General features: G+C 39.4%; 7 protein-coding genes across 7 annotated transcripts in view; all 7 read right to left on the bottom strand.

The window, feature by feature from the left end:
• Positions 1 to 459, bottom strand: part of Osi20 (DUF1676 domain-containing protein Osi20) — a 2,151-nt gene extending 1,692 nt beyond the window's left edge. The window contains exon 1 of the mRNA XM_076318195.1: positions 1 to 459. This exon is cut by the window's left edge and continues 97 nt beyond it. Coding sequence (XP_076174310.1) covers positions 1 to 459 — 459 coding nt within the window.
• A 5,053-nt stretch (positions 460 to 5,512) lies between these two features.
• Osi19 (DUF1676 domain-containing protein Osi19) lies at positions 5,513 to 6,690 on the bottom strand. Its single transcript, XM_076318196.1, has 2 exons — positions 6,490 to 6,690; positions 5,513 to 6,061 (listed from the first exon to the last, which is right to left on the bottom strand). Exons 1-2 carry the CDS (start codon positions 6,688 to 6,690, stop codon positions 5,513 to 5,515), a joined length of 750 nt encoding a protein of 249 aa, XP_076174311.1.
• Positions 6,691 to 11,036: 4,346 nt separating this feature from the next.
• Osi18 (DUF1676 domain-containing protein Osi18) lies at positions 11,037 to 13,107 on the bottom strand. The gene is made up of 3 exons (XM_076318631.1): positions 13,004 to 13,107; positions 11,980 to 12,341; positions 11,037 to 11,317 (listed from the first exon to the last, which is right to left on the bottom strand). Exons 1-3 carry the CDS (start codon positions 13,105 to 13,107, stop codon positions 11,037 to 11,039), a joined length of 747 nt encoding a protein of 248 aa, XP_076174746.1.
• Positions 13,108 to 17,419: 4,312 nt separating this feature from the next.
• On the bottom strand, positions 17,420 to 22,036 carry Osi17 (DUF1676 domain-containing protein Osi17). Its single transcript, XM_076319096.1, has 4 exons — positions 21,391 to 22,036; positions 21,078 to 21,310; positions 19,667 to 20,424; positions 17,420 to 17,574 (listed from the first exon to the last, which is right to left on the bottom strand). Exons 1-4 carry the CDS (start codon positions 22,034 to 22,036, stop codon positions 17,436 to 17,438), a joined length of 1,776 nt encoding a protein of 591 aa, XP_076175211.1. The 3' UTR covers positions 17,420 to 17,435.
• Positions 22,037 to 46,545: 24,509 nt separating this feature from the next.
• Positions 46,546 to 47,522, bottom strand: Osi16 (DUF1676 domain-containing protein Osi16). The gene is made up of 2 exons (XM_076318726.1): positions 47,015 to 47,522; positions 46,546 to 46,925 (listed from the first exon to the last, which is right to left on the bottom strand). Exons 1-2 carry the CDS (start codon positions 47,520 to 47,522, stop codon positions 46,546 to 46,548), a joined length of 888 nt encoding a protein of 295 aa, XP_076174841.1.
• A 13,715-nt stretch (positions 47,523 to 61,237) lies between these two features.
• Osi15 (DUF1676 domain-containing protein Osi15) lies at positions 61,238 to 64,379 on the bottom strand. The gene is made up of 3 exons (XM_076319095.1): positions 64,329 to 64,379; positions 63,854 to 64,220; positions 61,238 to 61,572 (listed from the first exon to the last, which is right to left on the bottom strand). Exons 1-3 carry the CDS (start codon positions 64,377 to 64,379, stop codon positions 61,238 to 61,240), a joined length of 753 nt encoding a protein of 250 aa, XP_076175210.1.
• Positions 64,380 to 66,354: 1,975 nt separating this feature from the next.
• Osi14 (DUF1676 domain-containing protein Osi14) lies at positions 66,355 to 68,680 on the bottom strand. Its single transcript, XM_076319094.1, has 4 exons — positions 68,455 to 68,680; positions 68,111 to 68,296; positions 66,647 to 67,023; positions 66,355 to 66,588 (listed from the first exon to the last, which is right to left on the bottom strand). The coding sequence occupies exons 1-4, from the start codon at positions 68,678 to 68,680 to the stop codon at positions 66,355 to 66,357; spliced, it is 1,023 nt and encodes a 340-aa protein (XP_076175209.1).
• Positions 68,681 to 71,433: the final 2,753 nt, after the last annotated feature.

Raw genomic sequence — 71,433 nt, 5'->3', positions numbered from 1 at the left:
CGCTTTCAATCCAACAATAGCGATCAAGATCGGCATCAGTGCCTTCATCTTCAGCTTCAGTAGCAACAGGAACGGCAACAGTAGCTTCTTCTTCAAAATCCCGCGAGCCTGACTGGTGGCTACCTCATTCCCCTTGAACTCCACGTCCAAATCGGCCAGACTTCTGCTAGGTCTGTACTTCAAGTTCGCGTCGACGAACGGCAGGTCCATACCGTAATCGAAACTCTTGAGATACTTGAAGGTCCTGGCGACGATCGCCTCGTCCACGGTGTCCAGGGATCTGGCCTCTGTGTTGGTACCCAGTTTCTCGTCCATGTATCCCAGCACCTCGTGTTTCAAGCACGAGGTCCACGACTCGGCGGCGATACACTCGTTGAAGGACTTGGACAGGAAGTCCTCCTGGCTGGCCAGGGCACACCCCGCCAGGAGAACAATGGCTGCTATCGGCAACGCGCGCATCCTTACCGTGTTATCCTTACTAACCGTTCGGATCCTCCGGAAAAAAAACGAAGAAAAAAAGAAACGCAAATCTCTCCCCGGATACCGTGGAACTTCGCGGACGAAAATAACGATGAAGTACCCGATCGATTAGCGCCCGGTTGCGTGTATGCGAGCGAGCGATCGCCGATCGAACTGCGACTGACGGAGGAGTGGCCCGCCCCTTTTATTTAATTTGCCCCCCGCGAATCTATGTTATTCGGTCGCGCATGCCAGGAATCGCCGATCGAAGGAAAATTATTCAAATTTCACTGGCACATAGAGCCGCTCCGCAACGGCTCTCCACCTTCCCTCTCGCGGTTCCCTCGACGCTCGTACCACCTCCCCCGCCCCTCCCCGCCTACCGCGGAGCGCGTGCACGCGCCGAGACGCGTGTAGAAGCGTGTACGTACGCGGCACGATTGGCTGGTCGCGTACCACGTACACGATGGTATGCGAGGCTCGAACGACACGGGAAACGGAACTTGCCCCGCGTTCGCGAGTCTCCTGTTCTTACTTGGCGTTCGTTCTAACGCTACACCGTTGTATCGGTATGCCTCCTTGGATCGTGGAGTATTTCTTTTTCGTTTTTTTTTTTTTTTTTTCTTTTTGTGGGGTGAACGGATAACCGTTCTTGTCGTACGATGTCCACCAGACGAACGGTAAGGGGTATTCAAACGACTGGATTTTTTCGGAAGCTGGTCTTTTGGCACACGTTGGACGACTAGGAGAGTACCATTGTGTTTAGTGGAATACTGTGGAAACCGTGACCAAGTGGAGGTTTTTCTTTGGAAGAATTACATTAACTTCCTCGAGTTAGGAGGGTTGAGAGGTTTTGCGGTTTTTATTCAATATTGAACCACTGCTTCGAGTGTTTTTTCTATTGGAGAGATTTACATGTTGATGTTGTATCTGGAAGGGTTGGGAGATTTCTCGTTAACGTACTCGAGTATTAACTTCCTCGAGTTAGGAGGGTTGAGAGGTTTTGCGGTTTTTATTCAATATTGAACCACTGCTTCGAGTGTTTTTTCTATTGGAGAGATTTACATGTTGATGTTGTATCTGGAAGGGTTGGGAGATTTCTCGTTAACGTACCGTTACGTTTTATCCTGTTTCAGGGAGCAGCTGTTCGTGAAATCATTTTTGTCATTGACTAACGCTGGCTGACTTGGAATTTTCGAAGAAATTACAGTTAATATTCTACCTAGGACTGTTGGGAGATTTCTCCTCTTTTATCTACCGCTATACTATTCTGGTGTACGCCTCCTTAAATATTAAGTTGTTCGGTGGCACACGGGAACGACTACTATAGCTGTTTACATTCGAACAGCGTAGATCTATAGCTGACTTAATGTCCGTATTCTGTGTTCTTAATAATCACATCGACTATGTTCTTTTTTTACTTAAAGCTCTGTCTTGAATTAGACAATTTATGCAATAGCCAGCTTCGCTCTTTATATTCGTGTTGTACTAATTACATTTATTTTCACTTGAATTTTCTTACTGAACAGAGTAAACAACCTTAGACTGTTTTACAGTTGTTTAAATAAAAAAATCTAACATACAGTTACGAGGACAACTAATACGATAAAAAAGGCAGTGTTTAATTTTTATTGCCATTCACTTTGTCCGAAGTGACGACAAATTTCAAGTCGTCGAGAAGAGTGAAAACTACGACTTCCTTATTAGCGAAAGAGAAAACAATAATGTCAGTCAATCTTTAAAACGTCAGCAATTAGGTCTTCTAACCTATGTGTTTCCTATACCGCCCCTCTTATGTTGGACACACGAATGTGAAAATATTCACTCTTCGAGAAAGAATGTGCATTGAAAATCTTTTTCTCTTTCTAATTTTAAACGATAATATGTACGTTCTATACCAATGATAATTATACTTTAACTTCGAGTATGTACATTTTGATTACTTGTACTGTATAGTACTGGTCGAAACAAGTAAAAAAGTTAGTTTAAAATATTATTAGTTTCAGAGTAATAAGATGTTTTAAGTTGTCAGCTTGTAACAGCGTAAAATATTTTATTGCGTGTCTATTTACAATTTATGGAGTAAGGCCAAGTAAACATAGTACGCGCTAGTACTACGTGGTTGTAGATAACCGATGTCATTCAGCAACAATAACGGAAGGACTACTTTGTCAGCTTAGTGTTACAACGTTCGTGTAGAGTTATTTCTTACTTTACGTTTATATTCTTTAAATAATAAAAGAACTTTAGCGATACAAATGTTTCGTAACTCCGAAACTAATGGTATTTGAATGTACGTTTAGTTAGATTCTTTTGCTTGTTTCGACGTTTCGGTTGCATTCTTGCTAATTGCAAGTTGATGCAGTTGTCGACACGTCAGGTGACGTGAGAACGATTGTCTTCAATTTTATTCGATTACTATTCTTCGTAGCATTCCCTAGCTGTCGATTCTTCCATTGGTGTGGCACTGAGCGGTCACCGGTTAGTATGAATGAATCGAATCGAGGAAAGTAAATTTTTTTAGACTTTCGTTTACACCTGTGACGAAAATGAAATGTTCGAATTTTTGGGCATTTAAATTGCAATGGAAATGCATTCCTTCAATAAAAAAACAATAGTATGTTATAACAAATGTTTACTAATCGTTTTCTAATGGACGAGTATTGCAACAATCGAACTTTTGAAACTTAAAGTCCATAGCACATTATTCGTCTAGATAGAAAAATAAAATAGGAATTTATTTGGTATTAAAGAAAAATTAGCCATTATTACGTGACGCTGAAACATTCCCTGGAAGTTGTAAAATAATAAATACATCATAATGAAACCACAGTGAAGAACATTAGCTCAGATAGTTAATACAAACGGTAAGTTTTCTGTAAATAAATTAATTGTATTATTCGCACAACCGGTACCGTCGTTACGTTGATTATTGTTTGTGCTTAGAAGTTGGCTAAATTTCTAGTTTATTTCTTCATCTTCCACAATCATCGAGAACAAAAGAAAGTAACCACACGCGTTCTCATGACCTTATTCTACCATTTCTTCGTCATTTTATACACAATTGTTCGGCAACTGAATGGACGATCGTGAATATATCACGGAAATTATGGCAGACCTAGAAAAAAGGTTTGCGTAAGAGACACTTTCGAGTTACAAAGAAGCCAGTAATGATTGGTTTCTTCATACCGAACACGTACTGCTATCTAGAAGAAATAACATGCTTTGGAGTAAATCGTGTTTATAATTCATAAGGAGTACACGAAAAAAGGAAAGTATTTAGGGGAAGCGTAAGGCAGGAAGGTCACGACGAAGACGAAACTGGATTTCCATTTTACAACAGGCTGCATAAAACAAAGCGGTAGTTACGGACCATGCGACGTAGCCGCGTCTGATCAGTATCGCGCATAATCTCCTTGCAGAACCGGCTCGAGTGGATGTGGAACTAGACTCGATGGACGATTTCACGCCACTGGTATTTTATAATTAATCGGCGGCGGGGACAGATAATATCGATTAAGTTAGAATACCGGTGATCGTTTGGTATTATCGTTTATTATTCTCTTAAATAGGAAAATAAAGTCGCTGATTAAACGAGGATGCGTGCATTCAGAGTGCGTTCGTTTATGACAGTTTTACGAACCGAATTGTATCGAGTGAAATGATATTTTAAATAAACGCAGCGCCTATCTTCTCATTCGCGGAGTTGCCCCCATTAATAAAGAGGATATAAATATTCATTTTGATTTATTCAGACTGATTTATTCGGACTATAATTAAACGTGTACGATTAAAATCCTATTTATATATTCTCTTCGGAGCAACTCTGGCGCGTAAGTTTAGTTTTTATTTCGAATGTTGTAACGTAGAAGTAGTTACAGTAGTTGTGAATCAATATTAGCAATTAAACTCGACGATATAGTGTGGCAACTTTGTTGCGGTATCGGTAGATGTTGTTAGAGGTCAGCTTAAACCAGAAACAACTTTTGAAAAATATTTCAAGTATCTTTTGATCCAACAACGATTATTATTTTATGTAATATATACTGCTCGAAAGAATTAAGAAATCACTTAGAAACACTACGAACATGTTACAGTAATATAAATAATTTTCGTAAAGTGTGGTCTTTAGGATATATTCGAAACATTCTCGACCTTTTGGTTTAGGTTTTTGCTCTAATAATAATATGTATAAACAGTTGGAATAATACATATAGTGGTAAACAAGAATGTATATGTTAATAGACTACTTGTGCATATTATCACTCCAAAGGAGAGTTAAACTAAACGATGGAAAACGTTCTACCCCCCCCCCAACCGCAGAAATTAGTTTAAAAATTTTTAATTTGCATACTGTGTTAAATATTTCAAAATACCAAATCCACTCCAGTATTCCTTTAATTATTTTACGTATTACTACTCCAAAGAAGACCTAAACGAAACTATCGAGGACGTTCCAAAGCGTCATCGTGTGTAAGAATTATTTTCTAAATTTCTAATTTTCATATTACGTTAAAACTTTCAAAATATTGAACACTCTTTCCTCGATAACAACCTCGAGTATTTCTCTAATTAGTATACATATTACGACTCTAAAGACCCAAACGAAACTATCGAGCTTCACCATGTATAACAATTATTTTTTAAACTTCTAATTAGCATATCACGTTAAAACTTACGAAATATTGAACACACTTTTCTCAATAATAACTTTGAACACTTCTCTAATTATCTTACGTACTACCACAAGGAAGATCTAAACTGAACGATCGACAACATTCCGAATGTATCGTTAGCCATGAAAACTTATTAAAAAAACTTTTAGTTTCCATCTTTCAAAATATCGAACACACTTTTCTCGGTAGTGACCTCGAGTATTTCCCCGATAACCTTTCTCAAATCGTATCCAGCTCCGTTTCAAACCTAGGTGAAACGAAACAGTTCTCATCGTAAGTTGCAAAGAATAATTTATTAAATAAAGTGTACAGAGTAGAAGAGGAAGACAGATATTTTACAAAAGTCGCGACCGCAGAGAGAACGCACGGGGACAGTTTTACGACTGCGCGTGTCCTGAATACGCGAGACTCTGCGCGTACTGGGACGGTTGCTCGAGGTCCTGGAAGGACCTGTACTGTGCAGCCTGGTACTCCCAGGGCCCGTGGGAGGTGAGCGGGGCACTGTGACCATCGGCGGCGATCTTCTTGCAGAGCTGGAAAATCGCCATTCCGACCGCGACGATGAAGCTGAAGAACGACAGCTGGAGAGCGTTCCAGGCCTTCAGACCGAGTACACCGATCGCTAGGGGGATCAAGGTCATCGCCTTGAGCAGCACGAACACCAGAATGGGGATGACGACCTTCTTCAGTTTGGACTTGCGCGCCTCGTCAACGGCACGACCCTGCCCGAAACGGACGTCGAAGGTGAGCTGATCGTCCTCAATGTTCCTAGCGCTCACCTTCACCGACGAATCCAACGGCAACTTGAAGGTCACGTCGTGAGAGGACAGATATCTTTCCACGTTGTCCAGAAGGGAGCCCTCGCTGCGAGCAGAGACCTCCTCCGTTGGGTAAGAGTTGCGAGTCACCTCCACCGTCTCGGAAACCTACCAAAAGTGGACATTGTTAAATTCTGAAGCACACTGTGCATGCAATTTCTCGGAAATGTTCGAAAACGAGACCGATCGAAGTGTACTGGCTTCGAAAACACCTGTCTATTCATGGTACCGACATGGCAGGTCAGTGCTTGTCACGAATAGGTATTTTCTTAGCTTTCATCGTGAAGCTAGAGTGACCTGGCTCGTGTGATCCATCTCGCAACACCTGTCTATTCGTGGTACCGACATGGCAGATCAGTGTTTGTCATAGATAGGTATTCTCGAGGTAGGATGGTGTGAATACAGACGATCCATCTCACAAGAGCTGTTTGCGGTATTCAACATGGCAGTTGAGTGTTTATCATGGATTGGTATTTTTGAAGTAAGTGAACACTGGTGTCCTAGCTGGTGTGACCCATCTAATGGCTACCACTTGCCTTGAAGCTGTCTTTGCGGAAGATCTGGTCGAGCAGGTTCAGGACCTTGAACTTCATACAGGAGACCTCGTCGTTCTTCTGCGCGCATTCAATCTTGGTCTGGTCCACCATCTGGTCCATGCTGCTGCCCTTCCACAGGTCGTTTTTGGCGGGTTGGGCGGCTGCCAGGGCCAGCAGTGTGCACAGGATGATGAGCTTCATGGTTCACCGGGATTGTTGTGGAGATTGTCGACTCGCGTATACCCTGAGGATGGTTCCTGGCCGTTACGGGGACGATTGTCTGGAAACGACGATGGTGCCGCGACTGATGCCGATGGGTTGGGCATCGGGCTATTTATACGGAGCCACCGTTCGTAGGTACGTCGCGTACCGTAGCACCCGAACGGCCGCCCCCACTTCCGTTCGGGGCACGAATTTTCTTTTCGTTCAGTATGGTGTTCGATTATCGAGGCCTCGTCGCGATCGTGACGGGACTACGGGATCCCCGGGACAGGAACAACGACGAAAGAAAGAGAGGAGTGCTTTCTTGCGAGCGATGTCGGTCGATCCGGACTGCGGGTCGCGTGCCCTGCGAGCATCTTTCGATTAGGGCTACGACTGTTCGAATAATTTCACGTTCGAGTGTTTCGTGGGTAATCTAATACCAGGAATGAATTTTCGAGGTTGCGAGTACTTACAAGGTACTTCGTATTTGGATATCATTATTCGAATATTTGAGTATCTAAGTATTCGAATGTTCGAGGGTGGAATTCGAATATTATTATTCAAATATTTGAATACCTAGCTGTTGGCATGTTTGAGGAGGAATTCTAATATTTGAGTACCTAGGTATTCGAATGGTTGAGGGAGAAGTCGAATATTATTATTCAAATATTTGAATACCTAGCTGTTGGCATGTTTGAGGAGGAATTCGAATATTTGAGTACCTAGGTATTCGAATGGTTGAGGGAGAAGTCGAATATTATTATTCAAATATTTGAATACTTGGCTATTGGCACGTTTGAGAAGGTATTTGAATATTTGAGTATCTAAGTATTCGAATGTTTGAGGGTGGAACTCGAATATTATTATTCAAATATTTCAATACCTAGCTGTTGGCATGTTTGAGAAGGTATTCGAATGGTTGAGGGAGAATTCGAATATTATTATTCAAATATTTGAATACTTGGCTATTGGAATGTTTGAGGGGGAATTCCAATGTTTGAGTACCTAGGTATTCGAATGGTTGAGGGAGAATTCGAATATTATTATTCAAATCTTTGAATACTTGGCTATTAGCACGTTTGAGGAGGAATTCCAATATTTGACTACCTAGGTATTCGAATGTTCGAGTAGGTATTAGAATACTTAAGTACTTAGATGTATGAATATTTGCATAGGTATTTAAATATCATTATATTATCCTATATTTTAGCACCCAGATATTCGAATATTAATATTTGAGTACCTTGGTATATGAATATTTGCATAGGTGTTTAAATATTATTCGTGTATTTGAGAACCTAGGTATTCGAATATTTTAATTTGAATATTTGAGTACTTAGGTATTTGAATATTTGAGTAGGGATTCGTATATCACTAATCCAATATTTCAGTGGGCATTCGGACATTATTATTTCATTACTTGAGTAGATATTCGAATACCGTTATTTCAATTTTTCTGTTTCCGTATCACTATTCCAATATTGATATTCAGATAGGTGATTCAAATATTGAAATAGTCAAGTATTTCCAGGCCTACTTTCGATATTAACGGCGATTTGCTTTCTATCAGTTACGAGGCCCACTTAGGTCTATAATTGATGTATTTGACAGCCCTAAGTATGGAAGTTGACGTCTCGAGACGATACTCGGTGACTTTGTAATTAGATTCAGAGCTTTGGTAGTTAGTCTTGAACTGCATCGTGATTGCGTGACTTCTTCCCCCTTTGTAATTCGTTTTACAATTCTTGAAATTTGTTCATTCATCCACATCTTTATTGTACATTTCCTGCAGGAATACGTATATAACCTATAAAAAACCTAGCCACGTATAGCATAGTATATACACAGTAGATGCATCTGTAACTAACCTTAATAAAGACACTAGATCGCAACAGCCAAAGTTATGAGATTCTATAACTTATTTGTTCAGAATTCCAAACTATGAACCAACAGAGCAATATGTTGACCCTTTCGTCCCGTGTTTGAGGTTACGAGATAAAATATGACTGCCGTTATTGTATCTGTTCCACCCACGTTGGAAAAAAAAGGGATCAAATTGGGTATAGCTATTTTAAAATGGTCGCAACATTCTTCATTCCATTGACCTGGTTCAAGTGCTCGATAAAACAATCACGCAATAAACTGGGCGAAACTTTCGAATATTCGGCGCGCCATCTTACAGCATCGGCGGCGACGGTTAAGCGGAAATCGCGCGCGCTCGAGTAAGAGTAGAAGATCCTTCGTCCTTAGCACCAATGGCACCGTAACATTGGCATTGAAACGATCGTTCATTCACGCCACGAACACGACACTTTCCACACGTCTGCTCCGTTAACGCTTATTCGCCCCCGCCATTTCAAATTGGCGATGAAACACTCACCCTTCTTATCGTTACCAACTTTGATATCCCTCAATAATTATCATAAATGATTCCTCAATGATCATCATAAATTATAGAATGATCTGTGAACACCATATAAAATTTTACGAATCTAAATGACTTTATCCACGAGCATCTACAATAACAAGATATGAAATATTTCATTCATTTTCGGTGTTGTGGAAAAGTACTCAAAGAAAAAAGGAATATTTTTTTCTGGGAATCATAAATGATTCCTCAATGATCGTCATAAATTACAGAATGATCTGTGAACACAATATAAAATTTTACGAATCTAAATGACTTTATCCACGAGCATCTACAATAACAAGATATGAAATATTTCATTCATTTTCAATGTTGTGGAAAATTACTCAAAGAAAAAAGGAATATTTTTTTCTGGGAATCATAAATGATTCCTCAATGATCGTCATAAATTACAGAATGATCTGTGAACACAATATAAAATTTTACGAATCTAAATGACTTTATCCACGAGCATCTACAATAACAAGATATGAAATATTTCATTCATTTTCAATGTTGTGGAAAATTACTCAAAGAAAAAAGGAATATTTTTTTCTGGGAATCATAAATGATTCCTCAATGATCGTCATAAATTACAGAATGATCTGTGAACACAATGTAAAATTTTACGAATCTAAATCACTTTAATAATACTTATACTCTCTCGAATGACATATCAGTCCACGAGCATCTACAATAACAAGATACGAAATATTTCATTCATTTCCAATGTTGTGGAAAAGTACTCAAAGAAAAAGGAATATTCTTTCTTGGAACGTATTATTTTCTAAATTGTAAATAATTAATTTTCAATAGAACGAAACAACACCGTCACACTGTGACCGATATAACGAGTAAAATCCGATCGTGTACGGGTGCACCATCCCTTAGAATGAAATCTAGCACCCCTGTTCGTTCCCCGCGTTTCTCTCCCGATTCTCTACTGGAATTTTGTTCAACCACCGATTCGAACTCGTTAAAAAGTGAAAGGACCCGCGAAACGAGCACCGAGTGGTGCGCCATTTAAATACAAAGATCCATTTCCCTCGACTGTTGTCCGAGCAAGTGGATTTCCCTATCGATGAGGTGTATCTCGATCACGAAGGGCTGGTCTCGCTCCCCAGTCCTAATTAAATGGTCCCAGGTCGTCGAATTCGCCGTGGAACGGGAGATCGCATCACGAATGCGCGTTGCGTGCGCGTTTCACGTGCGAGAATGCGCGCGTGGGGTTGCGAGGAGACACTTTTGTCCGCTCTGCCCGACTTCCTGCCGCTCGTAACAATGAAGCAAACGGTAATTGGAATTTTGGGTCGAGTTTGCATAAACATCCAGGCCGTAGCCGTCGATCGATGTCACCATCGAGGCTCGAGAACTCCGTTTTCCACTTGTTTAGAATTGTCCCGTGTTTACTTCGTCGTTCATTGTTCGTCGGGTTTCTGTGCACGGTAACCGAGATCGCAAACCAGGTGCTCGTTTACTTCCCTATCGTTCGTAGCTGGTCGAACGCAGCACGAACTCGGAGAAGATCGAAAAATCCATCGAAACCGTGTCTTTTGGTCAAGTTACGGTAACAATACTACTTTCACTGCTTCGCGATTCCAAACAACGCGGTACACGTCGAACCGACCCAATTCCTCCCCCGATTGAAGATTTCCAAACGTTTTAACGATCGTGAATCCTCGAATCGACTTTCCAGATCTTCGATCCTTCCCTCTCGATCGGATCTTCCGGGTGATTCTAATCGCGTAGGTAAATAGTAAAAAGGAAAGTGATTTGGACGGTTTTCCGATCGTCATGGTTTGGGAGAGTGAGAGAGACCAAGGTTTTCATGAGACCATGTAAAAGATTTTTATTATAAATAAGACAGAGTCGCGCAAATAAATATTAAATAGAACGATCTAGGGGTGGGGGGTGGGTGGAGGTCGTTTGTACGTGCCTACTTCCTGTAGGCTCTATAGGGTCCATGTGGCGCTGTATCCCAATGCGGGGGATGTTCCACGGGAGGGTGACCATAGTGAACGACCTCGTAGGCGACCTTCGGCTTGGTCAGCTTGAAGATCATCATCGCTCCGCTGAGCACCATGGACAGAAGACCGAGTGTGAGGGCTTTCCAGGTCTTCAGGGCGATCAGGGCCAGTGCAAGCGGTACCAAGGCTGTGGCCTTGAACTTCAGACCCAGGAGGAACGGTATCATGACCTTTTTAACGAATCCACGGCCTGGGAAAATGGTTAAGATTATTATATCACAGTCGATGCAATAGCTGTACAATAAATCAATCAATCGATAAACTATTATCACCGTCGATCCACACTTTGCTAGTAAGTAGAACTTAGTACAGAATCTTCCAACTAGAACTCTTCAAGTTTGTTACCTAGAGCTTTTACAACCTTTGGATCGGATTCAAAGAATTCTTTCGTTAGACTGTATAAGCAAAGTCTTTGTTAAATTTTAACCCTCCAAGTAATCCTCCATATTGTGGAGGAAGAATCCACTAAAAATCTCTGGATGAAAAATGTCCCAAACTCGTGTTCAATTTTATTAACCCACTATGAGTGGATCGAGAGAACACGAAAACCTCGAATCGAATTTACTACAATAACTTTAATTATAGAAAAATAATATGTCACGAGTATGAGAAACTTCGAATCGAATTTACTACAATAACTTTAATTATAGAAAAGTAATATATCACGAGTATGAGAAACTTCGAATCGAATTTACCACAATACTTTAATTATAGAAAAATAATGTATTACAAGTATGGGTCACAAAGGACCCAGAGGATACACTAGGGTTATGTATAATTTAATTCATTGTATCTGTACTATGATCTTTGTTCGCGTACGACTACTGCTAATAATAATAATAATTTTCTCACCTTGAACGTTCGATGTGTCCGAAAGAGGGACAGTTAAACTCCTGGGCATGCTGTCCACCAGGGATCTCGGTACAATGTCGGATCCCGCGATGGCTTCCGGTAATTTAGCCACGAGTTGATGGCTCGACAGGTAGGCGTCCAGTTTCTCCAGCATCATGGACCTGAGGAGTTCCCTTCTAGACGGATCCACTGAGTCGTACTGCGACAGGTAGTACTCCTCAGTGTTGTCCTCGGGCATGTCACGGGACTTCACCACCGCCAAGTCCTCGGTGATGGCGAGTCTGTCTTGCTTGACGGCGTTGCTGAGGTAGGCCAGGACCTTCGGTTTCACGCAGGAGTACATCGACTCGTTGTCTATGCACCTGTCAACGACGATGTCGAAATATTATTTACACGGAACAGAGTTGGATGAGTTGTAACGAGTCTACGTTAGCACGAAGGATTAATTAATTTCGAAACAATATCAATTACATTATCCACAAAAAAAAACCCTGTACGCACAAACGAAGTATCGAAAATTTTTTATCGACAATTCAGTGTCATATTGCCGGTTAAAAATTTGTCAAATTAATCGTACTTGATTTTCACGAATCTTTATCCAAGTGGACTCGCTAAGTCTACGATTTAGACTTAAAAATTACTTGTAAGAATTTCCAATACCTAAAATTAACAAGATACAAAGTATTATAATTTGTCACGTTTGACTCTCATAATCTCTTTATCGGCGAGGAGCCAATTGCATTGGCAGTTTTAATCGAAATACCCATCGTGTTTTAATAATATTTACGTAACACAAAGCAAATAATTCTTTTCGGATGATTCATTAAACGATAGGCAGGAGAAAATTAATCAGTGCACAATTTAAATTTAATATCCCTTACATCACACTGATTCGTCACCGTTATTTTCATTTCTTTACCGACACGAAGAACACTGTACTCGACGAACCGAAAATATTATTAAATTGAATTTATTTCGCGTCGATGAACGAGAGAACCGAACATGCTCTACGTAACGCGCTCACCTGTAATAAATGGTTTGCAGGGCGTCAGCCGTGGTCTCCGTCCTCTCGGCGGCTACGAGAGCTGCCATAAGGGCCACGGACGCAACGATCGTAAGAAACTTCATGACGCTACCCACCGATTTGCGAGGCTAACCACCGAATGCCGGTTCGTACGAAGACAACGCGGTTTTATAGCCGATGGGAGCCACGTACGGTCGATGAATTTTGATCAGGGTACGTGTGGCCGGCTGAAAGGAAAGAAAGAAAGCCTCGTTATCTAGGGTGACGATGTTTTCACGGCTCCGCGTTACGTCTCTGTGCGTACGATTTTGGTTTCGACATCCACTCTTCCGCCCGTTTCCGTTTCAGACCATGGCCACAGCGTTCAGGTGTCCACCCGATCAGTCGTACCATTGGCGTTGGACTCCACTGTGCTCTCTGTCTTTGAATACCCAGGTAAGGTTTCGGGATAGACGGAAACCGTTTACTGCGTGAAAACTCGGTGGCGGTAAAGTGAAATTGCTCACGCGCCTGGTCGTGAGAGGAGAATAGATGAAAGTAAGAATGCTCTGAAAGGGGGATAACGAGGATCGTTAGAAACTGATTGGAAAGTGATTTTGGCGTTTATATATTCGTCACACCGTGTGGATGACCTAGCTCGATCAACGCCATTTTTTTGGTAACTAGTGGACGAATTCCTTTTTTCTTTTTTTTTTCTTTTATTATGGACGATACGATTTCCAGGGACACTTTAGGGGAGGATGCTTGATTTTTTGTAGGTTTTGTCTTGTGTAAGTTTCAAAGGTCATTTTTATCATTTTATTTCTACTATTAGCTGGCAAGTATCGAGTCGAATCCAACGAGCTAGAAAATAGGTATTCCTTTTTTATGTAAAATAAAATAATTGAAGATGAGCTTGAAAGGATTTGAATGAAACGTTATCACCTTGAAGATCCTCTGAAATAGTGTCGTCCACGATAAATAATATTTGGATTCGAGTCGAATCTAACGAGCTAGAAAATAGGTATTCCTTTTTTATGGAAAATAAAATAGTTGAAGATGAGCTTGAAAGGATTTGAATGAAACGTTATCACCTTGAAGGTCCTCTGAAATAGTGTCGTCCACGATAAATAATATTTGGATTCGAGTCGAATCTAACGAGCTAGAAAATAGGTATTCCTTTTTTATGTAAAATAAAATAATTGAAGATGAGCTTGAAAGGACCTGAATGAAATGTTATCACCTTAAAGATCACCTAAAGATGTATGTTTAGGTTTCTTCGATAAATGGATCCGGTGCTTTGCTTTTATACAAATTTTGCAACTGCGTTTCTTTCTTGCAAGCGACTCGTGGGTATTTTTACAATGTGAATAACGAATTGAGAAAGTTTTAAGAAAGCTAAGACAGACATTTAGGTTTCAAATTTTATTATCGGTGGCTCTATGACATTCTAATGAGAATATATCGATTAAGAATACTTTATTGTTTCTTCGGTAGCTATGAAAGAGAGAGTAACACGAAGAGGGACAGGTTTCTCACTTCCGTTATAATTGAAATACGCATCGTGTTTTAATAATATTTACGTAACACAAAGGAAATAATTCTTTTCGGATGATTTATTAAACGAAACAATGATACACATTGAAACTTCGAGGTAGTGTCATCGAAGCATCGTTTCTCTTTGTACAACAAACAACTTAGTTTCTAAACTTAATCGTTACACAATATAACAAATAATAATTGGGTATGGCACCCGAGAACGTATCAATAAATAATTCGGTAAAAATAAATAAATCCTTACGATCTAACATTAGGTGCACTCTCTTCGGAGACTCGTTCCTAATAATATACAGTGAGGGTAAATTATTCATCGATCGCTTCTGAATATCATACTCAGTGAGATACAGAAGAAGCAATTTCTTTCTTAATTTACAATATTTTCACGTTCAAGTTCGCGGAGCTTTTGAAACATTTATACATTTCTTTTCTCTCTTTCTATGTAACGTAATCCACTTTCGTTGAAAAATTGTGGAAAATTGCCACAGAATCCGTATTAAACCTAACACAACGATAACACAAAATTGTGCTCAGTCTTCTGGCAAGGTGTCAATCGTACAATATTCGACACTTTGTCAGAAAATCGTATTCAACTCCTTTCGACAATCGCACAGTCCCGAATACATCGAGCTCTCGTACATTCAAATATACAACATAACGAATAAATTAAATCTTGCACCGGTGAATTAAAATTCAATACCTTCGAAGACAAAGAAAACTGGTGCTTCTTACGAATTATCGACTCATTGTTCGCTGTACATTATCACCACTGTACCGCTAAATAAATTATATAATACGAAGGGTTGGAATCAAATCGAAGAGAAAGACAAGGACTTTCTCGTTCGATTCGATATACTTCGTGTATCGGGTTTATTTGCACGTAATCGTGCCACGAGCGCAAACATTGAAACTCTCGAGGAACAAATAAAAACCTCCTTGAACCCGGCGATAAAATACTAGTAAGTTGCTCGTTGCGTCACTACGGTTGGCACGTGAAATAACCTGAAAATCCTGCAGTCGTAGGAATTCCGTTTATCGCCATTTTCAAGTACTCGGCACCCGCGTCTCCTCGGAACGATTACGCGAATCGCGCATAGCGGAATCGATCGCTTAACCCACTTGCATCCAAAAGTGGAATAAGTTACCTGTATCGTCAAACGACCATCTTTTCAAAACTCATCTGTGTTTGTAATTTAAATATCGAGCTATGCGTGCCATCGACACTTGCTTCGTATCGTTAACAACGTATCATTTTTGCCAAATTGTAGATACATTGCATGTGTATTTCTAAAATGACAGAAATTTAAAAAGTAAATTTTTTAGAAAGATCAGAAATTGTGAGCTTGAGAGGGAATTGTTTAGTAGATACTTAATATTTAGCTGAAACAGTAAACTTTATGAAACAACGAGCGCAATTGACAGTCTCTTTTATACAAGGTGGTACGATTTCATTCGAAACGGCGCCGTATAGACTTTTGAGTTAAGTTAACGAGGTGTTGGAAATCTTTTGTGTTGCTGATTCAAAAGTCACGTTTCGATTTGTGTCGTTTTAAAAATACATGTGTGACATAGTTCAGAAACCAGGCGAGAAATATTCCGCTTCTCGATGCAAATGGGTCAATTCCTTGCGGCACGGTTGTTATACACGTAAAATGACCAGAACTATAAGATAAATTAGATGTTCAATTACGAGATGGGATAGTAACAATCCCACCATGCAACTCGTGTTATTTTAATTTTTGAGTTGAAAAATATCCTACCGTCCAGGTTACGAAAATGGCAGGACATCTTTGAACTCACTTTGCCCCAAAGAATTGAACTCGAATCGGGGACCTTCGTTTAATTTCTTATTGTGGGTTAAAAAGTATCCCACTATGCAGATTATTAAAAAGATAACTCATTTTTTAATCCACTATGTCCCAGAATTCAACGTATACAGGAGATATTCTTTTAATATTTCACAGTGGATAAAAAATATCTTACCCTGCAAAGTATTCAAAAAGTGGGATATTTTATCATTCACTATACTCCAAAGAGTTCAACTCATACTGAAAATTTTAAATAGAGTGATTTTAATTTTTCAGAGTGGATATAAAATATTTTACCCTGCAAAGTATTCAAAAGGTAGGATATTTTGTCATTCACTATAACCCAAAGAGTTCAACTCATGCTGAAGATTTTAAATAGAGTGATTTTTAATTTTTCAGAGTGAATAAAAAAAAACTTGCTCTGCAAAGTATTCAAAAAGTAGGATATTTTATCATCCACTATACCCCAAAGAGTTCAACTCATACTGAGGACTTTAGATAGAGGACCTAGAGTGATTTTAATATTTCACAGTAAATAAAATATATCCTACTCTGCAAAGTAATCAAAAAGTGGGATATTTTATCACCCATTATGCTTCAAAGAGTTCAACTTTTACTAAGAACCTTAGATAGAGTGATTTTAATTTTTCATAATGGATAAAAAATATCCTATTCAGCAAAGTATTCAAAAAGTGGGATATTTTATGATCCACTATGCTTCAAAGAATTCAACTCATATCGAGGACCTTAGATAGAGTGATTTTAATTTTCCAAAATGGATAAAAAATATCCTACTCTGCAAAGTATTCAAAAAGTGGGATATTTGATCACCCACTATGCTTCTAAGAGTTCAACTCATATCGAGGACCTTAGCTCGAGTGATTTTAACTGTTCACAGTGGATTAAAAAATATCCCACTAAGCATGGTACTAAAAAAGTGGGAAATTTTTGAACCCACAATGCCCGAAAGCATACCTCGTATCGGGGGCCTGTACGCGCAGCGCGCGTCGCGTACGTCGACGCGTGGCGCGTCGTCGCGGGTCCCCCTGGTTTCTTTGATCGATGAGAAAAAGTCGAAAATCAGGTTTTTACTCGGTGTTTATGTGACACGGGTACATTCTCAAACAATCACCACCATCTTGACCCAATCTGGCCGCACTGAGGTATTTGTGGAACTTCTGACTGGACGAACTCTCGGTACCTGCTCTCTTCAGCTCCAAGGGGTCTCTGGAAAAAAATAAAAACTTGTTAATCGAACTCTCGACACAGTCCCACATTGGAAGCATCCATACTCGTTCCGCAAGTGGTGTTTCAATGGATTCGTATTTGCGTTTAACTAATATTCGTGTCACTTTTGTCGTTTAGTTGATCCAGGGGTTGGAGAGGGGTCTCGTTGACGATTTTTTGCAAATAAACGAGTGGCAAGTTCTTCTCGAGAGGACAGAGATGGCGTTTCTGGCGGAACTAACGATTCCACGTTCTAGCCGGAGCAATTTCTACGATGCTGGTCGCGATCGCGGGCATTGTTGCTTGTGAATGGCTGCGAACAGCGACTGGCTGGAAAGAACGTGGCGAGAAAAACGAGACAGGGCCGCGTGGAACGTGATTCGACGTTCCGATTCGAGTGATTCGGGACGATGGCCACCTTTCTCTTTGTAATCGACGCCTTGCGATCATCGAAATTCGAGTTCAACGTGCGAGCGCGTAATTGTATCGAAATGTTCGCCAAGCGTGTACAGGTGCCATAAGAGTTATTCGAAAAGAGGTCGTTGGAGGTTAAATATTTCCTTGAAGGTACATTTTATCCTCTTTGGTGAGTTTCTAGCCTCGAGGTTTAATTCTAAGCAGAAAAGTAACGAACGAGTCAAGTACCTTTCACTTTTCTATTTTTTCAAAAGTGTCGAGTTTTAATTTTCCATTGGAAGAGTATCGAAAAGATGGGGTATCCCACTGTTTATAAAGTGTTAGTAGTATACTGCTCGAAATAATTGGAATTCCTACTGCAGTAATTTTGTCACGTGCCAGCATGCTGTATATAGAGAGGCCTAAATTGGACTACTTTCGACACTTCCTTAATTTGTAAAGTAAAGAAATATTATTCTGTATTTATTAAGCAATATGCCGGAAGACATACGCGATAAATATTCTAGCAATTTTAACTATTTATTAATGTGATTCGAATTATGTTGTCTCGCCGTGCGTTAAAGTCTCCCTAAAAGTACTACTCTATCGAAAACAAAGAATCCCCTCATTCACTGATACTTTCTCCACTCTCCTGCACTGTGTCGAATTCCTTAATTATTTTAAAGAAATTACAACGCGTGCACCAACTGTCGAGTAACTTTGCTATTTAAACTATTCATCACCGTGCGTTGAAGTCTCCCTAAAAATCGAATGTAGTTTGAATTATGTAGCCTCACCGTGCGTTAAAGTCTCCCTAAAAGTATTACTCTATCGAGAACAAAGAATCCCTTCATTCACTGATACTTTCTCCATTCTCCTGCATTGTGTCGAATTCCTTAATTATTTCAAACAAATTACAACGCATGCACCAATTGTCGAGTAACTTTGCTATTTAAACTATTTATCACCGTGCGTTAAAGTCTCTCTAAAAATCGAATGTGGTTTGAATTATGTGGCCTCACCGTGCATTAAAGTCTCCTTAAAAACATTACAAAGAATCCCCTTCTTCACTGATACATATTTCGAAAAAATTACAATGCATGCACCAACTGTCAAGTAACATTGCTATTTAAACCAATATTGATCACCGTGCGTTGAAGTCTCCCTAAAAATCGAATGTGGTTTGAATTATGTAGCCTCACCGTGCGTTAAAGTCTCCTTAAAAATATTAAAAAGAATCCCCTTTTTCACTGATACATATTTCGAAAAAATTACAATGCGTGCAACTGTCGAGTAACATTGCTATTTAAACTATTTATCACCGTGCGTTAAAGTCTCTCTAAAAATCGAATGTGGTTTGAATCATGTAGCCTCACCGTGCGTTAAAGTCTCCTTAAAAACATTACAAAGAATCCCCTTCTTCACTGATACATATTTCGAAAAAATTACAACGCATGCACCAACTGTCAAGTAACATTGCTATTTAAACCAATATTGATCACCGTGCGTTGAAGTCTCCCTAAAAATCTTACTCTCCCCGAAACAAACGAAATCGTCCCTATAGTATTTGCTCTCGAATAGCAGAGAACTTTATAATTATCCCGAGCAGTGTAATTGCATAAATTGCATACACCGTGGCCGATCTCACGATCGAATTAACCGGTTGATTGCGTTCTCCAGCCACCGAGGTCCGTACCTGGATAGTTCGTTCGACACGAGGTTACTATGCGGCGAGTAAACGGCCGGGTTCTTGTACATGCTGCAGACCAGCCTCTCTCGACACGTTTCCTCGAAGAATCGCAGCTGTTTGAATATGTCCTCCAATCGACCGACTATCGGTCCATAGTACTCGTCGTCTAGATCCTGTCGTTGCTTGACGACTGGTATCTTCGTCTCCGCTTGGGAGCTCTTCGCGGAAATCTGTCGCGGATTCTGCTGACCGAAAACGGTGTACGATGTTTTCACGTTAGTGGCAACTGGCAACGAAGCTGACGCAAGATTACCAGGTGGCAGAGGAACGTTCGCAACTGGATTGACGATTGGAGAGGGTGCTTGCACTATTGGTCGACGATTGTTATCGATGTAGGCCGAGTAGGCCAGATGATGAGCCGAGACTGGTCTCTTTTCTTGGAACGATGATTGTAATGGTTGAGCGTTGGCTGCATATTGAGGCACAGCGTATGCTCCAGGGTAGTTGGGCGCTGGATACGGGGCTGGAAGCACTCCTGGAGCACGTACTGGAACCGTAGCCGCGGCCATTGGCTCGTGTTGGTAGTCGGGGTCCTCGTAAGGCTCGATGCCCCACTCCTTCAGCTCTTCCATGTCCTTTCTGTACTGGATGTGAGGATGAGCGTAGTCGTAGGTGTCCAGATCCTCGTCCTCGTGATGATGATGGTGATTGTGGTAGGTGGGTACCGGTACTGGAACCGGAACGTGATGGTGGTGATGAGCTATCTGCGAATAGAAGCGAGTATTAAAATTGATGTCAACGGTTATCGGATGAATCTAAAGTCTCGTCAAGCTGCAATTTTATCGAAACGATTCCACCGATCTACTTTCTACGTTTACTTTTTAGGAATGTACTTACAAACGCAAGATCCAATATGTTTTGATACACTTGGTTCTATTTCGAACCAATTTCTGTAGCGATAAATGATGGAAAGTGTAATGTAAGTAAGCATTGACCATTTCTTGTTGGTATAAAATGGAAAAATTTGTATAGAAACGAGGAGAATCGAGTAGAAAGAATTGTAGCCATTTTAAGACGAAGTATCGTTAATGATTAAAATTGGTAAGACCAATATTGGGGTATTTGAGAGGAAAAGTAGCAAAGGTATCGTGCTAAGTAAGAATGTTGATCAAGTGAAACTAATGGTAAGCTCAAAATGAACTATCGTTAATGAAAAAAATTACTAAGATCAATATACTCGAAAGTAGTAAAAGTGTAAAAAGGTGTACAAATACAGAGTTTACGAATACAGAAATAGAGATCAAAAGTATACAATGTTAAGCGAATCATAGTCGATAAAATGTTTAGACATCTCTAAAAAAGACGAGACGACTCTCGTAACGTTCAAATTCCACCTACTGCGCTACGTAACAATTACCTGATGATGATGATGATGGTACTTGGTGGAATGCGCGGTGTAGTAGCTCGAGCAGAGCTTGAAAACGTGGGCAAACGCTGGTATGAAGAAGAGCAACAACTTGAGGAACAACTTCTTCGCGGTGCCGACACCGAACAGAAACGGTATCACGAACATGAACTTCAATTTGATCAGCTTGATGATGAGCAGTAACGCCAGGAAGCTCGTCAGCAGCTTGTTCTGTATGAACTTCCCTAAAACCAGAACACGGATTAGACCAACCGGGACACCGTGCAACCATTGCGACACCATTTCTCCTAAACGAAAGTCGTACTTATTTTCTTAAAGATCCTGCCCTGGCTCTCCAGGCCACGCTGACCAAAGTCCACCCTGACCAAGGCACCATTTTCATCCACCTCGCGTGGACTGATCTTCACCGCAGCTCCATCGAAGAAGAACTCGGGCAACTGGATCTGGTAGTCCCTGGTCGCTAAAAACTTCACCGCCCTCCTTCTCAACGCGTTGGTCACTTCCTCCAAAGGTGACTGCCCTTCGTCGAACTCCCGACCTCCCTCCCCACCTCGCTGCTCTTCACTTTCCTCTTCGTTGCAATCGGTCTGGCTCGACCCTTCCACCAGGTTCTCGTCCAAATCCTTCCCGCGACACGTCCCGTAGTCCAAGCTGTTCCTCGTGAGAGTCAGACCGTCGAAAACCGTGACGTTGCCCCGATCCACGAACACATTGTCCAGGTACGTGTAAGCGTTCCTCTGTATACAAGAGAACGTGACAGACTTGTCGCAGTCCCTGAGCAGACCGTTCCACAGTTCGTTGCCGGTCTCGTTGGTCAGCAGCCGGTCCACGTGGAGGATCTTCGCGTAGGATCTCAGACTCTTCAAGCTGAAGAAGCCGCTACCATGAACCACGGAGACACACACCAACACCAGCACTGTCCTCCCGATAGTGTTCCACGGGGTCCACATTACTGTTCTCGGGGTAAACACCGGTCTCTATGAACACCGACGGTGGTCTCCACCGGGAGACTAGATTCTGAAGGTTGAAAACGGACACTAGTTTCAACTCTCGGTAACACCCTGAGAAGAAGAACACCACGTGCACCCTTCCGTCGCACACGAGATCCCCCCTCCAAATTCGACCTCGTAGCGATTAACCGAACGAGCTCTCTCAAGCCATCCACGCACGATGGAGACGTATCGTCCGGCTGGCACAATTCCGTTGCACCGCAGACTTCCAGACCGATACCTTCGACATGTCCGTCACCTGGGTCGCATGTCACGTCGTCGTCGATTCACCGGCTTTGGCCCTCTTCCTCTTCTCTCGTTGGTCGCGAGACGCGCTCCGTTCGATCTCCCGCTCAAAACTAACCACGAGCCACTCGGTTCCCGGTTACAATTCACCCGTGAGCGTCAAGTGTGTCAAAGGCCCTCCTACTCCCGTACCGCGGCCGGCTCCGTGGAAGGTCATTATCGTCTCCTCTCCGGCTGCAACCGGCCGCGCTCGCGAGTTTACACGCACGCGTGAGGCCGGCGAGGCGTTCACCGGCACGTTGGTGTACGCCTCCCTACTAACGTCGGTGTGTCTTTTTCGGACGTTTCGTATGCACCGCGACGTCTATTCGGCAGCCTCGTTGGCTCCGCTCGCGGTGAAAGCGGATGGAAACTGGCACTTCGCTCGACGAGCCACGAGTATCGCCAGGCGTGTTTTGGTTTCGATTATTTCCCTCGAGATGGACGGGGGTTACGTTGTAACGACTGCGAGCAAAGGTTTGTGATTCGGAACGGGGGAGTGTGTTGTAATCTTCATTTTTCGCGATTGTACGGTTGGAAGGAACTTTGAACAATCTTACTGCAATTGGAAGACTAGTTTGGGGGGCAGAGTGTGGTATAATTTTCATTTTGGAGATTATACGAAAAGATGGAAGTTTTGAGAATCTTATTATGATTGGTAGATGGGTTTAGGGAGACAGAGTGTGTTATAATTTCGTTTGGGGTATTACTAGGTTGTTCGATAAATTTTATTATTTATTATTATTACAACCTATTATATGGAAAGAAGGAACTTCGAAGAATCTTACTGCAATTGGAAGACAAGTTTGGGGGGCAGAGTGTGGTATAATTTTTATCTTGGAGATTATACGAAAAGATGGAAGTTTTGAGAATCTTATCATAATTGGTAGATGGGTTTAGGGAGTCAGAGTGTGTTATAATTTCGTTTGGGGTATTACTAGGTTGTTGGATAAGTTTTGTCGTTCGATAAAACTTATTGAACAGTATAGTACTAGGTTGCTCGATAAATTTTATTATTTATTATTATTACAACCTATTATATGGAAAGAAGCAATTTCGAAGAATCTTACTGCAATTGGAAGACTAGTTTGGGGGGCAGAGTGTGGTATAATTTTTATTTTGGAGATTATACGAAGAGATGGAAGTTTTGAGAATCTTATCATATTTGGTAGATAGGTTTAGGGAGACAGAGTGTGTTATAATCTACATTTTTGGAGATTGTATGGTGGGAAGGAACTTTGAACAATCTTACTGCAATTGGAAGACAAGTTTGGGGACAGAGTGTGGTATAACTTTCATTTTGGAGATTATACGAAGAGATGAAACTTTTGAGAATCTTATCATAACTGGAAGATTATTTATTATTATTACAACCTATTATATGGAAAGAAGGAACTTCGAAGAATCTTATTGTCGTTGGAAAACATGTTTTTAGACGAGGTTAGTGAGTTGTAATTTACATTTTGGAAATTATATGGAAGGAACACTGAAGAATCTTATTGTAGTTGGAAGACAAGTTTTAGGGGGCGGAGTGTGTTATAATTTTCATTTTGGAGATTGTACGATAGGAAGAAACTTTGAAGAATACTCTAAATTACACCTAGGTCACATAGGTCATGATTCTTATTCAGATAAAAGTTTCGAACGACGGATGAAAGTCTTTCGAGAAGAGTATATTTTGCGACTAAATTATTTTCTGAGTCTATCGACGATATATGTATATATTTAAAATTAGATAAGAAGAAGGAACGTTAAAGAATTTTATTGCAATTGGAGAATGAGAATGTGAGGGACTTAGACCTTCTAGATCCAAATTCATAGATAAAAGTTTCGAACGACAAATGAAATTTTCTGGGGGGGAAGTGTAGTTTGTAATAACAACAAGGGTTAAAGGCAACGTTTATGGTTGGGAGGGAGGTGTTGTTATAAAGACCAAGGTCTCTAAAATTCAAATTCTTATCATGAAAGATATGTCACTGGGGGATAGACTTTTTTTAATTGTAAGAAGAAAGTGGTATCCAATTGTTAATTGCAATTTCAACCAATCAATTGATCATTTGTCGATTGAAATTTTAGTCGACGTAGTTAGTAATACGAGGTTTACGCGGTGTCTAGCGACCGGATGTTACATCGTCGCACACGCACTGCGTACGGTGATTTAGATCTTAAGATTGGAGTGTTATCTCACAACGAGGTTGATGACTGCCTTGTGTTTACTAATGGGTTTAACGTCAGAGTTTTTTACTTTTGGGAAAATTAATTTCATTTACTCATGGAAATGTCCTACGAGTGTCTGAACTCGTTTTCATTTACGAATTGAAACAAAATAATATTATTATTAATATATTTTGTTTAATTTATGTATATATACGACGGTTGTCTGGAGAAAGTCATGAATTTTCCTGGGGAACACGCAATGTTGCTCACATTGCAGCATTCTGAATCAATATTTTTCTACGTAGACGTTTTGAGTATCTACAAATTAGCATTTAAACGTCGTTTATGAATGAACAGCGTGACTCTCTATGTAGATTAAAATTTAGGTTGTGATTCACAAATGAATGACGCTACTACGGTCGATGATGCTACTACCAAGCATTGAAATCACTCGATGGACGTTCACATCAATCTTACGCTCACAGATTCATTTCTTAAAAACTAGTTTCATTATTTGTGTTCAAATGGTGTAATTTTCTTCATAATCTCTAAAATAGTGTAATTTTCCACAGTGTCTAAAATTCAAATTCTTTCCTTAACAAATCCATACAGTTATATTATATTACTATGCAATAAAAATTCCAGTAACCACAATTTCTTAACAATTCAGGTACTGGTATCAGAGTAACATATAGTTATGCTTTTTCTTTTTCATAAAATTCGTAGTTCGTTTAATATCCGCTACAATGATAAAAGAGCTACAAAAGTTAATATACAAATATCTTACGTTTATTTAATAACAAGTCTCTCTTAAAAGAAACTACCAATATGTTATACGCATTGCAAAAATTGTTAGCTGAAGCACTCCTTGGAAATTTTCTCTGTATAATTCACCTGCTTGTTCCCTCTCAACCGTCGCTATTCTTACTTTAAATAATGAAAAACAGTTTTGTACTTTTAAATCGTTTCTTGGAAAGTTACACAGACCTCCAAATCCATGTGCGTCACGTCCCAGATTTGTTACTTTGTTCATCCGTTAAGAACTTCACCCAACAGATCCGGCATAAAATACGAAAGAGTTTGGAAACGTATTTGCATTTCCAAGACACGCTCCGGGAGACCCAAATTCTCCACGATTATTATTCCCGAGGAACACTCGTGTCCAGATTACTCGTTGCTCGCGATCCGATGTATTTTTCCAGGTTTTAATAATCTATGCTCTAATTAGTAATAAATATGGAGAGGTTGACCGATAAAACGAACACATGGAGTAGTTCACCGCTTCCCAGGAAATTATTTTTCCGCCAGAAGCAGCGAATTGTCGGACCGTTGCAGTGTTTATGTGCCGTCAGACCGGTCTGGTACGATCTTGCAAGTGATCCAGTTCGATGATCGTTTCGTTCGCCGCGAGACGCGGATCGACTGGCAATTTTCAGCATTCGTCTCGTCGTTGACTTTCGACGAAATTTGTTTAGGTGGAACACCGTGGAGGAAAAGAGGCGACGAGGGGGGAAAAAAAAAGTGGAACGCGAGAGTGAAATTCGGAACGCAGCGCGAAAAACAACGAACGGAGCGGCGATACGCAAAGAAGACCACCGAGTGGAATATTAAGTAACTTCATCTAGTCGTAACTTCCCGTATCGAGGTTAATTGTCGTGGAAGACGTCGCGGAGTACAAGATTCGCGGGGAGTTCAGCCCGATCCGCCAATTTGAATTCTTTATAACAACGGGGAGGGGGTTAATTGTACCGTGACGCGCTCTTATCTGGAGCAGAGTCGTGGATTCGATAATGGCGTCCTTCTTCCGACCAGAGATTATTTTTCCCGGTAGTCCTTGAATTTTCTTCGTCTTCTTTTCTTTCATTCTATTACGATGATACGTCGATGGACGAGATAACGCTGATGGGAAACTTTCAACGTTTCGCGTTGGAAATATATTACGTGATCATTTTTTTTCGTGGAACGACGAAGATGGAGATGTCAACAATAATGTTAAACTCGGGGAAGTCTCGATTATGTAAAGAAAATAATCATTTTACGAAAATTGGATACAATTTCTTCGAATATTTCTTCGCAGATTAAAAGTTATACAGGAGCAACTTTTTTAGTGTTATTTCTTATTAGTTTAAACAGCTTTAGAAACAATGGAACTATTTCTAATGTTTCGTCGGGTAAGAGTTATGCGAGGGTGAATGATAACAATTTTTCGAATATTGATTCCTACTAGTTTAAAGACCTCCAGGAACAATATAATTCTTCAACTGTTTTTAATTATTTTTTTATATTAGGTGTTATAAGAGCGTGAATAGTCATTTGTCCAATGTTATTTCTCACTACTTTAAAGTTTCAAGACCCTTAGAAACAATACAATTCTATTCGGTAATTTATGTGGATTGTGCAATTTTTTAAACACTTTCTATTAGTTTAAAGACCTCTAAAGGTAGCATAATTTTGTTCTGAAACACTTCTCAACACCTTTTGTAAACCACAGAGTATTGTACAGAAATAAGTAAAATGGCTCTGATGAAAGGGTCGATTTCTTCTTTAAAATCTAAGAACAACAGGAACGAAATGTTTGCAATCCTTATGAAGATTTACATTAACTTCTGCAGAGATACTCACGTCACCTATAGTTCCGATACACCTGATATCCCAACAAATTACAAAGAATCTAAACGAATAAATTGCCTTATTATCGTAATAAAACTATCGGTGATTACACATAACATCCTAACTAATGGGACAATCATTTCCAACTAAGTTTCCTAAATATTTCTCTTCTCTCCAATACTTCGTCATACTTATCTCTTTGACCTTCGTAGATTCTAAACTTCTTAACGAGGCAATCCATGTTTCCATTAACATAACATTATTCTCCACTTTCCACGTAATTCCGTGTCATTTTTTATCCGTTCTTTCAAACGACTATACTCAAAAACTGTGACAAACATCGTTCCCCCAAGAATCCATCGACGATCGAAGGAACTTCGAGGAAAGGAGGAAGTCGTAACCTGTGTCATAAATGTCGTTCTGCTACGAATTCTCGGACACCTCCGCCTCGAGGTTTTCACTAATAGATTGTTGGTGAAGGTGTTCCCATTATACGGACTGGCGACTTCAATGCGTTACACTGGCAACCTACATCCAACTCGAAGAAACGATAAGCGCGTTATCGTAGCTTCGGGCGTTGTTCCAGCTGCCGTATTAGCGATCAAGGAGAAATGGTTTCAATGTCGTTTCGTCGTTGATGGAACAATCCGACCTTGAAGTATGCGTTTTTTTTTTCACTGCAACGTTCGCGATCTTCCGCGCGAACGAAATTACTTCGAATGGAGATGGTATCGTCCGAAGTAAATTCCAGAGACCAGATGGTAACACGTAGATTTGAATTTTAATTGGTTAAATTTGAATTAGAATCTCATAAAATTTTTATCTCAAAGCTACCATCCGTTCCGTTAGAGAAAGGAGAAAGGTATCGGAACTATCTGTTGTTAAATTTAAATATTACTTCTATCCTTGGCTACGGACATTTTACTCACAAATAATGAGAGATTTAGCCTAATTGTGTTATCTACAGGACTGAGAAACGAATTTTGTGTAATAGTTTTTTCATACCTTTGCCTAGAAACTTGTTGGAAAAAATCCGGGCCACTCTGTACAACTGTATTGAGGTTAGATTTTATAACAGCATTTTCAGCAACACCTCTTGGCACACACATACATTTACCTTCGCATAATATATTCGTGCAAATACTTTCTCACGAACCTCGTAGAGACGTTTAATAATAATTGGCACCTTTCATCTCTTCCTTCCCTAGTTTCTTTTTTTTTTTAGACATCGGTGAGTATTGGAAATATTCATGCATTCACATTTGAACGATCCACTCTGTACGTAATTCACGATGAGAAATATAATTCTCGCCATTGACAGTCGCGTCTTTATTACGCAAAGAAGGAAAGTGTGCGTATCGTATATCAAATAGGATAATGCTACGGAAAGGCGAGGTGCAGTCTGCTTTCAAACTTAACCTAAAAATCATCGCGACGCAACGAGGCATGCGAACAATTACGAGCTCGCAGCGTTCAACACGGATGCAGCGTGATCACATGATTCGTCATTGGCGCCGGTGATTTACCCGCGTCATCGTCGGTGTAGCCTGAGAAAAATCGGGCGGGTCAGAGTCGACGTTGGGCCCCGTTTGGAATGAATTCCATTGACCTACTATCGATTTGACTGGTGGACAGGTAGGTAGGTTGGGGCCCCGCGGGCCCATCGACCACCAAAAAGTGATCGCGCGGGAATGAAATTTTATGTGCGAGTCTCGTGTGCATCTCCCCCTCCGGCCATTTCTCTTTTCGCCTCGGCACTCCGATACCCATGGCGAAACAACGGGCCCGTTCTGTTCCGGGACAGCCTAGATTCGAGATTAGGCGTTTCTCGATACACGGAGATCGACCGCTGATACTCTTTCGTGTTGCCTCGTCCGTACCGATGGGATTTAAAACGTTTCGAAACATTTAGTGGAGAATAATTTGAATATTCTGTAGGTATTCGAACAGTACGAGTGAATTTTTAATATTTAAGTATTCTAATAATACGGGCAAACTGTGAATATTCGAATAGTACGAATGAATTTCGAATATTTGAGTATTCGAATGGCTAGGTATTCGAAAACTACGAGTGAATATTTAATATTATATTTAAGTATTGTAATACTACGAGTAAACTGTGAATATTCGAATAGTACGAATGAATTTCGTATATTTGAGTATTCGAATGGTTAGGTATTCGAACAGTACGAGTGAATTTTTAATAATTGAGTATTTTAATACTACGAGTAAACTGTGAATATTCGAATAGTACGAATGAATTTCGAATATTTGAGTATTCGAATGGCTAGGTATTCGAACACTACGAGTGAATTTTTAATATTTAAGTATTCTGATACTACGAGTAAACTGTGAATATTCGAATAGTACGAATGAATTTCGAATATTTGAGTATTCGAATACTACAAATAAACCTTGATGTTCAAATAATTCAATAATTCAGTACTTTGAATGGACATCAAATATTTGAGTATTCGAATACTACAAATAAATCTTGTTGTTCGAATAGTTCAATAATTCAATACTTTGAATGGACATCAAATATTTGAGTATTCGAATACTACAAATAAACCTTGATGTTCGAATAATTCAATAATTCAATACTTTGAATGGACATCAAATATTTGAGTATTGGAATACTACAAATAAACCTTGATGTTCAAATAATTCAATAATTCAATACTTTGAATGGACATCGAATATTTGAGTATGTGAATACTACAAATAAACCTTGATGTTCGAATAGTTTAATAATTCAATACTTTGAATGGACATCAAATATTGATGTCCTCTTAGCCGAATTTGAGTATTCGAGTACTATATATGAACTTAAAATACTTGAGTAGTCGAACACTATGATCGAACTTCGAATATAGTAATGAACGCTTAGATCTTTAACTCATTGGTTCATCTTCTTCGGTACAAGTGATTACCTGTCTAGAAAGATAAATTATGCACCAATTGATATTGTACATATGTAATAATTTATACCTAGGTAGACCTGTTTGTAACATCGTGCCATTTATTATAAGTATTAACACGCTTTTAGTGAGTAACTAGTTACCCACTTATGTAGGTCTTTTAATACACAAGTATTAACTTGAATTTTTTATTCGAGGAGAAGTGAGGATGATTTTCAAGATTAGCGAAATGCTTTATGAATATTCCTGCTACTTTTTCTTCGGCTAAGAGGATCTTTTTTGTAGCTCGAAGCATATCCAATGGCCGCAAAAAGTACTGCTTACCACCGGAGAATGTAAACAGATTAGTTTTTCTTTGAAATCGTTAATTGAATGTTCGAAGGATTTGTTTTGTAGTCCACAGCATATAAATACTGCGAACATTCAGTATTAGAGTGATATTCAAACAGTATTCGGCTATTAAAGTGTTTTGGATAGTGTATGACTACTCAAATGTTCGCAAAGAATACGACTATTCAAATATTCGTATGGTATTCGATTACTCAAGCATTCGGACAGTATTTAAATACTTTAGTATTCGAATAGTATTTAAATACTTGAGTATTCGAATAGTATTTAAATACTTGATTATTCCAACAGTATTTAAATACTTGAGTATTCGAATAGTATTTAAATACTTGATTATTCCAATAGTATTTAAATACTCGATTATTCCAACAGTATTTAAATACTTGAGTATTCGAATAGTATTTAAATACTCGAGTATTCGAACAGCATTTAAATACTTGAGCATTCGAAAAGTTTTTAAATACTTAAGTATTCGAATAGTATTTAAATACTTGAGTATTCCAACAGTATTTAAAAGCTTGATTATTCCAACAGTATTTAAATGCTTGATTATTCCAACAGTATTTAAATGCTTGAGTATTCAAAAAGTATCTAATAGAAAAGTAGTCAAATTCTACCACCACTTGTACAATTTCCCAGATAGAAGAAAGAAAACATATTTCTGGGCGAAATCACCAATTTTTTCGAACAAATTACTTCCTCGATCATCCCAGGAACCTAATAAAAATTACCTAACAGTGGATCAGAATCTTATACCTCGTGCCACATACTTTGTCAACCCATGATGTTTCCTTCTCCCGTACTTACCTTCTCGTCCTTGACCCCGAGCGTTTTAATTAATCCTGGAATCCGTTTAACCCCTTTACTTCGAGTCTCATTCGATAGAGCGTCTTGGAATCGGAGTTCAAAGTCGTCCATTGCTGTTCTTGAATCGTTGACCCGTATACATTTCCCAGAATCCGTTGACTTTATGGAAATTCTTCTCCACCAGGAAGATCCTAAAATCTGATAAACACGATCAGCTTGTACATTTGGTCTTTAATCTCCTCCCAACCGACGTTCAATTTTTTAATCCTCGATGTTCGCGGAATCTTGACAACGTCAACATTCTTAGATCATTCGAGCCCACCTAACACGACAATGTTTGCCCGTTAGAAATCGTAGGGTATATTAACAAACCCAATGCTAACTGGTCCTGATTGATGTACGGTTAGATCGGGGCGAGTAAACGAGAAAGAGAAATTTGTGACTGGTCAAAGTAGGTGAACGATTCGTGTCGAGGTTCTACCGTGGCTTGTGAGTTACCCAAAAACCGTCAATCGTAGCCTAACTATTCGATTTGGAAGTCAGGGAGGTGTCGGGGACGTAGAGATGCAGGCACGCGGAGACGGCTGAAAGTATTTACACAGATACGGTGCATCGGAACTGGTTTGCACGTGCCCGAAGTGAACCAAGCAACTGGGACAAGTTACATATTGGGTGGGCAGAAAAAATTCCAAGATCGTCACGTACACTGACAATAATCCGGATCGTTGCCACTGGTAGTCCTAATCGAAATTCTACGTGAGTGGGAACTGGCACACGAATTTGTTCGATCTGGGGGAGGGGGGGGGGGCGGAACGCGTAGCTCGTTTCTATACAGGGTGTCGAGTAAGAAAGTATTCGAGAATTTAAAGACACGGAGTGTGTGAAATTGTGAGCGTTATAGGCTCGCCAAATTTGTACATCGGATGTAGGTGTTCCATCGCTTTGATACACTTTCGCGATCTTGTTTTTCAACAATTACTTCACTCGGGTTGTGATAACTTTTGAACTCCTGTCTCTTAGAACGTTTCGAAGCCACATCCGTGAGCACGTGTTCCTAATTTTTGGAACATTTTTTTCGTACGTTGCCTGGACGATCGTTATTGTTTTTACTTATTGTCAGATTGTGTACTTATAGATATTGAACTTTTGAACTCGTGTCTCTTAGAACGTTTCGAAGCCACATCCGTGAGCACGTGTTCCGAATTTTTGGAACACTTTTTTCGTATATTGCCTGAACGATCGTTATTGTTTTTACTTATTGTCAATTGTCAGATTGTGTACTTATTGATATTTATGTATTGAAAAATGTTTGCGTGTGACAATAATGGAGCGAAGAAGATGGAGTACGATGAATTAAGAAACAATTTGAACGTCGCGATGATAATTTTGATTGCCAACCGTGTCGTTGAAAAAGCAAATCGAGTAAAAGCAAACGAGTTTGACACACATTTCCACGGTAGAGGAAATATATGTAAAATGAAGTGTGTAAAAGAGATTATAAAAAATATGGGCGTTAATTAGACACTTGAGGAAAGGTTGAAACACTGAGTGTCACCTGTCAAATGAAACATGATATACAACGTATTCGTACCAGTTTATAAAAGAATTATTATATGTCCAGAATTAAGGTAATAATTCCGAAGAATTAAGGGAATTAACAGTAATTTCATTTTCTGGAGTGAGAATTACTAATTTCACCATTTAATTTTACAATGGCTTGAAATTTTTCTTCCACTTGGTAATGAAATTATACATTCTTTAAATCACTACATTTTTCATTTATATTGATTAAATCGAGCGCTATTGAATTTAACAAGAACGATAGAAATGTCGAAAATTAAAATTTAAAATGTTTATATAATAATTGAACCAAATTGGACAATAAAAGAATCCAGGAATCAACTATAATTTGTAAGTCTAATTTGTATAAACCTGAAATTGTATTTACAATATAATAAGAGTTCTCTTCGTTATTAATATTGTAATTATAATTTGTATAAATTATTTCTACCGATACAGATTTAAAAGTAATATTAAGTATACCTTGAAATTTGGCTTAATTTGAATATTGCCACATAATAACAAATTCGAGCGTTCAATTTTCCAGGAGAACCACATAATATGAGATTTTATTTCACAGTAATATAAATGCAACGAAAACGTGCACTAATAAAATACCAAACCTACTTCGCCATTTACACTTCAACCTCTTCTCCTTACTCGACCTCGATATATCTAATTTTAGTTTCATCTCGTTCATCATTCATTCCACAGAATTGTTTCTTTCTCTTTTAGATCCATATATCAAAAAGTCAAAACCAGCTTCGATACGTCCCATAATTTATTATTTTATTTCTCGACACCACGAGCAAGTATCTCTCGGCCATTATTAAAACTGTTTCGAAATAGTGCAACGAATCGATGAAAAAACCAAATAACCAGTTGCTTGCTGATTTTTCACCAGTAGTTGTAAAAACGTGGACACAGTTTCTACGGTTTGTAACTCGTCTCGATTCCTGTTCCGCGTGATTATGCAAATACGGTGTCACCGGTCCACATTTTTGTCTCTTTTTCCTCCCGGCCGCTTTCTCGCTGCGCGATGTTAAAACGATGGTATTTTCCGTTACGTCAACTAAAACGCAACCAAAGGATCCCGAGTCCGCGAGCCGCGTGCTGCGCGCATAGGAAAGTGAACCGATTCGCGAACTCGTGGCGTGACACGTCCTACCTATTTCTGGCGCGGCGGAAGCCCACTTTTGTCCCGCGACACGAAGACTTTCGCCGATTTTCCTGACCCGCCCCCGCGGCCATTCTTCGCGGTCGATCGTGTTCGTCAACCGTCGACTGAGCAGTGACACACTCCGTGATGGGACGAAACCTCCCAAAAAGTGTGATTAGTAAGTATTGGATCGAATTGAAAGTACGTGTCGTGCTTTTCATTCAAATTGATCTAACTTTGTTTTGTTCGCTTGGATATTCTGCATTTTCAAGCCATCTTTCACGTAAGAATGATTGTAACAATCTTAGGAATAAAACTTCCAAAAATAAGTAATTTTTTATTTAGGCATCTTTCGGGTAAGAATGATTGTAACAATGTGAACAGAACCTCCAAAAGTAAGTAATTAATAAGTAACTTTTGATGAAAGTGGATGAAAATAAACTCCCAGAAAGGGTAATTAATAAATATTGGGACGAGTTAAAAGTTCGTGTCGTTCTTTTCATTCAAATTGATCTAACTTTGTTTTCTTCGCTTGGATATTATGCATTTTTAAGCCATCTTTCACGTAAGAATGATTGTAACAATCTTAGGAATAAAACTTCCAAAAATAAGGAAGTAATAAGTAATTTTTTATTTAGGTATCTTTCAGGTAAGAATGATTGTAACAATGTGAACAAAACCTCTAAAAATAAGTAATTAATAAGTAACTTTTGATGAAAGTGGATGAAAACAAATTCCCAAAAAGAATAGTTAATAAATTGATCGCATATTCTGCATTTTTAAACCATCTTTCACCTAAGAAAGATTGTAACAATCTTACGAATAAAACTTCCAAAAATAAGTAATTTTTTATTTAGGCATCTTTCGGGTAAGAATGATTGTAACAATGTGAACAGAACCTCCAAAAGTAAGTAATTAATAAGTAACTTTTGATGAAAGTGGATGAAAATAAACTCCCAGAAAGAGTAATTAATAAATATTGGATCGAGTTGAAAGTTCGTACTGTTATTTTCATTCAAATTAATGTAACTTTGTTTTGTTCGCTTGGGTATTCTCCATTTTTCAGTCATAACGTAAAAAAGATTGTGACACTGTGGACAAAACCTGCAAAAATGAGTAATTAATAACTAACTTTTGATGAAAGTGGAAGAAAAGGAATATTTGAAAATTTGAGAATAATTTACGCAATATTAACAATTAGATTCTTAAATTTCGTTGTTTAAACTCACTACACGATTTTTTGGTTTAGAAAAGGAAAATTATGTCAATTTTGAAATATGTAATCTGAATTATTTTCAGGTAAACTCCATTGTGACTAATAACGTAATTGAGGTCCACATAAAAGAGGTTCTCGAGAAATTCTAATGTATTAATTTTTCAATTCAATTAATTCTTCAAGTATAAAGAGCGAGAACAAATCGAGGATAAATATACATATTTTCATAATTGGTCTTTTTTTAAACATATCAGAAAGGGACCTCTCGGACTAACTAGCTTCAGGTCTTGATATCTGTAGATTCACCACTGCTCGTTTATGCTAATTTGGAACGCAGTCATCTGAAACGAGGGACTGTCAATAGCCGATTGTATTTCACCTTCTTCAATGCACAGTTTACACAGAATAATAGTATCTTAAATAACCTCTAAGTAGCCATTGTTGGAAGATAACTGTCCACTCGGAAACCTAACCTAGACTTCCCTTACCTATTTAATAACCCGTTAAAATTTTCAATTATCCTCAATGATTTTCTATCGACTATCAATGGAACGTATTCGACGTTCCACTAATAAGACTCATCCCAGAAGTGTCGTAAACCTCGTTTTAGTCTACCATTACCGTTTCGATAAATGTTCCTTATTAGCGTGCACTTATTATCGATAATCCAAGTTGGATATAGCTCAGGTACAATCTGGGGATCTGATATTGCTCGAGAAATCTGGAACAAGTTTGGATATAATTTTTCTCGTCGAGTAATTTCGATCGTTCGAGTACAAAAGACTTTCGAACGAAAGAGGAAAAATCGAACCATCGACAAGAATGGTAGCTGGCAGAATTGTCGGTTGGTATAGCTGAAAAATCTGACTGCCGTTATTCCTTTCAAATCAGATCGCGTTGTCTCCGAAAATACTACGTGCCGTGAGTATCAAGCAACTTAGTCGCGGAACGATGTGGGTCAGCTATTGTGCAGGGTCGATTCTAAGACCGTTCGTAACGTGTGCGTGCAGCATCGAGGCACACATTTCGATGTGTGACTTAATTCCAACGTACAGTTACGCCACGTAATTAAACCGTCTACGATTCATTTGAATGCGTGCCACTCGTCTCCATTATGGAGTTGTCACTCAATGGTACTACCGAGACTCGTTTTACGAATGATATAGTAACAACAGATAATATTTTCTTTCCATAATTGTAAATAAAACGTGTCAGGTACAATTTATAGCGTAATTTTAATCATTTATTGGATGCAGTCGACTGTTGAGTTTTATAGCTAATGGTTTATATTTCTCTTGTTTCAAAAATTGAAATCGAAATCTTTTATTATGGTATTGAATTTTCAACCTTTCGATTCGTAACGTGATTTCAATCATTTATTAGATTTGTTGGAGTGTTGAATTTTATACCAATGATATCTAATGGCTTGTATTTCAAAATATGGTTATATTTCTCTTCCAAAATTGTAACTGAAATTTTTTGTTAAAGTATTGAATTTTCAATTTTTCGATTCATAACGTAATTTCAATCATTTATTAAATTTGTTGGAGTGTTGAACTTTATACCAATGGTATCTAATGGTTTATATTCCTCTTCCAAAATTGTAACTGAAATCTTTTGTTAAAGTATTGAATTTTCAATCTTTCGATTCATAACGTAATTTCAATCATTTATTAGATTTGGTGGAGTGTTGAATTTTATACCAATGATATCTAGTGGTTTATATTTCTCTTCCAAAATTGTAAATGAAATCTTTTGTTAAAGTATTGAATTTTCAATTTTTCGATTCATAACGTAATTTCAATCATTTATTAGATTTGTTAGAGTGTTGAATTTTATACCAATGGTATCTAATGGTTTATATTCCTCTTCCAAAATTGTAACTGAAATCTTTTGTTAAAGTATTGAATTTTCAACCTTTCGATTCATAACGTAATTTCAATCATTTATTAAATTTGTTAGAGTGTTGAGTTATATACCAATGATAGCTAATGGCTCATATTTCTCTTCTTCCAAAATTGTAATCGAAATCTTTTATTAAAGTATTGAATTTTCAACCTTTCGATTCAAAACGTAATTTCAAACATTTATTAGATTTGTTAGAGTGTTGAGTTTTATACCAAGGATAGCAATGGCTCATATTTCTCTTCTAAAATTCTAATCCAAATATTTCGTTAAAGTATTACATTTTTAACCTCGTACAATGACAGGTGAAGCTCTATTGAACTCACTGGATACAGTTTGTGCTCAAACACGAAGATTAGGAAAGTCAGTGTTAATAGATATGTTTGTCAAAAGAGATTGCAGTGTATGACAAATTTCACTTCCCTGTGGCTATAGGACATGTAGGATGGAAAAGGGAACAAAATTGCTTTAATGTCAGTGAACATAAATTATAGATAATTTCTGATAACGTGACATTCGAGTTTGAGAAAAGAATTAACAGAAAGACGCTAATCAAGTATTATTATTTATTTTGAAAGCATCATCCGAGTCAGGAAGAACATCTCCCCTCGGAATGTGCAAATCCCATTAATATAACTCTGTGTTGTGCTAAGAAGTGCGAAATATTCGAGAGATACGTGCTTATTTAAGCGACCCTGAACTTAATTGAGGAAGTCGGTCGATGGCCTTGGACGTCTAGCGGCGTTGCTTCTCAACTCGGCGTGCCTCGGTCGGTAGTCGCGAGTTCAAAGTCATGGACGACGTGCACACCTGTCGAGCACAGGTAAGACCGCAAACGTGATGCAGACCAGACATTCACTGGGAGCTTATATCTTACCAACTGAAGTACCGACACGTTCGTGATGCTAAAAATGAATTTATTGAACTACAGTAGAAATGGAAATAATTAGTCCGCATTTTTGTACGGTAGATACTGTAAATATAAAAATAATTATTTTGCATTCTCGTACAATAAATACGGTAGTGATAGAAATTATTATTTTGGAATATTATACAGTGGATACAACAAAGATAGAATAATTGTTTTGCACTATTTTATAGTAGAGATACAGTAGAAATAGGAATAATTATTTTGCATTAGTTTATAGTAGAGATACAGTAGAGATAGGAATAATTACTTTGCATTATTTTATAATAGAGATGCAGTAGGAATAATTATTTTGCATTAGTTTATAGTAGAGATACAGCAGAGATAGGAATAATTATTTTGCATTATTTTATAATAGAGATACAGTAGAAATAGGAATAATTATTTTGCATTAGTTTATAGTAGAGTTACAGTAGAGATAGGAATAATTATTTTGCATTATTTTATAATAGAGTTACAGTAAAGATAGGAATAATTATTTTGCATTACTTTATAGTAAAGATACAATAGAGATAGAAATAATTATTTTGCATTATTTTATAGTAGTAATACAGTAGAAATGGAAATAATTATTTTGAATTCTTTTATAGTAGAGATATGGTAGAGATAGAAATAATTATTTTGCATTATTTTGTAGTAGAGATACAGTAAAGATACAAATGATTCATAGTCTAATATATGATTATTCGTATTGTCAATATTTAAATATTTTAACAAACTATGAATTCTTATCTCTATTTGAATAAATGTAGTTTCATATCGGAAGAGTGTTCTATTATCGTGTTAACATTATGTATCCCCATTAATTCGGATACGACAGGCTCGACTGTGCATCAAACCAAAGTTTCATTAAAATATTGAAAGTACCATTCAGTTCTATATGTTACAAAAATGTTCTATCTAGCACTATTACATTCATTCCTATATCTCGATAAACTATTCTAAATACATACTCGATTAACTCGGTATTACCAGAACGAACAATTTTTCTTGAAATTAATCATTTTCCATTAGACGCGTTAATGTAATAGTTTTTCAATTCTTAGAAGTGTCATTCAGCTAGATTGCAAGCCACCGTGTATGAATTCCCAGGAACTGCCAAGTAATTATCTAATGAGCAACTTATTTTTTCCACTTTCTCGGTAGTCACTTCTATTACCATCGTTTGTTGTATAGGAAAGGGACAGCTGGATTTAAGGCCATTGTGTACAAAAATCCAGGAACTGCCAAGTAAGTATGTACTTAGCCGTTTATTTTGTTTCTCTTTCTCGGTATTCACTTCGATTACCACCGTTTGTTGTATAAGAAAGAATTTGACGTATACCTGAGTCGAAAGATCGGTTGCTGTCCTCTGGTGTGCACGCTTGTAGGAAAACATGCTTGGACGCAGAGTCATGCACAGAAACGCGTGTCTGTGAATCACCGAATTCGGAATAGGACATACTCTGTTATCAGTCGTCCTAAATCGTGTCTACGGTTACGTGGCACGTAGCAGGATGCTGGGATTCAGAAGAAATAATCTACTAGGCCCAACTCTGATGTAACTGCTCGGTAAAACTAAACAAGAAGATCGAAAGAACTTTGATTCCATCTAGCTATCTTATTCGTAGCAACATCCTCATAAGATATGATAATCAAAAGAATTTTTCTTAGAATTGTTTCTTAAGGTATACGAATAAATAGAGTAACGTTCCAAGGGTTCTTTGATCATTTATTGTAATATAGGATATATTATAGAATATAATATATATATTACAGATCAGATAGGAAGAGAAAAAATAAGATTTGGGAAATGTTAGTAAGCTCGTGGAGTATCTAACTGTGAAAATATTCTTAATTTAATGTTGCTAAAATAATCCAATTTTTAGCTATCAGTATAAATGAAACTTATTACATTTTCTGAGCCGGGTTTAATAGAATTGCAAACTGCGTACAGGGATGATTTTTTAACGTTTGTTATCTTTACCGACTTTGGTAGTTTGCTTGTATATAGTTCCTAGAATTACCGTTCTTGCACGAAGAGGTCGCTCCAGAACGCTGGAAAATACTCGTTGGTATTATACAACGTCGGTATTTCAGATCGTATGACACTTTGTACGAGGATATGTGTATTCTATGACATATGTCGCTGTGCGTATGCTCCTATGTGTCATGACTCATCTATGGAGAATCTTGGTAGGTTGTTCGAAAGATCGCGCCACTGCATTGTGCTAAAATTTACCTATACATAGGAAATTGGTATTGATATATTTCGAATTGCAAAACAAAAAATTCGAGGTTACAGTCTTTCTCTCACTAGTTAAAAAAATATGTAAACGTATATAACACGATTAAAACACTCGTTAATTTAAAATTGAAAAAAATGTGGTTTTATTACAAAATAGAATTGTTTCTGAATATCTTCTTAAGCTATGTTCCATTTTTGAAAGAAATGAATACTTTTTAGGCAATTGTGGTCTTTTTCAAAGATACAGAAAAGTGACTAAGTAGAAAATACAATATTCGAAAGTATGAATGTAATAATATAACAAATTTGTCTAATGAACATCGTATTACAACAAGTTAAACTATTTGTAATATTATGATTTTGAAATGATGTGGAGGGTAGAGGAACGTTCGAATAAAGTGAAAATAATGGACTTTGCCCGTTCAAATACCACTTACACCAATCACATCATAAATAAATAACCGGGCAATTTTTGTTTCTTAAGAGTACATATCTTTACCATTTTTAAAATGTTTATACTCTCTTATAGAATGTCTTCGTCGGTAACATTTCGATTCGGTCAATCTTAATAAATAAAACGTAAAGTTTAAACCAATAAAAGAACTGACAAGGAAAGTCACTTTTTTGTACCTTAAGTAACTATGGAAATGTTTAAAGAACGTTTTGCAGTATATTATTCCTTACTCAAATATTACAATCATAATTAGGACTAAGGTAACACACGCAACAGAAGCATACACATTTTGATTTTCAGTACTAAATTTATTCCCAAATTGTACACAGAAATTCGCACTATGGGATTCTTCAAACCGTTTTCAAATTCCACGCAGAGAGGAGTCGTCAGCAATTTTCGAAATGTTGCCGCTCCTCTGCACTTCTTTCCTCGAACTCGGCGACGCCATTTTTTCTTCGGTAGCCTGCCATTCATCGCTGTAAATCGGTCTCGCTACATTCGTGTCGTAATTACTTGCGATGTAGTTCGTGGAACCAACATGATCGACGCTGTCGTCGACATACTTTCTGGAATCCCCATTCTGACGACGATCCAAGTCGTTGGTGTAATTGTTAGACCCTGAACGCAACAAATGTTCCTGGTCGGTGTTATTTACCACGTTATTCGTATTATTATTCGAGTACTCGCGTCCCTGTGATTCGTCGTAATAACTGGAGTTCCAATTCAAAGACGTGGAATTCATAGGACTGCCATAACTACGATGGTTGACCGAGGTCGAGCTGGAGACGGACGTTCCTATCACGAGGGATGAATTATTGGAGTCGACAGTGCGATTTGCTTTGTCTTGATTGGTGGTTATAAATCTTCTTCCGAAGCTGCGACCCCACCCACCACCGTAACCGCCGCCACCCGATGGGGGACCATAGCTATTGGACGGGGGACCATAGTGGTTAGACGGTGGCCCACCGTAACTGTCAGAGGGTGGACAACAGCCTCCTCCACCTCCTCCTCCTCCGCCTCCACCTCCACCTCCGGATTTCGTTAGGAGAACGATTTCCTTGTATTGGCCTGCGGAAAAGTAAGAATTATAATATTTTACATTGCAGTGTTTTCGAAACGTGAATTGTGTTCTATATTGTGGTATTTTTCAGACATAAATTTTGCTTTATATTGTGCTATTTTTCAGACATAAATTTTGTTTTATATTGTACTAATTTCAGACATAAATTTTGTTTTATATTGTACTATTTTTCAGATAGAAATTTTGCTTTATATTGTGCTATTTTTCAGACATAAATTTTGCTTTATATTGTGCTATTTTTCAGACATAAATTTTGTTTTATATTGTTGTTATTTTTCAGACATAAATTTTGTTTTATATTGTGCTATTTTTCAGACAGAAATTTTGTTTTATATTGTACTATTTTTCAGACATAAATTTTGTTTTATATTGTACTATTCTTCAGACATAAATTTTGTTTGATATTGTACTATTTTTCAGACATAAATTTTGTTTCATATTGTGGTATTGCTTAGACATCAATTTTGTTTCATACTATAGTGTTTTTGAGAAGTTAATTTTGGTTTATACTGTATATTGAGGTAATAGTGTTTGTGTTAAAAATAATGGTATATTTATAGGTAGTACTACCGCCTCCACCGCCCCCGCCACCTCCACCTCCTCCGCCTTTCATGTATTTATGCATCAGCATCGCCATGGAGATCATGAGAGACATTCCCGACATCATCATGCCCTTCATTGTTGCCACTCCTGTCGCGTGAAAAGATCGGTGAGATCATTTTGTAGAAATTGAAAGGTAAAGAGGAAAAGGGAAAACATCTTGCCTATTATTTTCATTTTGAGCATCATCAGACCTGCCATCATCATCATTCTGCATTTACCGCCACCTTTCCCGCCACCGCCTCCCCCTCCTCCTCCTCCTCCTCCTTTCGCTCGTCCTGTAACAAACTAAATCTCGTAATCTCCAACATTATAGAGTCTACAATCTTTCGAACTTTTGAAACTTTTAGTATTGACATTTAATATTCAATATCTATAAAGTACCATGTAGAATTGTGATAACATATTTTGTTTCATTATTTATTATTCCTACTTTCCCATTATTTATCGAGATTGACGACATACATCGAAAGAAGTACATTTATAATACTGAGACTTGATCTCTAACTTCACAGGGTCAAAGTATCCACAGAATAATTTTTCTAATTTTCAAGACTTTCAATGCTGGAATTTAATATTTTAATATTCCAAAAATACAACATTCCTACGAACCTTCGGACAGAGCAGTCTCGTCGTACATGAGATCAATTTGGTTCTTCTCTCGTTTGCCATTCCACCTGGGTAACGTAATCCTCAGAGCAAACGTGTCGAAGAAGTCGTTCACGCTACGTTCAATACCGTAACTGGAGTCGTTAGCAGAGTTATGCTCATCGATCGTCCTGGTCTTCACCAGCTTGATCTCCTGACCCATCAGGTAAATCTCGTTCAATTCCCTTATAGAGTCCAAGTATCGATTGAAACGCTTCTTCGCGCAGACCAGTGAGAAATTGATTATACAGTAGCCTATATCTTTTGTGGGGAACTCTGGGAAGCCATCGTTGTCGTCTACCATGGAATCGTTTCTCGGTGCTGGTACCACTTTCACGTCCATTCTGATTCCATTTTTTCGGTAATCGAACAGTTGTCTACTAGAACTGAACAGAACGGTTGACGAATGAAAGGAAGAGATCAACAATTTAAAATTCTTGGTAAGAATTTGATCAAACGAACTAGTGTTTGACTGGAGCAAATTGTCTCGATGTATCTATTCGGAGTGGAAACCACTATTTTGCGTAGAAAAATATTTTTTGTTGCGTTACATATACTATCAAAATATAATTGACTACTCCATCATGGCTAGTAGTGTTTGCTACCTCTGATTTGTAAATAAATTTCGACGTGGTAGTGTCAGGACGTTGGATCAAAAACTTTTCAGTGAATAATGTAAATGGAAGATGCTATGAAAAGCTGGTTAAAGTTTGAGTTAGTTTTCGTGCAACACAGTCGTGAACGTAGTATTGATCCTTCAATATGTACTTCTTTTCGAAAGTTGAAAATAAAATTGAAAGAATTATTTTACTCGTGGTAAGCAGATATTGGTTGGAAAATAAATGAAAATTGGTAAAAATATGTTGAAGAAATGTAACAATTGGTGAGAAATACGTTGCTGGTAGCTAATAATATCCACGTGAATGAAAAATAATATATTACAGTCCTGGAACCATATGTATTTGAAAGTTGATATACACGTAGCTTTGGAGACTTCAATGCCTGACAGAAGAGTTCTTTACCCTGTAATTGATATCTTCTTAATACGAATAAGAAATTTTTCTACACAGGATTGTAAAACAGTACGGTTGCTTACTAAGAAACACAAGAATGAGAATTTGAAACATTTACATGTTGATAAAATGCTAATTCTGTGTTTAGTATTCGGAAAATTGTTAAAAAATTCAAGTCTCTCTAATTGGGTAATTTCAGTTCTGTGAAGTCTACAACTATTTGATGTACAAAATTCAAGTATCATTGATTAAAAACTTCACGTCCTCCAATCAGTAATTATAAATCCCCAGTTGTGCAACGTTTTGAAACGCCCGATAGCAGCTCAAGATCTTTAAAACGAGAGAATCGATCCAAAACAAATGCACAGTACTCTTGTCGAGCGCTAATCCCGATGAACTTGTAAGGATCCACGTCGATTTTCTGGTTCCTGATCCTTCCATCGTTTCCAAGACCGTGGACGTTGACATGGAACACCACGAACGCGATGAACACGATACTCTTGATAATCCTCAAAGTCGACATGGATCGATACGCGATGACCAATGACGATAATTCGGTCCACCGACTACCAGAGACTGATTCTCGTCCGCCCGTAATCGTTTATATACAATGAGATTTATGTCATCCTAAGGATTTTTTCAGCGTCCCGTCACGATTGTCATTTACCGCCACCCAGACGAATAACAACTTAATGACAAGCCTGGCTTCAGGTTCGCTCTTGCGGCGGATCTCCGCGTAACGCGGGAACCGAACAGGATGCGGTGTTTTGAGATTTCAGGGACAGTTCGTCGATCGAGAAACGTGTGAATTCCCGAGGCAGGCATTATTAAAAAATAATTCAATAATCGACGAATCGAGGAACAATACTGTTCAAACACCACATTTCGAGATATTCGAAAGAATAGCTTCTCACATTCTTTACACTCGAGGGACTACTCGAAACACGGATATAGTGTTTCTTTTATACTGTTCTTCGACTCATCGATTTAATTAAGGGCATATTCAATATTTTGTACAATTTAAATTGTTTCAAAAGTTTGGGTAAGTGTTTGGTCATGTTTCGAGATAACACGGTTAAATTTTTATGTGTACTGTCTTTATTATCGTTACAATAATTGCACGTATGACACGAGATGAAACAAATTGTTGATAAAATAGTAGTCGCTGAAAAAGACGAGAGTAATACAATAGTTTTATTTCTACTGGCGATTAAAAAAAAACATTACCGATATTTACGTAATTTTGGTTCGTACGATAGAAGAATATGTATTTAATAGGTATATATAATTTTGAGAACAGATACTCGAGGTGTCTTACATAGGAAACTTATAAAATAAAGCTAAAGATTTTACAATAGTGTGCTTGGAATCTGAAAGAAAATATTTGGATTCAGAAAAATTGTAAAATTTTCTTTCCTCATTCCTGTAAAGTTTTTTCGAGCTGTTTTCTCGTGAATATGATAAATGTAAGAATACGATATCGGAATAAAACAATAGCAAAACGTGTTGTGCAGGTTCTGAGAACGCCCGAGGGAAGACGACCATGTATACCTTGCTGCTCAACCAGTCTCCATGAAGTCTAACCCACCGTGTTGTGAAGGGGACGACCTTGTTTCATATCACTCTAATTGTCCGGTATATTCATCCAGCAATTACCATCAGTATATATAATCTTCATAGCAGGAAACCGATGCAAAGTGCAGCCTTCGTACAGCGCTCCCTCGTTTATTGGAAACTGAAATTGACATTTGAAACATACCTTCGCTCGAATAACTCCTAACGTACCCATACCCCTTTCTCTTCTTCCTTCAAACAAACCCATATCAAAGCTTTCGAGCGTTTTCGTTCCAAACATCAAATCCACGTTCTGAGAAAGGAAAGGTACTCCAAGTGTGGTAAAAAAAAGAAGAAAAAAAAAGAAAAAAAATTCCCCCCCTCCCCAAAGTCCACAAAAGCCCTCTATTCTCTCTCTCATCCACCCTTTGGATGGTCTCTTCGAATCATCGACGGAAAATATATCGAAATAAAGAATCCCAAAGCTGAACATATACATCGTGACGGGGGCTTCTTAAAAAGTTCGTTTATTAAAACTTTACAATGCATGAAGACACAATAAATAACAGAACAGAGAAAATCATGTACACGGTTCGAGGATGCAAACGACGAGAACGGGCTCGAGCCGTGGCCTTGTTGGCGTTATGGTTCGCAATAAATACCTACGAATCTATGAATAACTGTAATGGTGATAAAACGCGGGGCGATGAAATGAGACCAGGCGTGGACGACGGGAGGTAACCAGACAGAACGCGCGAGCAGCGAGAAAGCGAGACGAAGTTGCGTAGAGAGGAACCAGGATGGTGGGGAACATGGGGGGGTGGGTGGGGGTTTGGTGGATGCGGCCAGATCGCGAGGACTTCGCCAGGTGCGAGGGGGAGGGGGGCAGTAGGAGAACGGGAACGAAGTGGGCTCTCGGTGAGGTAGAGACGTGCTACTGGGATCTCTCGCGGCTCCTTGATGAATAAATAAATTAAACGCTTCGCGCGCTAGTCGATTAATTCACCCAGATCGATCGACGATCTCGCGCGTTCCCGTACTTGAGTACCGCCTGGTTGATGGACTCCTGGACGGTGTCCATCGATCTACCGTAACCGGAGTGTCCGTAGCCATGCCCGTGATGTTCCTCGGAGCTGTGGGTATGGGAGTTCGAGTACACCGGCTTGCTGACGATCTCGTAGGTGGTCTTCTTCTCGCCACCACCTGCCAGCGACTTCAGTCCAACAATGGCCGATAACATGAGAGCCATCAGACCGGTCATCAAGGCTTTACCGGCAAGAAGAGCGAGAGCACCGAATCCAACCGCGCCCAGGGTACCCTTCATCATCATCAGACCCGCCATGAGAGCCCCATAGCCCCCCTTGTCCTTCTTGCGTCCTAAACGTTCAAGGAATCCCCCGGTTAGACGAGTTTCAAAGCCCCAGAAGGCTAGACAGCGGATAGTTAGCATGACTAGGATTCCTCACCAGTTCCGACGCTCTGTCCGCTCAGACCCAGCTGGGCCAGGGTCTCCTCGTTGAAGTTCCTGGCCGCCTCGAAGGTCCTCGGATCGAACAATTTGATGGATATCGAGTGACTGTTCAGGTAACTGCCCACCTTGTGCACCAGGTACGCGTCCAGCCTCTTCTCCACGTCGTTCGGGAAGTCCCTGGCCAGGTTGGCGACTACCTCAGCGGCCGGCATGTTAGCCGAGCCGTTCTCCTTGATCACGGACACACCCGGTAGGATGTTGATGTCCTCCTGCTCGGAGAGCCTGTCCAGGAAGGACACCACGTCCAGTTTCAGGCAAGTGGCACTGTACGATTTGCCGCAGTCCTTGCTCAGATTCGAGGCCAGGGTCTCCGGGGACTCCTCGACCATCTGCTTCGAGATGCGTCTCTCGATCTCCCCGCTACCATTACCGACCAACACCAGGAGCAAGAGCATACACGCCTGTTGGCGCGACAATTGACGCAGGGCCGCGAATCCCTTCATCGTGAGTCCTCTAGATCGATGTCCTCGAAACGTGATCCCTCGTTGGGAACTCGTGTTACTCGGGGGACGGGGTGGGGGCAGACAGGGATACGGCACCGTACGAGATCTTTCCTCCACGTGGCGAGTCGTAACAGGACCTGGGCTCGAAGCTGACGGACGAGACGCGTACCGTGCACTGGACATACCCTCGGATAGTTGCAGTATATATAGAGCGAGTCACCGGGTAGTCCTTTTTCCTTTTTGCCTTTCGGCCCGTTCCATACATTCTCCGTAGTCGAGAGCACCGAGGCGACGTGCTCTCTTCTTTCGCGGGCGTCGAAGAGGAGGCGAGGGGGCCCTCTCGCGGCCACCGCCGCCGCGCCGCGCCGCGCCACGCCGCTCACGCCGCCCGAGAGGGAGCGTCAAATAGAGCGGAGAATTCGAATCTCTGTCGAATTCGCCCCGTTGCCAGAGACGAAAACAAAAAAAAAAGGATACAGGTCCACACCGGGGTCTAATGAGACCGAAGACCGTTCGTTTGATTTTAATGTCGCGATGCCGGAGCGAGGGCCAGGGTGGGGGTGGGGGGAGGATGTCCACGAGGACGCAACCGCGAATTCGCCGCGCACGGCACGCGACAACCGCGGGACTTTCTTCCATTATCGATTCCGTGTGCTCCAGAAACGACGATATACCGTCGCGAGCAACGACGAAGGACGCGTGCGTTCAGTTCAATCGCACCTGGGCCTCTCGGGGACCGATTGGACGTTTCACGAGTCGTTTCGAATCGCCCATTTGATGAGATACATCGTCGACGGCCCGTTCGGTGCTTCAACGAGGTGACTCGGTGAACCTTAAACGAGGTTGATGGAATTTTTGGTGTTCAACCGTGGGGAATTGATCGCATTGAGCATCGAATCGAGTTCGTTCGGTTGGAATAACGGAGAATGTGAAAATTTCCGAGATTTCTCGAGTTTTCTACAATTTGTTGAATTGGATTATTTGGTTCGCAGTGGTCTAGATACATTCGTGCTGGTTACGGTCAAGTAACACTGTGGTTTCGGCACCGAATGAAAGAAAGTTCCCGATTACAGGCGAATTTGAAAATTCGAGATTTTCCAACTTCTCCGAATTTCTTGGCACTGATTTATCGGGTTTCGTTACGGATGTGATCTGGACACATCCGTGCTAGATACAATAAAGATCGACCGTGATTTAGGTACGAATGAAAGAAAGTTCCTAATTTCAGGCGATACAGTTGAATGTAATCTCGTACACGATGTTTCCACGAGAAGACGTTGCAATTTCCCTTAAATTGCCCAAGCTTTGTGAATTAAATTCATTACACCTCGTTACAGTCGCGATCTAGCTACATCCGTGCCAGTTATAATCAAGTTTCACTGTAGTGCAGGCCCCGAAAGAAAGTTCCCGATTCGACCGGATAATCGAAAAGTAACTCAAAATTGATGTTCTTTCGACAAATTTCCCGATATTCTTCAAACATTCCCAAACCTTGCGAATGACAAAAATCGTGCTCAAAATGTTCCATTTCGTAAGAATCACAAAATGGTTGTCCAACTGTGATTTAGGCTTCGATGAAAGATTATGATTCGTTCCAGACACGATCCAGCTGTATTGGTGCCAGTTGCGGTCAACATCGAGCACGATTTCCATATCGACGATAGTTCTCGGTTTGGAGAAATATTGCGCTCAAATTGGTCGTATTTGGATGAAATTCATGTAAATCTCCGATCAATGGCGACCTGTTGGGAACCACTTTCCATCTCGACGACGAAATCGAGTAGGCTGGAACGAACGCGGCGACGTCTTATCGAAATCCGGGATTCAGGCTCCCGTAGCGGAAAAGCTCGCCGGGTTCCGCGAAACCGCCCGGGGCAAGCATTATTTCCCTCGGCTGAGCGAAACGAGACGGAGGCCTACTTTAAATTAGCCCAGTTAGCTCGCCGGGAGATCGGATTTTCGCGCGCCACGCTCGAACGACGGCGCTTCAGACGGATCTGACGGCGAGAAAGTGCGCGGCCAATTTTCACGGACGCGGCGGGAGAAGCTCGAGAACCGAGCCTAACGCCGCGTTCGCGCTTCGAGGATCCGCGCGACGACGCGCGGATCCTGGACCAATCGCGCCTCTTGCTCGATAAAGACTCGAATAACCGAGTGACCCTTAAATGCACGGTTTTCTTTTTCAGTTGCGAATAAAATTTAAAAAAAATTGAATCGACGAGTGAAAAAATGGTACAGGTCTAAAAATGATAAAAGAACGGGCTAATTTTGTGTACAAGCACAAACAAATTTGAATCGACGAGTGAAAAAATGGTACAGGTCCAAAAATGATGAAAGAACGGGATAATTTTGTGTACAAGCACAAATAAATTTGAATCGACGAGTAAAAAAATGGAACAGGTCCAAAATGATAGAAGAACGATACAAGTACTAAATTAGTCATTTTAAAATAATTTCGAAATTATAGATAAAGATTCCAATAACCGACTGACCCTTAAATGCATGGTTTTGTTTTTAAGTTGCAAATAAAATTAAAAAAAAATTGAATCGACGAGTAAAAAATTGGTACAGGTCCAAGAATTGTAAAAGAACGGGCTAATTTTGTGTACAAGCACAAAACAATTTGAATCGACGAGTAAAAAAACAGTACACGTTCGAAATGATAAGAGAACGATACAAGTACCAAATTAGTCATTATTAAAATAATTTCGAAATTACAGATGAAGATTCCAATAACCGACTGACCCTTAAATGCATGGTTTTGTTTTTAAGATGCAAATAAAATAAAAAAAAAATTTGAATCGACAAGTAAAAAATTGGTACAAATCCAAAATTATAAAAGATAGGTATAAGTTCAAAATCGAAACTAAATGTAAAGATTCGAATAACTTACTGACCCTTAAATGCATGGTTTTGTTTTTAAGATGTAAATAAAATAAAAAAAAGATTTGAATCGACAAGTAAAAAATTACTTGTGATTTTACATGAAACTACATGTAAAATACATAGAAGTACACATTAGGATTAAAAGAAGAAATTGTCGATTTAATTGTTTTCATCGTTACAATAAAATTTAAGTTGACGAAATTATGTTGCAAAAATACGACATTGGCTGAAAAACATGTTGGTAGTGTTTAATAATTAATATGTTGCGGTACGCCAACTATATGGAATTAAAGATTAATCCTTAAGCTGCAGACGATTTTTTCAATTCCCTGCTCGAAATCTTGGGAAATTTTTATTTGTTATTTTGATTCGTAACAGTGATTGTATTAATAATATATAAAAGGAAAATTTAAGAAAAATTAAAACATTTTTTGATTTCCTATAAAGGATAAGATCGGACGGATTGGGCAACCGAAAGAGATTATTTTACATATAAAAGTAAATCGAAAAAAAAGAATAACATTTTCTTATTCGAGGCCTCATTTTTGAGAAAATTGAGTTGGAAAATTGTATCAAGTGCGGGTGCATTTGATCATCTTTGGGCTTAAATATGAACTAATAAATAAGAAACTCCAATCTCTTGATAAGTACTAATAATACGTATATTAGAAGAATTACTTTATTTGCTTTATTAGAAAGGAAGTATGTGTACAGAACTGATTAAATAGGGAGATAATGGAGTATGTGCGTACTCATATAGATTCTATTTAATTCTTGAACTTGATTTTCTTGAAAACAAGGCCTTGAATAAAAAAATGTTATTTTCTTTTTCCAATTTACTTTTAATTACAGGATAATTTTCCAGTTATACCATCCGTTTGGCCTCACTTTGTGATAAATTTTAAAGCTACTTTAATTAAAATTGATTCGACCCATTCAAGCAATCCCATAGTGTGTAAATATTTATTTAAAACTATTTTCAGTGACACAAAACATGTATAATAATTATTAAATATAACATTTTTCAATTTAACTTAACCTTTGAATATTAAGTGGCATTATTGATATATGCCATGTTTTCACTTTTGTCGCGAACAACGCATTATCCGTTTGTACTAAAATAACGATTACGGTCAATACGTTGCCAATAACGTACTATACAATTTATTAAAAATAAACATATAACGCTTTTATCAAACCATTAATTCATATAAATCAAATTAATTAAAAGTTTTGATTACTGGATTTACATTGAACTACATTTACCTCGCGAATTTTAATGAAATATTATAGCAATAAAACGAATAATATATACGGTAATTTTTTGTCATGCTTATGCTAATTTTTAGAATGTATACGAGCTTATCTTGAAACGGGCCTCTGACTAAATTTGAAACGTTGATGGGGAATAAACATGTTTCTCGTCTTGTACATACAGCCAGAATATCTATATTAAGAATCTTTCATTCTACTAAACCATTTAAATCTTGCTTGGTGAACTCAGATCCTATTACTGGAATATTTCAGACACCTTCTTCAACACCATTTCACACTGAAGTACCATAACCTAACTCTCACTCATCTCCTTTTTTCGTCTATTTGAACACTGTACTTATCTTCTGATGTGTTTAGAGACCTCGTTCCATTTACTAGAATAATTATGTTCCTTTTAGCTTTGATTGCCATAGGGCGATAGGATATTTTCTTCATTGAAGCCAACCATAGTCTTCTTTTCGTCGTTAAGATCAACGAAGAACTTTCTCAAGGATACATTCATCTTTATACCGTGTTATTTATTTGGTTCCTAGTTTTAACGAGAGTCTATATTCTTTGAAAGAAATCTACAAATAGTAGACATATACAAATGTCGAGTTATATTACACATTAACAAAAGTGACGTGGAAAGATTAATTTTAAATCACTCGTAACTAAACAAGAAATTCGCTCAAAGAGAAGAGAAACTCGAAATATTCCCAAACAGCAAATTTGTTCTTTCGCCTCAAATTTGTAATATTCTTCACGATAAATGATTACCAATTTCTAACCTCAAAACAGAAAAATAAATTTTCTCGGTAAAATCGTTCGAAAAATAATAATAGATCGTTAAATCCCACTGTTGATAATAATCTGTCTATACGGTATATGAAGATTGTCAAAGTCGTGCTTGTTGCGAGCAAAAATCAAGTTCGACAAACATTAATAATTGTGACTCTGTCCATCGAACTCTCCGGTTACTCGCAGCAATTATTTCTTCCATTTTTACCTACATATTTATATACAAGTTTCGCGGGAATTCCAGGCTACGCATTCCTTGGAAATTGCATTTAATTCGCCGACGAAGACGCGGCGCAATTTTCAAGCAATAAATTCTCCAGCGTGAACGGCGCATTAGGCTCGCGTGGTATTTCGTATGGCCGAGACGATGCGCTCGCATGGTCGGCTAGCAGGTGTGTCGGAAAAGAGCGGATTAGCCTTCTTCTCGAAGCATCTATTTCGCGACTTGTTACTTCCTTTTACCGCAACGCCTTCCTTTCGTTAATAATCGTACGATCTCCGGCGAGCTGCTCCTGTTTCACGAAGCGATCCGGCGCATAGTCGGCCATTCGCTTCGAGATGCGTTCACAGCCATCGTTGACCACCAAAATACGAACGTTTTGCCTCCCAACTGTCCTAAACTAGATGTTCTGAAATTGGACAAGGTTAACGTACCTTATTTAAATATATAAAGAAATGGTCAATATTGCAAGGGTAGATTTTCTAAATAATGGCTGTCAAGGTTAGCATTTAATCATGGTTGTTATAGATAGTTTAAAATATTTTAAAGAATGAAACTAGGCTGAAAGTGAACCATATTCAGTAGACTGGATGTAGACCAATCAAATGAGGATGAAGGATAAATACTGGCTACTTGGTTTAAATGTATAAAGAAATGGTCAATATTGCAAGGGTAGATTTTCTAAATAATGGCTGTCAAGGTTAGCATTTAATCATGGTTGTTATAGATAGTTTAAAATATTTTAAAGAATGAAATTAGACTGAAAGTGAACCATATTCAGTAGACTGGATGTAGATCAATCAAATGAGGATGAAGGATAAATACTGGTTACCTGGTTTAAATATAAAAAGAAATGGTTATTGCCCATTTCAGGGGTAGAATTTCTAAATAATGGCTGTCAACGTTAGCATTTAATCATGGTTGTTATATATAGTCTAAAATATTTTAAAGAATGAAACTAGGCTGAAAGTGAACCATATTCAGTAGACTGGATGTAGACCAATCAAATGAGGATGAAGGATAAATACTGGCTACCTGGTTTAAATGTATAAAGAAATGGTCAATATTGCAAGGGTAGAATTTCTAAATAATGGCTGTCAAGGTTAGCATTTAATCATGGTTGTTATATATAGTTTAAATATTTAAAAAAAATAAAATTAGACTGAAAGTGAACTATATTCAGTAGATTGAATGCAGACCAATCAAATGAGGATGAAGGATAAATACTGGTTATCTGGTTTAAATATAAAAAGAAATGGTTATTGCCCATTTCAGGGGTAGAATTTCTAAATAATGACTGTCAAGGTTAGCATTTGATTATGGTTGGTATATATACTTCAAATATTTAAAAACAATAAAATTAGACTGAAAGTGAACCATATTCAGTAGACTGGATGTAGACCAATCAAATGAAGATGAAGGATAAATACTGGCTACCTGGTTTAAATATAAAAAGAAATGGTTATTGCCCATTTCAGGGGTAGAATTTCTAAATAATGGCTGTCAAGGTTAGCATTTAATCACGGTTGCTGTATATAGTTCAGAATATTCTAAAGAGGGTCTGAATGTAAACTGAAAGGATCAAATGATGATGAGAGATAAATACTGATTACTGAAATGTATCGGTCGGCCAATTTAGAGAAAATTGTTTTCTCAATTCTTATGGAATTATCAATTAAAACTTAGCAGTCGGCGTAAAAGATTCTAGTACTCAACTTACTTTGAATTTAATAGTAGACTTTTTGTACTGTTGGAGGGAGAATCTAGAAAAAGTAAACAATATAAAAAAACATTGAAAATCTATTTATTTCAACGGATAAAATCATAAAAAGCATTAGTACTTTTAAAACGAAGAAGTTATATAGGTGCATATCTCATTGAGTGTACAATTTTATATTTTTAAACAAGCTCTTAAATTAGGAAGCCTCGTAACAAATTTAATTCACGTACGGATAAAACTTCTTAATAAAAAATAAATAATAACACTAAAAGTAAAAGAAATAATAATGGTAAGATTGCAAGGATTAAACGTAACAAAAATTATAATAAGATTGTAAAGATTAAAACTAAAAAATAATAATAGTAAGAATGTAAGGATTAAAAATAAGAAAATAATAATAATAAGATTGCATGGATTAAAAATAACAAAAATAATGAACAGATTGTAAAGATTAAAACTAAAAAATAATACCAGTAAGAATGTAAGGATTAAAAATAAGAAAATAATAATAATAAGGTTGCATGGATTAAAAATAACAAAAGTAATAAACAGATTGTAAAGATTAAAAGTAAAAACGAAAAAATAATAATAATAAGATTGTAAGGATTAAAAATAACAAAAATAATAATAATAATAAGACGGTAAAGATTCTCTTTTATTCGCACTTTTAACTCCATACAGAATTTGTTAAAAAATTTGTTAGCTGAAAATAGGATATCGTGTTTCCAGTTAACGATGGTTGGAGAATATGTTTATTCCGTTTCTTATCCCCTGAGAAAGAATGCACCAGATTCGAATGGATATCCAGCGATCCCCGTGGCACGCCTTTCCAATCGGCCGATTCGATCGATACGAGTAGAATCGTGCCGCAAGTGAAACGTGAATGGGTGTTCCTCTCGTTCCCCATAACTGTTCCCCGTATACTGTTACTATCCTTCGTGTGTATGCGGCGCGTAACCCGACCGAGCGTATCGAGCGCGGCCGAATTTTGCGGCCCGATCCTCCGTCAATGGCGCGCCGATTCCAGGACCGAACGTCGAACGTCCTCGCGCGACACGGGACGTCAATGACTCGGCGGCGTCAACGGCCACTCCGCTTTCCAGGCGGCGAAAGCGAAAATTAAAACGGAACATGAGCAACTCCTCGTGGCCGATTTGCAATTTTTTTTCATTTTTTATTTATTTAACTAGCGTTTGTTGTACAATACACGTGGTGGTGTGCACGCGAGGCACGAGTACAGATGCGAGAAAATGGAGTATGCGAGGTGGGGCTCCGAATCTAACCTCGAAAATGTGCACCAAAATGAATGAAAGATTCACAGAGCGAAGCGTACGGTAGAAGTTAATTTACCTGGAGAAATTACATGCGTGAAAATAGAGTGTACAATGTGAGACACAGTTGAAATGGAGTTTCGAAACCTAACCTCCCTAAAAATGGAGAAAGATACACAAAGTGAAGTATACAGTTATAGTTTATTCACTAGGAGGAATGAAATATCAGAAAATAAAATACACGTAGGAGCCAAGTATGGTTGGAATACAGTCTCTAAGTCTAACCTCAAAAAAGTGCACAAAAAAGAAGAGATACAGTGGTAAATATATAAGAGTATTACTTTGTTTGTTGTAAGAAACAAGAAGAAAATAGAGCGTGTAAAATGGGATGCAAACGTGCTGTCTTTAAATTTCACACCAGAACTATATCCAAAAATGAAGAAAAGTCTCTAAACCTAACCTCAAATAGATACATACAAAAATAAAAGACATACTGATGTAAATACATCAGTTTCAGTGTCGTCCTTGGAGAATAACAGCCTCGCTTATTTAAGAACGTTTCTACTGTCGTTTGTGATCCCCCACAATCATTTTATAGGTTAAAAATCCATGTGAAAGATATTCGGTGCACTCGTGGAGTTTCATAAGTGTCCTTAATTCGTTCGTGGACATTTCTCCGACGATCGACCGTGGAGTGATATAACAGAAACACAGAGGGATTCTGTCGTCGGAATCGTTGATTCGCGTCGAAGTCCTAATCGATTCACCCGGTATCCAGGTTAACCGCGACAGGGCTTTCAGCTTCGTAGAAACTAACACGGAAACCAGAAAAACAACGAGCCGACGGAAACGTCCATTCAGCCGCGACCTCCGATTTTACGCGACTGTCCCTGTCTGCGCCGCAATCAGGCCAGCCAACGTTCCGAGCTATCCAGCTTTTTCCGTCGATTTTTGCTCTCGTTCGTTCGCGGATCCTACGTATTACACATTCGAAACGTCGAATGTAATTGCACGGCATTAGGCGATCGAGTCAACCGGTCCGTCCACGGCACCAGTGGTTAGCCCATTTTCTGCCGTGAAAATTGACACGACACAGTGAGAAAGTTGCATTCGTCGATCGATTTGCGAGAGTTCCCCCGAAGACCGAAGAAAACGCGTCAATCGTTTCGCCGTGAAGAACAGATGGTGTGCGCGATTCGGGAGAATGTATTGCAGGGAGAAGGAAAGATCTCTTTTGGAAAGAAACGCGAGTCGTGTTAGTTCGTTGGTTTGTAAAATCAATTGGTAGTTTCAGATTTCGATGAAACTTTGCACAGTAGTGCAACAGCACTTTGCACAGCACTTTGTACAGAGTACTGAAAAATATTCGACGTATATTATATTTTTTTGTTGGTAAAATCAATTGGTAGTTTCAGATTTCGATGAAACTTTGCACAGGGATGGAATACTGAAAAATATTCGACGTATATTATATTTTTTTGTTGGTAAAATCAATTGGTAGTTTCAGATTTCGATGAAACTTTGCACAGGGATGGAGTACTGAAAAATATTCGACGTGTATTATATGTTTTTGTTGGGAAAAGGGATGAAAATTACCTTCAAACTTGTGTATCGAATTATATATCCGGTACGAAAAGATATCACAAGGTATGAATATAAATTTTAAAAAGTGGTTTAAAAATTTTTAAAAGGTGGTATCTGTGGAGCCAATGAGATTGTATACAAATCTCTGATTGACTACAGTGGGGCTACCTATGGTTTCGAGGAATTTTTACTCGTGTCGTGTGGTCATCAATTAAGAACCTTCTTTGTATGTAACATTTATTCTATCTTCGTTAAGTTTTTATAACATTGAATAACTTGATTCGCAAACTTGAGTTTGAGTACCCTTTGTATACGAAAGATAAGTGTCTGATATTTTTCAATGTTTTATCCGTGTGTCGATTGTCAATTAAATAATGGTTTTTGTGAATATAAATTTTTCGATATTCTCCATATTCTACTTCTACTTGGTACTTTTTGAAAATGATCTAAGGCCTACATTCGATTAAGATTGATCGAAAATTACACTAACCCTGTCCACATTTTTCTTACTCGTGCAATAATATTCCTTTATCTCGAAACTGAACTTCCTTTCTACTCAAAATACTACACACCGCCTCGTTGAGAACGAAGGGCGGTGGAGTGTCTGACCAAAACGACTCGTTCTACTGCGTTTTCATTACGCGAAGTTCTTGCAGAGTTTCCATTATACAGGGCGATCTACAAGTACCGCTACAATACTAAAGGTAATTCTATATGCAAAAATTAATCATAAGCATGAAATAAAATTTGTTTGATATGACTACCAAAAATTCCAATTCAACTGTACCTACTTTCAATACAAGCAGTCACCGACTGTATTAACGTAATTAATATCTTCATTTACAAAGTACCGTGAGCATTACGATTTTTCTTATTTTGAGTATAGTCTTTGCATTTATTTCCTATGTATTAAATTTATTTCTTTTATTTTATTCTTTCCATTTATTTCCTATATATTAAACTTATTTATTTTGGATATTTGTTTTTGCATTATTTCCTATGTATTAAATTTATTTATTTTATATTATTCTTTCCATTTATTTCCTATATATTAAACTTATTTATTTTGGATATTTTTTTTGCATTATTTCCTATGTATTAAATTTACTTATTTTATATTATTCTTTCCATTTATTCCTGTATAGTAAATTTATTTATTTTATTTCATTCTTTCCATTTATTTTCTATATATTGAACTTATTTATTTCGGGTCCTTTTTTTGCATTATATCCTATGTATTAAATTTCTTTATTTTATATTATTCTTTCCATTTATTCCTGTACAGTAAATTTATTTATTTTATACTATTCTTTCCATTTATTCCTGCATACTAAATTTATTTATTTTATATTATTCTATCCATTTATTTTCTGTATATTAAATTCATTATTTTATATTATTCTTTGCAGTCTTTCCCTACGTATTAAATTGCTATTATTTGCAATTGTTCAAAGTACAATTCATGGTCGAGGAGGCGAATTTCTCTCACAGAGGAAACATCACTCGGCGGCACTCTTTGTAGCTCCTCTCCAGTATATCTGTGCTCCAGAAATTAAAACAAAAAGCGTACGTCAGCCACGATGGTTTTTGCATCGAGACATCGTTTCCCATTCCGGACAACGTCCGTTAATTCAGCTAGTGTGTTAATGCTTCTGGAAACAGGCCTCCGAAACGCGTTCGCATGCATGCGGAATGGATTCTCGGATATCCAGGAGTTCATGGTCGTGTGCGTCCAGCCAGTTCACGCGTCTAATGTTCCCGCGACGCATCGCGCCTTCGTTCTGTGCGAACGCATCCGCGTTATCGAGCCGTGGGTCCGGTGAAACGAGAAAAAAATCGGGGTGCTGGAGGCCTCGTTGATTCGAGAACGAACATCCGTTACGCGCTCAAAATGCATCGCGCGCCTGTTCATACTTTCGCATACTTTTTAGGGTCAGAACGGACCAGAGTGCCGAACACCTGTACGAGTCGATGAACAAAAGGACCAAGCATTGTCTCGCGGGGCGTCGTTGACCCAGGCTTCATCGCTCGTGGATGCTGCAACGTCGAATCAAAGAGGCTACGAAGAGTTTTCAAGAGGTGCACCCACGATTAGGTTCGATCGTGGGAATTTCATTCGGAGACGGTATTTCGTTACAAAATTGAGATTGTTATCGTTAGAAATGGACAGTGTCCTTGGAAAGGATGTCTTTCCAGAAGTAAATTATCAAGTGAATCGTAGACCCAGAGAGATCGTAATCTTTAATTAACTGTGTATATGAATTAGACTTTCCACACTTGGCACGTCTAAATTCGTTAATCTGTACTTGGACTCTCGGTACACGAATCTGAACGTTTTCTACGCTGCAACGATCCTCGTCCCTCTGAACCAAGGACATCTACCTATTCGGAATAGTATTACTACAAACTCTAACACATTCCGGTGATATCCAATCTTCCTCGATGGCTTAAGAAAGAAATTCGGCAGATCTCGAAGGAGAGAAAGATTTTCAAAAATTCTCGAGAATTCGGAGAGTCCTCGGGGAACCATAAGGGAGAGTCTAATCTCGCTAGTCATTCATCGCACGGAGTTCCGCCGAGCGAGCGTCCTTCGGCGTCGTGCAGCTCTTGACGGTGATGTCCTCTCGATCGGTCTGTATATACCCGAGGTTTCTGCCCTACTCCAACCGCTCCAGGCGCTCAGCAAAACCACAACCGATCCCGTTATACTGTCCCCCCCACTCCTTGGAGTCAGCGATCGCGCGTGGAGAGCGAGAAAAAAGAGTGGGGGTCCACGTGGAGGCAACGACCCACTGACCTTGATCCACCGAGGGGGAAACAGAACCGGCCAATCGGCCGCTTCCCCCCACTCCTCGCGTCACAGTGACCCCGTTTCCTTCCTCTTCCTACTCCCCCCACCTGTTCGCTACTTCTCCCACCACCAGCTGCATTCTCTCCCGTCCGAGTCGCCTTCTATTTAGGTCGTTAGCCTTCTCCTCCGGCTCCGCGGGTAACCTGCTTATCCGCGTGATTATAGTTTTCGAATTATTTGTTTAATTATTTTCGGGGCTCTCTGTCACGTACGCGACACGTGGAGTGCCGAGAATCGACGGAGAGGAAAGTGCTCGATAAGCGGATGACACGTGGGAAGGGTATGGGGAATTAGATCCGCGAGGAGTTAGAAAGAATGCCATAAATTGCGTTCTCATGATAGTAATACTGTCAGTCGCAGGAAGTCCTGACCGATAGTGAAATTTTCCAGTTGCTGCATTCTTTCAAGGTCTTCATTATACAATAAATGTATATGTGAGCCACGGTAGATCGATGTACCGAGTGTTTTAATTGCAATAGAGGAAGATTTAGCATTTAAAATAACAAAGGGACAATTATCCGCGAGGAAAATGGGTGAGATTATGGAATATATTTCTTACTTCTGAATGTAGCGAGGGCACAGGATCGGGTGAACAGTCGAAGTTCCAAATCTTGGTATTAACGAAGAAATTCTTAGAGAAGTGATTTCATCTCAGACCTTCGATAGTGTCAGGAAATATGATTCTATCTTACCAGAATGTCCATCTGAAGAGCAATCAAGTGCTAACTATTGAAACAGGATTATGTTGCAAGAGAATGATCGTGACTCAAGAGGACACTCGAAGCAAAGCTGTTAATTCTAACTTTAGAGAGCTGGATCTTCAGTCTTATAGTTGGTGCGAGCAAACTGAAGAGTAACTAAACGATAACTATTGACAAATCATGTTGCAAATAGTTATTCCTGAAGAAGGAAATTCACATTACAGAGATGACACCAAAGGTACAATACATGGCCCAGCTGAAGCACAGTGGTCATTCGACATTGTTCCTGAACGATTGAAAGACTCTGGATTTGAATTGAAACACTTGATTGTACAAAAGACACGTCTTTATTTAACACGGCGAGTATAATAAAGGAGTCAATAAATAGAATGAAAGAATGAGGGGATGAAGAATGGCGAGGAATCGATCAAGGCATGTCCTGGTAAGGGTATTGCTCCGGACCAAAGTCTGGCGCCCAGCCTCTGTAGGGTTGATTGACCTCTTCCTGGGACCTGTGCCACTGCTCGTGATGAATCTCGGGCTTCACTATACCGTAACTAACCCTGGCAGGGTATGGCGGAGACGGCGACAGCAGCGCCTTCAGGGCCACGGCACCCGACAGAAGAAGGGACATCAATCCAGCACCGAGACCCTTGATGCCTATCAAGCCTATCACTGTGATGACAATTGGGAGGACGATCATGGCCTTCAGTTTCAGGGCCAGCAGGAGCGGTAACAAGATCTTCTTCAGCTTGGTCCGCGCTGGAACGAAAGGGAAACATTTAATAACGTAAAAAATTGGATTCCACGTAGATTATTTACTACAACAATAATCTGAACACTCGATGTATCATCGTTGACGATCGAGTCAAAAGGAAACACTTCCCCGGATTTCTCCTTGTTGCTGAAAATATTTACTATTCATTCGTCATTCGACCCGATTTGAATTTCTTTTTAAAGTTACTCGGTCATCAATGGGCTCTTTCGCCCGCAATATTCGGTGACAATTACCGAAAGAGAAAAATACAAAATCCGATAGAAATAGAAATACGTTCACCGTCGGTAGTTTTAACGTTAATGAGAATCCACTCGTCCGAGACCACGGAATCTTATTTATTCATATCGGTTCGATTATGGTGACCACAGTACTCCCAACGACCGTTCAATGGATTAAGTGAAACGCGTGACGAAGATCGGTTTCGGTGGATGTGGAGAACTGGGATGAGCGAGGGGGTAGGGGGTTTCTAGGAGCGTCTAATGGCCACTTATCGGCGAGTCTACTTTCTTCGACATGTGGCACTCTCGTTCAAGGTCCTCGTTCGACGATGTGTTCTCTCGACGCCCGTCCCAGAAACCCGGAATCCCGACGGCGGCGTCCCACTTGGGCCCGCGGGCCCCCTGACGCCCCGCCCCGCGTCTCACCCGGCCCACCGCCCCCCTCCCGTCCCGCAGCGGCGTTCTCGCGGATACGGAAGAAGTGGGACGCGTCTCGGCGGCTTTCTATGCTCGAGACACGCTACTTTCTCCCCCTCTTCTCGTCTCTCTTCCTGTTTAGCGTCGTCTCGTCGAGACGCCTCGTTCGCGAGAAGAACGAGAGGGAGGGTAGAGGAGGTGGAGGAGGGGGGGACACGCGAAAAAGTCCTAAGGTAATTTAGCCGGACGAAAACAGGCCGCGAAAAAGAGGAACGGGCAGTGCCAGTCGGCTGGCGGTAGCCAATCGGAAACCGCGTCGCCGGAAGTGCCACTTTCCGGCCAATCGTTCCGCAGTATCGTGGCTCACTTACATTCGATTGGCACGGCTTTAGAAAGGCAAGGTGCTATAAGATCTCGCTCGCTGCGCGATCCATTCACAAGAGAGACCTGCGGGTTCAAGATCGAGAGACTCTTAGAGAGTCGTTGTGGCTTTTGGAAGTCTGGGGGACGTACATACTTGCGGAAGATCATGCACATATACAATTCTTATTAATACTGTTCCGGCACTATATGAAAGTGTACGTTTCGAGCACCGAAGGTGTTTTTTTTTTTCTCGAACGGTTCTCGGAGATCGAAATTTGTAGGTTAGAATGCTGTTTTCTTTTTTTCAGAGGAACGTTCGTTGGATTGGTAATGATTTTTAGAGACCACCTTTTTGTACTCTGTAACTGTTTTGTTATTGTTTCAAAGGATTCTTTTAGTGGTTTTGGATATGTTTTTTCTTTTTTATATGCGTAGACTGTTTGTGATAATTGAAAGGATAAATTGTTAGGATTTTGAGATTAACTTCGTGTTCGTCAATTCGTTCCTCCTTTTTTTGGACAATCTATTGTTTCCATACACGATATTTGGTTCTTGGTTTTTGATTTTTATAGTTTCAGTGTGGTTTTATATGAAAGAGATATTTTTGTTTTAGCATTGCTCTTATTTATCATTGTTAAATTTATGTTTATCGATTACCAGAGTAAAGAATTGTTATCGAAAAGAATCTAACCGTTGAATGGCTTAATTGGTAGTTTGTTAAATCAAATAGAAGAGAATAATGAGGTTTATAAAATGACAAACTACTGCTAAAAGGTTCCACGTGTCAAGACCTTTTCTGAATCAATGATGATTATAATGATCGTATGATTATAACGCTGTGTATAGTATTTAAGTCTATTTGAAGCCATAAAAGATCTTCTACGAATATACAGTTTGTTAAAAAGAACTTCTCGCACGAACAATACGATTCGTGATCCTTTTCATGAAAAATGTTTCAAGCCATTAATCAATTACAAATCGTCCCCTCTATAAACCATATCCTTCGTGAAACTTTACGTTTACAGACAAGTTTTCTAAATCATCCAAAAATAATCCAACCAGGGAGCTAAACATTTACCAAAAGGAACCTAATCTATCATCTATGATTGACCTAATCAAACATTAAGAATGATCCCTTGCCCAACAAAGATTATCTCTACAACTCTATCTCTGTTACCCTAAAGTACATCTTCAACCGAGACTCATCCCAAAATGAAGAATCTCCGCATGACCAATCAATTATCAATTTCTTCCCAAGTGTCCTCACCTTCAGAAGCCCCCGTTGTCAGTCCCCTAAGTTCCACCCCAACGTCCTTCTGTCCCAGAGCGCGACCAAAAACGTCAGCTGCGGACCCGTCGTTAGGTAGATGTACCTGGAGTCTACGAGTCCTCAGGAACTTCTCTATTCTGCTCACTAGGGGGTCTTCGCTGACCCTGCCAATCTCGGTGTCCTCGTCCACGTCCACCTTTTCCAGAGTCACCATGTCGCCGTAGATCCCAATACTGTCCTTTCGGTTCAGCTCGTCCATCGCTCTGGTCATCTTGGTCTCCATGAGTCCCATAACCGTTCCATCCTCAGCGGTGACAAACGTCGCCAGCGCAAAAACGATCAGTAATTTTCCGTACATCGTTGTCTATCGATCAGTAACGCGAGGTCGAGGCAACGATTTTGACTGTTTGCCCCCAGGGGCTATTTTTCTTTTATACGTCGGGCCCCGATCGTTGGTGGGGCCAGTTTGAACCATTTGGCAAGCGACGTGCAAGGACCGCGGTGTCGAGAATTTTAATACCATGGGTCTCTCCCCGTGGCATGCACGCCGACGCTGCTCTCGTGACGTAGCGTCTGTGTCGCTAGAAACTAATTTTCCTTTTACCTGGGATCACTTTCGAGCGATCGACCGAGGTGACAGTTTTCCCATTGAATTTCAGAGGCTGTTAGATTCGTCGTATGTGTGACATTGGAATTAGTGGCGTGTCAGGTTCGTTCGATTTTGGGGCACAGTGAGATCCAGAGAGGACGGGGGAGGGTACGGTAACCCTTTTCTAAATAACGCACGTGAATGTCAATGGCTGTGTTCACGGTTTCTCTCGATAGACTTAAAGTTACGCGATGACATTTCGTTGTACTGTCACGTGCAGTGTAATACTAGCGTAAGTTTTCGAAAGAGTTGTTCGTCCACCGAAATGGAAGAAAATGTTAGGAGTCAATGCACTTAAAAGTGTACTATGATTACACTCGCGTGATTCTCGTTTATTTTAAACCATGTTGATAAGGGAGTGTAGAACACTCTGGTTTTACTAAAAAGCACAGGAAAGATGACTTACAATACTTATAGACGTTACATTTTAACTTCAGGTTGTATAATTCTTCTTAGGTATAATCACTTTGGAGACGACTTTAAAATAATTAATATTGTTCATAATTTTGTAACATTATTTTGTTTCCTGTTTCAAAAGTGTACCCAAAGTTAATTATACCCTAGAACGATCATACAATCTCCTATTCGAAATGTAGTGTTAATAAGTAATTAAATTACTATCTAATTATTATTACTATTGTATTACTATTTACTACCATTTAATTATTTTTTACACATTTCTTCCTTTTCTATTCTTTCAGTAATTGACACCCAATTTTACATACACTTTCTCGAAGAGTGTTCAAAGATAATTGAAATTCGATCAAGGGGTTGTAAATCGTATCTTCTCCTAAAAAGAATTGTTGCGTAATTTTTTTACTCCAAGTAAAATTCCCCACAATAGCCGAAATGATTCTACTCCCGTGGACGTAGTAAATCGATCGAATTTCATCTTCGTTCGAATTGGAGAACCGAACCAGTTCACGAGACGCAACTAGAAAGCGATAAACCGTGACTCAGAGCGCGAAACAGTGTCGCGCATGGACACACAATGGGATCTCGTGCCGCGGAGGGAAGAATAAAAAGGGTGGAGTCCGTTCGGCAACCTACAATGCCTTCTTTGTCGCGCGCACAATGCCGCGTTTCCACAAAAAAAAAAGGTACGCGCGTGTTGTGGGCGACGACAATCGTCGTCGAGTTTCCACGTGTACCGTTCATCAATTGAAGTTGAACATCACCGATAAGTTTCTGACGAAAATTAGATTTCCGTGTCTGTTCGCGCGGCGCATGCAAAACCAACGTGCCCCGAATCTTGCACGCGTGGGGCAGGAGAGAAATGGAGCGTTCGCCGCAGAGTGGGGGTAACGCTGCGCAGGGAGCACTGAGCATGAAGTGGTGGGGGTAGCGCGCACGAAACGCAGGTATGCCCACGTCCGATCAGAATCGCATATGAGCCCATACCGATCGTCGCTCCGCGGCGTGATAAAGATGTCGATAATTTCGCGCCGCTGAAAACTAATCACGTACAACGTGTTTTCTATGCACCTGGGGCCCCAGTGGCCGGGACAGCGCATAAATAATTTCTTCAAATTAGAAATCGTGTCGCTACTTTCGACCACGACACCTGCGAGGGATTCACGGTAAGGGGTCCTTTTTCTCTAGTAATTTATTAATACAAAGGATTAATAATTCACGCGGTACATACGTAAACGGTCAAGGTTAAATCGATGACAACGTATAACCGTATACTTAATTTTACTTTCTTTGTTCGATCATTCGTTCCATTTTCAATGTATGCAATCTTGATACAGTGAAGACGTATTATTATTGTTGTATTAATCTAGAAGGTCCAGGTTAGGTCAAGGTTAGATACGTAAACTCTCAGAAGAGTATTACCAAACATAGTTTATCAATACAAACTGATAATTGTATAATTCACCGTGATGTATGAAATAGTAATGCAGTAGGTCTGGATCAGGTTTGAGTTAGACATTGCAGGGTAGAGTTTCATTGGAAATAATTTATTAATACAGAAGGTTACCAAATAATTTACATGGTATATAAATATTAATCTAGCAGTCGAGGGTGAGTCTGGTGGTCCTTTGAGGCTTGCCAGACTCGAGAGATATGGCCTCCAGGAGTCCTATGGATCCTCTGTCGTTGTTCACCACGAATCGTGGAGTCGAGTCCCTTTATTGGGCTTCGTTTGTGACGGGTACATGAGCGGCGTACGCCATCGATTGGGCGTCCATTTTTGCGTTTTCGATGTCGAAGCTTCGTTTGTAGTATCCTTGTTGGGGCACACCAGCCACAGAGCCGGCTGACCAGGCTGGGTTGGCATTGTCCGGCCATCCAAGGGTCGGCTGGGAGTTCTTGCTGAAGAAACTGGTGTTTCCTGAGCCGCCAAACAGTCTCTGGAATCCTAACACACCAGCCAGCAGGAGAGCGATTTTACCAACGAACAATGCCTTCAGGACTAAAAGACCCAGACCTCCGAGAAGAATTGGTACCAGGGCAAACAGTTTCAGTGCCACTGCAGCGACCACGGGTAGGACCATCTTCTTTATTTTACCACGACCTGGAAACGAAATATTGCTTGTTAAATGTACTCCTTTTGAGCAGCTGGTGACGTGTATGTAAAGATCAAAATTAGAACGAAGAGCTTGTCATTTGGAAAGTTCGTGTTAGAGGAATGAAGAGGTTTGTTAATCTTTGGAAAGTTGGGTAAATGAAGACTGAATCCTTCCTGGGATAAGTAGCTGTAGCGTACTCGATCTGGGGATGAAGAATAGAAAGACACTTGGGGAAATAGATTTGTTATTCTTTAGGAAAGTTGGTACATAGGATAAAGAATATATGGGTACTTAGGTGAGTGTATGAGTGAGAATTGGGGCAAACGAAGAACTTCAGTGTAATCGATGACGAAGAAGCAGAGAATATTTTCTGGAAAGCTGGTATTGTGTAGGTAAACAAAGTTACCTATTTAGAGTGGAAAAATCTGGGTATTTGATAACGCGAAAGTGAAGAACAGAATTGTTGCGAAACCAGAGATTCTCATTATCCATGACAACAAGTTGGTATTGAATTATTAAAGATCGAGATCTAGTTTAGAAGAAAATCTGGATATTTCACCACGTGGAAATGAAAAACAAAGGTCGCTCGGTCGAAGAGATCTGTCATCCTAACTCCTATCGAGTAAAGTCTTTTCAACCAAAGGCCAGGTTCTGGAACAGAAACCTAGAAATTCCATTTGAGAGGTTAAGGTAACTCGCGGTAACTTCTACACGAAAGGAAGACCCAGGTGTGCCAAGACCTAGACAAACGATCCAAGTGTAAATATCTCGAAGCGTATTTACATTCGTGTCTCGGCCGGCTAACCCTGAACTAGTGAATGAACGTTATCAGGACCCAACGTCCTTTTTCCATAGCGCGGAACAAGGCTTCAGAAGGAAAGGGAATCGGTAACCGAGCGAGGAACGAGTTTATCCGGAACAGGTTACGCGTATAGATATCACGAAGGTGAAAGGCTCGGTGAACAGTATATTCGTTCATGGCGGTGACGTTGCAGATCCGTGACGTTGTTCGCGTCGGGATATCGTCGGGGCAAGTGAGGAGTGATGTATTACGTAACGGGTGCGTCTCTATCATAGAAGATTGAAAGTTACCTTCGCCGAGTGCGCGTGAAATTGATCCCTCTTCGGGCATGCTCAGCTTCAGGCTGTGGGACTTCACGAAGGACATTGCCGATTCGTACAGCATGCTCACCAACTTCACAGCTCTATCGGAGGTGTCCCTGGGCAGTTCGTTCATGATGTCCAACTCGGTCTGCAGATCTTTGCCGTTGCGTTCCACTGAAATTAGCAATGGTACCCAATGACTGTCAACTTCTACATCAAGATTAGCGAGTCTTGCGACGAGAAATAGAAGAAAGTTGGAGATTCCACACTAGTACTTGTTCGTCCAAGTGATTTTAACTATCAAAACCACTTGGGGATCCACGTGAACTCACTCGGTGTATCCCGCACGAACTTTATCCCATCGATGATCTCGATGTCGTTGGACCTGGCCGCTCGGTTCAACGAGCTGACGGTCTTCACGAAAATGCAGCTGAACAGCGTGTTCTCTTGCTCAAAGCAATCGAGATCCCTGTTCGGTTGCAGGCTGTTCAAGTCCGTGGGCATGGGCACAGCCATCGTGGACGCCACCAAGAATCCCAGTATCGCCAACTTGTTCATCTTGCGAGTGTTTGTTCGAACTGGCACGAAACAGCGATAACACGGCGTAGACGATCGAGGAGAGACCTTGCTCGGAAAATTTTCGGGGCTAAGTGTGATGTGACCCTCCGTGGCGTCTATCTTTATAGGTGTTCACCAAGCAGGGGACCCTCCCCAATATCCCCACTCCGTCACGATGACGCGTATGACGACAAGGCCCACCGGTCTTCATCAGTGTTGCGTTGTCCACCTCCTCGCGGACCGAACTTTCTTCGATAATTTTTTAAACAAACGGTCGACCGACTCTTTCGTGAGTCGACGAAGGTGTCGTGGCTGGGCGGACCTTAGCCTAGGCAATCCCTGATATTGGTGGTCCGCGTAGGTCCCACGCGAGATTTGGGTCAGTAGGGGAGGTAGCCACGCTCTTGGCCACTAGTCGTTGGGGATTTTGGTGCATCTCGAGGTCGGTGCATTCGGGACGGCGAATGTCGCGGGGAGGGGAGGATTTAGGGGAAATGTTAGGCTTGAGTCACTTGGAAAGTGTTGCAATATGTTTGAAAAATTTGTTTTTCTTTTGGTGGAAATGGAATCAAATTTTCGTCAGATTTTTATCGGTTCTAATATTGCTTCCATTTCTTTTTTTTTTTTAAGTACTTCAAGCCAAAATTTATACACAGAAATAATACAGGGAATAAATAAACTTGAGGCATTTGAAAAATATTAGAAAATTGTTTAATGCTGGAAGAGGAATGAAATGGTTCCAAGATGGAACTATTTCTGTTCACCGGTATTGTTGTTACGTCTTTTTATTTTACAGGTAGACAATATACTGAGACAATGTACTACTGTCTGAAATATTTTATCGTTGTTTTCAACCAAAAACGTTTCACACGAAATATGTTGAATTTAAGGGGGCTCATCAGAAGAATACTCCTTTCATTTTGTATGTCATATATTTTCAGAGGTATCAAGGTAACCTCGTGCCTTTTAAACGACCCTGTATATTTTCTTTAAGATTGTTGAATTTGTCTTTTTATCGATAACACCGGAACAAAATGGAGTCGTTTGAAACATTCAAAGTCGCACATTCTCTCAAAATACAAGACGTAGAAAATTCAAAAGACATCGTTTCAAAAATATTCATTGAGGTGTTTCGATTCTTTTCGTACAATTCAAGAAACACGTCACCTAATCGTCATCGATACTCGGAAACTTCAATGCCACGAAATTTTCAGAAATACTAGCCTGAAAAGGGTTCCAATTGATTCGTCGAAATTGTTGTGAAAACAACTTTCTGGTGTCCTGAATCTCTCAAAGAAGTATTCCAATACATTTCACTCGCTCGTGGATCGTATTTTCTAATCTCTAGAATCTTTTGGCAAATCTCTCAAATTGATTAGAAAACTTCTACCGTTGACAAAAATCATCCGTTTCTCTGTTCATTTTTACTTCTCAGTGTTCGTCTTTTTCATTTGGAAATCGTGACGAATAATTATTAAAGCTCGTCTAATTCCCTGGTAGTCGTAGTTTGCATTCCAGAGACTGTGGAGATCTCAACAGGTGTCCCATGGAAGAATTCGACGACAGTAGAACCGTTTCACAGAATCGAGAGAGGCTCTTGGCGACGGAGCTGATTTTACGAGCGGATAGGTAAACGTGCGAACGTTTGTTCACGATTTTAAAGGCACGAAAGCGCGCCCATTGTGTCCTATCGTTAATCACAGGTGCTGTTTTCCAACATGGAGGACAGTTGAGTATGTCCCAAAGAGGTTGCAGGAACGTAATACCTCTAAATCTTTTCCAAGTGCTCGTAGACGTTAGGATCGAAAATCTTCCATCGTAGCCTTGGTGCATTCAGGTATGTTCACGTGCATCGAGTTGTTCACCTTGACCCACAGACACGGTCGTTGGTCGTTTGAAACTACGGGTTACATCGTCGACGAGTTTTCTGATATAACACCCATTTGAATAAATTCACTTTTTTTCAATAATGTTCCCGAGATTCGTTTGTTTACAGATGCGGTGGGTGTTGATTGTTTCGTTGATGCGATTCGTGTACTCGATCGGGACTTGTTCGAGTATGTTGTTTAACAGAATTGGTTACAGTTCAGTAGTAGCTCGGAGAGTTGACATCCATTTGAAAATGGTAATTAAGAATTAGGATGAAAACTTAGAATACTAAATAGTGTTTTAGTGATACAATTGAGAAATTGAAGAATGTCTTGTTTAACAGAATTAATTTGCAGAATAGAATTAGCTCAGGGGGTGGATATCTATTTGAAAGTACTAATTAATATTTAAAAGTCTGATGATAATTTTCACGTGTTTGTAATTTGTTAGTTAAGGAAAGTTATATTCTTTTAAACGAGCATGTATTCCTTTATTTCTGAAAATTGAATGTAAAAATGAAAATTACTCGGCAAGTGAGCAAATGTTAGAAACAAAATATATAAGAAATCATGCGTACTATGCGCAATAATGTCACGTATAAACTAGTAGACGTACTCTTACGTTACATTTATTGTGACGCTTAAAAAAAGTATATTATAATTTGAAAAAAAAAAAAAAACAGAAAATTTTATTACTAATTTCTTGTGGAATACACTGTATCGTACAAGTTACAACCAACATAAATATTTACGATAGATGCGAATAGAATCGAGAAATGAATTTTGTTCCACTTCTAAAGTTCAATCTGCAAGTTATTCGCCATTTTTTCTCCAAATAAGATTTATTTACATTTCGAAGAAAATTCATATGGCAGAGGGTGAAAT

The sequence above is a fragment of the Ptiloglossa arizonensis genome, chromosome 8, assembly GCF_051014685.1.
Source record: "Ptiloglossa arizonensis isolate GNS036 chromosome 8, iyPtiAriz1_principal, whole genome shotgun sequence".
In the NCBI taxonomy this organism is placed as follows: Eukaryota; Metazoa; Arthropoda; class Insecta; order Hymenoptera; family Colletidae; genus Ptiloglossa; species Ptiloglossa arizonensis.
Note: the sequence above shows the minus strand (reverse complement) of the source record. Positions and strands in the feature narration are given on the sequence as shown.

What these genes read in the sequence shown, in the direction of transcription:
- Osi14 (XM_076319094.1), bottom strand. Translation starts at nt 68,680, where the DNA reads ATGAACAAGTTGGCGATACTGGGATTCTTGGTGGCGTCCACGATGGCT. An exon ending in TTCACGCGCACTCGGCGAAG is followed by an intron (nt 67,024 to 68,110) that starts GTAACTTTCAAT and finishes TTTCGTTTCCAG; the next exon opens with GTCGTGGTAAAATAAAGAAG. An exon ending in ATGTACCCGTCACAAACGAA is followed by an intron (nt 66,589 to 66,646) that starts GCCCAATAAAGG and finishes GAGGATCCATAG; the next exon opens with GACTCCTGGAGGCCATATCT.
- Osi18 (XM_076318631.1), bottom strand. Translation starts at nt 13,107, where the DNA reads ATGAAGTTTCTTACGATCGTTGCGTCCGTGGCCCTTATGGCAGCTCTC. An exon ending in CTGCAAACCATTTATTACAG is followed by an intron (nt 12,342 to 13,003) that starts GTGAGCGCGTTA and finishes CGTCGTTGACAG; the next exon opens with GTGCATAGACAACGAGTCGA. An exon ending in GGACACATCGAACGTTCAAG is followed by an intron (nt 11,318 to 11,979) that starts GTGAGAAAATTA and finishes CCATTTTCCCAG; the next exon opens with GCCGTGGATTCGTTAAAAAG.
- Osi17 (XM_076319096.1), bottom strand. Translation starts at nt 22,036, where the DNA reads ATGTGGACCCCGTGGAACACTATCGGGAGGACAGTGCTGGTGTTGGTG. An exon ending in CAGGATCTTTAAGAAAATAA is followed by an intron (nt 21,311 to 21,390) that starts GTACGACTTTCG and finishes TTCTGGTTTTAG; the next exon opens with GGAAGTTCATACAGAACAAG. An exon ending in GTGTCGAACGAACTATCCAG is followed by an intron (nt 17,575 to 19,666) that starts GTACGGACCTCG and finishes ATTTTTTTCCAG; the next exon opens with AGACCCCTTGGAGCTGAAGA.
- Osi19 (XM_076318196.1), bottom strand. Translation starts at nt 6,690, where the DNA reads ATGAAGCTCATCATCCTGTGCACACTGCTGGCCCTGGCAGCCGCCCAA. An exon ending in TCCGCAAAGACAGCTTCAAG is followed by an intron (nt 6,062 to 6,489) that starts GCAAGTGGTAGC and finishes CACTTTTGGTAG; the next exon opens with GTTTCCGAGACGGTGGAGGT.
- Osi15 (XM_076319095.1), bottom strand. Translation starts at nt 64,379, where the DNA reads ATGGTATTAAAATTCTCGACACCGCGGTCCTTGCACGTCGCTTGCCAA. An exon ending in TGCACGTCGCTTGCCAAATG is followed by an intron (nt 64,221 to 64,328) that starts GTTCAAACTGGC and finishes ACTGATCGATAG; the next exon opens with ACAACGATGTACGGAAAATT. An exon ending in GACAACGGGGGCTTCTGAAG is followed by an intron (nt 61,573 to 63,853) that starts GTGAGGACACTT and finishes CTTTCGTTCCAG; the next exon opens with CGCGGACCAAGCTGAAGAAG.
- Osi16 (XM_076318726.1), bottom strand. Translation starts at nt 47,522, where the DNA reads ATGAAGGGATTCGCGGCCCTGCGTCAATTGTCGCGCCAACAGGCGTGT. An exon ending in CGGACAGAGCGTCGGAACTG is followed by an intron (nt 46,926 to 47,014) that starts GTGAGGAATCCT and finishes TTGAACGTTTAG; the next exon opens with GACGCAAGAAGGACAAGGGG.